This window comes from Lampetra fluviatilis, chromosome 47 (assembly GCF_964198595.1).
Source record: "Lampetra fluviatilis chromosome 47, kcLamFluv1.1, whole genome shotgun sequence".
Lineage (NCBI taxonomy): Eukaryota > Metazoa > Chordata > Hyperoartia > Petromyzontiformes > Petromyzontidae > Lampetra > Lampetra fluviatilis.
Genome location: NC_136321.1, coordinates 382270 through 452216, shown reverse-complemented (window position 1 = coordinate 452216; position 69947 = coordinate 382270). Strand labels below are relative to the sequence as shown.

The window sequence follows — 69947 nt, the reverse complement described above, 5'->3', positions numbered from 1 at the left end:
CTGAAGGCCAACTCACGGTGTAAATTAACCAAAGTTGAATATTTCCATCGCGGATTATTCACACGGTATGACTCGAACAGCAACAACTGTCGAGGCGGACATGGCGCGGGTAACCGAGTCGGTGCCGTTGGTGCTGAGCACGCATCGGCGTGGCGGCTCTGGGAGGACGAACGAACTCCGAGAAGCCAAACTATTGAATAAGAAAGTCGTGCGGCTTGTGGGGGTTGCGTGTATCTACGCTTTATCACCACCACACATCACCAGCTAAATCGTCCGACCCGCGGTAAAGCCTTTTAACGCTGCTTTGTTGGAGTGGCGAGGGCCATTTGAGAGCCGCGCCCAGTGTGCTTCAACCCGCCGTGCCCTGGAGTTGGAGTCGAACCGGCGCCACCTCCGCGTTGCAAAACACCGCAGCGCTCTGCTCGCCACCAGCACAGTCGCTCTGCGCGCGTGCGATGGTAATTGGGCGAGGCGGGCTGCTCATTACCATTTTGACGGAGGGTTGTGGACGTCGGTAAACGCGGCGCGACAGAGAGGACGAGGGTCGTGTTCTAGGAATTCGCACCTGCCAATTGGAACGGGGAGAGGGGGGAGGGGGGCTTCGTCTCAAGGTCAGCGACGGACGCGCGGTGTCGCTGAAGAAGAGCGCTTTGCTTTTGGTAGCGGCAGCAGCGGCAGAATCTCGCGCCGCTGCCCCCCAGATTGTCACGCGCCCTGCAACTCACGTCACGGCTGCACGCTCAGCGGTAGAAGCGAGCGGCTCGCAATGGGAAGTTCAAATCCTGGTCAGTTCGGGGTTGGCTAAGCCCATCATCCCTCCAGGGGTCGATACAAATAAGTGGCAATTTGTAGGGGGAGAAGTCAACAGTCGTTTGTACTGTGGATAAATTCGCCCTCGTCATAGAAATGTGGCATTTCCACCACTGGCTCTGCGCGGGGGTTGTAAACAGGAGATGCGCACGGATGACTCGCTGTGGCTCTTTTGCAATGACATCTGGAAAAAAATCCAGCGGGTGGTCAAAGTGAGAGCCCCCGGGCGATGTGTCCGCACTGCTCGGGAGCGCGAGCGCCGGCCGCCCAGAGAGAGATGGGCAATCGGAGTTGACGCAGCGAGGCTGGGAATGGGCACTCTGAGAGCTCGGCACTCCGGGTGCCCAGCACTCTGGTTACTCAGCACAAGGCACCACGACGGCGCAACGGCCAAACAACCAACAGCACTGCCGAAGTTGTTGGCGATAAGAGCCGACGCATTTCTTGAATTGAGCAGGCCTATTGTTGTAAGAACCTGGTGGAGATGACACATTGATGATGATAACGGGAGAAGGAATTCAAAAGTGGAGTAATGCAAGTGAAGAAGCAGAAAAAGAAATGATGTGGCCTGCAGTGTGGTGAGTTAGTGAGTGTGTTGATGTGACCGGAGTGTGGTCGGTGAGTGAGTGGGTGGGTGAGTGTGTTGTTGTTGCAGTGTGGTGCGTGAATGAGTCGGTGTGTCTGACCACGTTGTTCGAGAAGCTTTCCATGGCTGTAACAGAGGTATTTCCATCTGGTATGCATACAATGGGAGGCTGATTGATTCCCGAGTGCGGTCAGGGGGTGGCTTTCTATTAATCAACCATGTTATGTATGTTGATGATCTGGTAATTGCTACTCACTCTGAGGAGTTGAAGACCCTGAGCTGAGCATGGCCTTACCATCAGCCCCGCCAAAACTATAGCACCTGCTTGGATATTTGTGCCATCAAACACCCCACTCCTTCAACTTCCCACGAGCGATGTGGCAGTGGTGAAAAGAGTGGAGGAGTTCCCATACCTGGGCAGTGTGGTTAAAATAAAAATAAAAACTCAGCAGTCATTGGAAAGATGTCATCAACCACTTATTATTAACTTTATTTTCTTTTTATTATTTTATTATTGTTATTATTTTTTCTATCTCCGTGACTTTACCGAAAGAACCATAGAATATGAATATGGGCAGTGTGCTTATGACTAGTTCTAATTTGGCAGCAGAAGTCTCAATGCTGTGTGGAAGCTACCTGGCCAGTCGCTCCAAAATAAGCTCCAGGTCTTCTCGGCCACTGTTATACCCTTCTCCTGTGCTTGCAATACTGGGACCCTTTGAAGGAACATCTGCTCCTGTTTGAAGCATTCAGTCTAGCCTGCCTATGATTCATCCTGGGCTCAGCCAAGCTGGATTGTGCAAGCTCACAGATCTTTAAAAGATCTGGACACCATCCCATTAGTGAGCTCCTCTGCCATGCCCAGCGACTGCATGCCCAAACAGCTTTTGTTTGACCGGATAGAGGGGGCTAAAAGTGCACGGCACGAGCTAGTGAAGAGATGGATCGATATGGTACATGAGGATGTGGAGCTGAGGATACTTGCTGATAACTGATACCACGGGTGTCAAGATCGGAAAATGTGGAGGAGGCCCGTGCAGGATGCTACTGGGCAGTAGCATCCTGCAACGGAGGACAGAAGAGTGACGCTCACAACAACGAGCACAGCGCCGGACGGTTAAAAGCAGCGATTTGGAACAGTTGGGTGCACCGGTGGTGCATCTATCAGTCAGTCAACCCATGGAACTCCCATCACCTTCCATCAGCGGGACTTCGATACTTCACGCAGCCTCAAAGTGCACCTAGCCTGGCACAGGCGCTGTGATGACAAACGGTGGCTGTTGTTGTTGTGATCTGCAGGGTGGTGGTCAAGCACTGCGTGGAGGGGACGAGGCTGTCAGTGCCTGGCAGACCGAGTCCTCAACACGGGCGGAGGAATCAACGGTTGGCTACGTACGGTGCGAAAGAAATTCAACATCCATAAGTACACACGGTTGTTCCGACATGCGAGTGATCGGGAGGCGACCGTCATCAATCGCCCTGCCTCCTCGACGTTGCAATTCTGTCCAGCGCCGCGCAGCGAGGCAGCGACCGGGGGTGCTGCGTCCCAGCAGGCACGACCACGGACGGCCTCCGGCCCTCTCCGCCCTGGTCACGCATTCGCTTGCAGCGCGGCTGGCTGCGGGCCGTGCGGCTCGAGCAGGGCGATGTCGGGGACGCCCAGCTGGAAGGCCACCCCCCTGCGCTCGCTGCCCCCCGCGAGGCTGCTCGTGCTGCGCACGGACGTTGCGCGCGTCAGCACGGACGCGAGCCTCGTGCTGCGTCGCCGCCGCCTGCGTCGCATCGCGGCTCCCGCGTCTCCCCCTCCGCTGCCGCCGCCTCCGGCACCGCAGAAGAGGCGGCGGCACGGAGACAGCTCGGCGCGCAGGTGCGCGCGGAAGCCGTCGCTGAGCAGGTAGAGTGCCAGGGGGTTGACGCAGGAGCCGCAGAAGGAGAGGGCGCGCGCTGCCACGGTGAGCAGGAGGTGGGCGCGCGACGCGGCCGCCTGCCCCGGGGTGAAGGCGCGGTAGAGGTAGAGGAGGTGTGCGGGCAGCCAGCAGGCGGCGAAGAGCGCCGCCAGCACCAGCACGGTGCGCGCCAGCTTCCTGCGCGCCTGCACCTGCGGCGACACGGACACAAAGACCCCCCCACCCGTGGATAGTAAGCTCGGCAGACGCGGTCAGAGCACGTGCTGTGCGCGAACACCTATTAAGGGGTGGTACGGCACCAAGGGGGGGAGGGGCTGGCCAACTCCACGCCCAGCTGCTCCCTGTGCCCATGCTGACACACCGTGCCAGGTGTTAATGTAAGGCCGAGTCGATGAGGGAAGGCCGAGGACCGGTTGACATATTCGCCACTGTGTTTATGTAAGGGGTGTGTTCATTTAAGCGGTGGAGAGATGCTATCTGCCTCGCCTGGTTTACAGGAGGTCGTGGGTTCGATCTTGAGCCTGGCGCCTGCTGCCGTGTATTTAGAGTTTGCGTGTCTCTCTCTCCTCTCCCCGTGGATTTTTCTCCGGGTCCTCCGGTTTTCCCCCTCCACGTTTAGAATGGACGTCACGCACTTAAGAGTGTTGATGAGCTATCATTTGTGACAGCCAGGTCGCACACTGTCAGGGGTCTCCCCGACGCCTTCAAACTAAACCGGCGGTATGACATCTGACACCGCGACGTCGATGCCCCCCCCTGCCAAAGCGCGGGGCCCGGGGCGGTCACGACCGATTGGCCGTACCCTTGGGGCGGCTCTGGCCGAGGGGAAGTAAAGAACGCCGAGCGTCAGCCACCCACCCGTGCACCCTCCCCACGTGTGCTGGACCCCTCCTGGCGCGCAGTGGAAACGATGGGGGGACAATCCTTTAAACCCTCCTCCAACACAACCACCACCACCTTCCTCTGCCCCCCTGAGCAGTGTAATGGATACGCCGCAGTTACTCGAGTCTAGTGGGGTAAAGTGTGGGTACTCCTACCCAGGGGGGGAGGTATGTTGCAGCGTTCTGCGACGCGTCGGGGGCTCAGTCGCCCACGGGGGGGAGCGAATCGACGGATAAACAAATAATACAAGTGTTGAGAAAAAATATTCAAAATAAAATATCCCACAATTAACCGTAAATTCCCCAAAAAATTTTTGTTACAAATGAAAAAAAATGTTTCCGAAAAATACACACAGCGTGAAATCTCGTCGTAGCGCTACTGATGGTGGTTGTTACTGAACAGCAGCAGGATCGATTTACGACTGACATGCGCATGAAAGCAAGATGCGCCATAACTGAATTGTAAGTATTGTTACCTTTACATCTTTTTTTAATCACTATCACCCTGAGACTATCTTCCTCTAAACCCAACACGCGGTGCAACTGAAATAATAATATATAGCGTAATAGCCTAACATATTGTATACGGGGTGAAACACTATTTCAGTAAAAAGTGAGTCGGGAGAAAGGAGGGGGCCACAGTCGGATCTCGGATAGCCCCCCCCCCCACCCCGTTGAAGGGAGCTGCGCCCCTGCTCCCACCTCTTCCCGCGCACCTCCGATTAGCACGCTTGGCTGCTGCATGTTCCTGTACGTGTGTTGAACTTCTTTCGCACCGTACGTGGCCAATCGTGTTAATCGGAGGCGCAGGACGAAAGAAGTTCAACACTAGCTTCACTACCCGGCTTCGCCAGGGACTTGGATTCACCACGCCCGGCCGCCTTTGTCTCCCCAGTGGCGATGTTCACACACCACACCAGTTACTCGTTTGAGGCTGAGTCGACCTACGGGAGGCCCAGGATCGGTTCAAATAATCTTCACTGGTGGTGGCCGTGAGCGGGAATCGAACTCGGGTCGCCAGGTTCGTAGCGCAGCGCGCTAACCACTGCGCATGCGCGGGTCACATGACAGAGATGTGACGTCACAGTTCACTTGCCGTGCATTATTGCCCCCCCCCCCCCCAAAAAAAAAAAACAAAAGTGTATTTTTATAATTTCTGCATGGTGCACAGTCTGGAAAGTACCCACATGGCAAATTTCAAGTTTGTTGCATGTCGGGAAGTACGCTAAACGTTTTGAACAGACACACGTAATCACAAATTTCCCTTTTTTATATATATAGATGTAGTGACATGACACTACGGAGTATAGCGCTGTTTGCTGGCAGAGAAGGGGATCTGCGGTTGCAGCAGCCCTGTCTGGCAGCAGGTCACGTGATAAGCCAGAGAGAGGGATGTAGGGGAAAGGTGATTGAAGGGGCACGTGAGGTAAGCCCGGGAACCCGCGAGTAGGTTCTGGAAGCGGGGCGTGGCCGGGCGGAGCGAGGCCACGCTGGGAGGATAAAAGGGGACCCCGAGCGAAGACTCGGGGCTGTTGCCTGGAGTGGGATCCCGTCGCGCTGCTGGAGTCTTCGTCTGCGTCGTCACCATCTCGGCGTCGTCAGTCAGGCAGTCTGCCAGCTGCCCTGACTGGGACCTGTAGTTACCTTTGTAACCTGTTAAGGCTGTTAATAAATAGAGTGCCTCCTCCTCCTAGTGTCTGTGAGTGCGTCACTACACACACACCATATATATAGACAATATTTACATCTGGCGAACGTGGAATATGAGGTCCAAAACACCCCCTACAACAGTGGTTCTCAACTTGTTTGGCTACTGCTGTTACCCCCCTTGTTGAATTTTGTTTCAACCGCGTACCCCCTTCAACTGACCCAACATGGTTCTGAGGCAATAAATGCATTAATAATGAACGTAGATATTTTAACCAATTGTCGATTTTGTGAGATATCCTAACTAGTGAGTAACTGCAAGCGAATGAAACAAATCAACAGACGCTCTGCATGCATCACGCAATTTGTTCGCTGGCTACTCTTGGAAACAACTTTGTTTACGATTAATGAGTTTAGAAAGGTATTTATATAGTTCTAGGTTACATATGGATTTACATTTTATCGTAGTTATTTTATATTGGCAGATTCATTCAACATTATTATTCAACATTAACTCACGCACCCCCAGGGGTCCGCGTACCCCCGGTTGAGAACCTCTGCTCTCATAGCGCGGTCTCTGGAGCTCGAGTTTGAGTCCATTGGACTCCCTTCCACCACCAGAGGCGTGAGCAAGAATAATAATTCAAATGTCTCATGCGAATTCCATCCGAGGATCCCAAATGCGCAATGCATAAAAATCAGGAAACTAAAATAGAACCAGTGGCAACCGACCAAACTAAAGAGGGAAGGCCACTTTCAAGAGATGGGGCTTCAAAGCAGACAAGTGTATCTACCAACTTCGATTGCCTGATTTAAAGTGCCAAGGCGTTCCATAGCGTTGGTGCCACGCTCACCGATCACCAAAAGAGCGCAACCTGACCTGGGAGTGCTGAGCAGATGGAGATCAGAAGATATTATGGACCTTGATGGAATATATAAAAGTGTTATGTAAGAAGTTGCAGGGCCGCACATTGAGCTCATCCATACAGGACCACCACCCCAGACGCACGCTCAGGAGGGTCCTGCCACGTTTCCCGGGTTGGGGCAATGTTGCTTCGTGTAATCCGACTTTAGGCATTAGCAGGCAACTGATGTTTGGCCAATACCAAATACTGTAGATGTTTTAGCTATTGAAACTGAAGAACCCCGGAGGAAACCCACGCGGAACAGAGGGAGAACATACAAACTCCACACAGTAAAGCACCCGAGTAGGGAATCGAACCCAGGGCCTATCTTGCGAGAGGAGGCGCGAGTGTCACCACTTCGCCATCACCACCACCACCGCCACTACACCCTGCCGCCATGTGGCGGTGCAACCCTAACGGAGGAGTGAGAGCGCTGAGAGCGGGCACCTGTCTCCACGCGTGCTCTCCACCGCCGCCTCCGCGCTCCCCCGGCAGCTCGCGCGCGCTGGCGAGGAGCGCGCGCGCGATGTGATAGTAGTAGCCGCAGATAGCGCACAGCGGCAGCGCGTAGTAGGCGAGGAAGAGGAGCGACGCGTGGATGCGCAGCGGCTGCGCGTCGCCGTCCAGCGGGAAGGGCACGCAGACGAGCAGCGTGTGACCGTGGGGGGCCGTCGCCGCCCCCGCCGCGTCGCCGCCGTCGCCCGAGGCGAAGTCGCCCGTCCGCGGCTCCTCCTCAATGTCCACGACGGCGGTGTCGTCGTCGTCCAGGTGGAATACGTGGACGTGCGAGAGGACGGCGTCGGGCAGCGCCAGGGCGAGCGCCAGTGCCCATATGAGGGCGGCGCGCGCCAGGGCGCGGCGCAGAGCGTGGCGCGGCGCGGCGCGCTGCAGCTTCATGGGCTTCACGATCGCCCTGTACCTGCGGGGGTGTGTACATTCCACATTTCCATGACTGGAGTTTATCCACAGGACAACCACCGTTGACTTCCCCCCACCAAGTGGTATTTATTTGGGTCGACCCTGGAGGGATGATGGGCTTAGCCAACCCGGCACCACGCACGGAGCAAAGTTGCGTCTGCCATCTGTGCGATGGCGTGGTGAACGGGATGGTGTTGGCGAGCGGGTGGCAGGATGGGTGCCGAGATCTGGTAGCGGTATTGAGTTGAGCTTCAATGTGACAGTAAGACCGCGCAGTGTTAGTAGATGCTGCCTGAGAAATACGTCCCGGTTTTGGTTGATGGTAAAGGTGGCCACCCTCACCCACTCACTCGCTCCCTCACCCCCTCACCACGCACTTATTCATTCGTTCTCTCATTATAATTCGCCAAGTCACTCACTAACTCGGCGCCTTCGTAATGGCCTTGCGCTATCCGAGTGGTGTGAATAGCAATTGTACTCGTATTATTATTGACTTGACACTCAGCGGTACTTACTTTATCCACCTGGAGAGAGTGTTAGTTGTGCACGCTGAGCCACAATGCAAACACAATGCCCCCTCCCTCTCCCCCCAGACCATTCCGGCTTAGAGCAGGAGCCACGCTTGAGTCGACAATATGTGCTCATTTCCGCCGCCGTCTCTCGTGGGTTTGTTTTCGTGGTCTGGATTTTGTGTTTTACTGCGGCGTGCATTCGTCTTCCTTGACGTCGTAGATCTGGATAAAGGTCCGCATCTCTCCATCGGCATTCTCGAGCTCCTGGGGAGGAATTCCACATTCCACCCTTTCCACACGACCCCTCCGAGACCCCCCCCCCCTCTCTCTGCCTCTCTCTCTGCCGGGTCTCTGCAAAAGCGTGCGGATCGCTACTTATCTCACTTTCATTTTCGATGCAATATTCAGAAATTGTATTTATTATTGAACACGTAGTAGGCTTTCGCGACCAACATTATCCATAATAGAGGTTTCTTGGGTGGTTGTACTGAGATTGTAAATGTTTGTGGGTTTATTCTCCAACACAAACGGTGTGCTGAACTAGTAACAAATTGGCACGTTTTGTTTACGTGACAAACCTTACTAAGTGGGCTGTGTCGGGTGGTGGTGGTTTAACGACACATTTATATATTTACGCGATCTAATCTAAATAGAAAATAATCTCTATTCGGGAAAATCTATTATAATAATATTATTGTTGTTGGTGGTGAGGCAATAGGCGGGCCCGTTACATGGCGTTGTGTCGCGTGCTCGAACCATCGGCGTGCAGCTAAACCGGGGCTGGGGGTAAAGAGAGCGGGGGGTATTCTGCAATTAAACTTCTTTTCCAGTTCCGCCACTTTTATTTGCCTCCATTTATACCCTCCCCACGTGTCCGTCGGTAACCGATCAGCTTTGATCGATCCCTCCCAGGGCATTGTGTGCAGTGTCGAGAAATCGCAAATTCCGGCCCGGTGGCTGCTACGAGCGGGAACGGCTAGCAAGCAAATCCTGGCACGGAGGGTTCACTCGCCTGTCATCATCATCCTCCTCAGGGGGTCGGTAAAACAAATGAATGAGTACCACATTTGTGGGAATATAAACGGCGGTTGTCCTACGCTGAAACTATCACCAGGGTTCAGCAATGTCCACCAGCGGCTCTACAGGACTGGTCAACAACAACAACAACAACCACAATAACTACAACAACAACCACAACAACAACCGCTGTTCACTACTAAGTGGAGGTGACGTCACCACAGCGCTTGTCCCATGCTGGGTGCGCTTTGAGGCCACGTAAAGTGTTGAAAGTTCGTTGACAGGAGGTCACAGAAGAGAACCCGGTGCCGTGGGTTGACTGACTGAGGAATGACAGATGCACCAGCTGTGCCAACTCTCTGCGTTTTATCTGCCCGGCGATCTGCTCGTTGTTGTGAGCGTCGCTCCTCTGCCCCTCCGTTGTTGCCGGAGGGCGACTGCCCCCAACTGCCCGAGCAGGGGGTCCTTCACGAGCTGTGGACAGTGGATGAGCACCAACGCCTCGGAGCCGACTCGCGCAGCAGGAACTCACTGCAGCTGTGAGGAATCGCTGTGCGGACTCTCTTTGCCTTTCGCCCCTCACACTCCTCGCCCCTCGTGCCGCGTCTTCACCGCATTGGACGCAGCTGTGGATCGTTCGCCTCCAGAGGCCAAGAGCCACTCTGGAAGCATCACCAGCCACGGTGGCGAGATGTTAACTATCTCGCCTGGTAGAAAGGAGGTCGTATAAGTCTCTCTCACCCCGTGGTGGCGTGGATTTTTCTCGGGGCCCTTCGGTTTGTCCCTCCGCATTTAGAATCAGCATCACGCGTTTCGAGTATTCTGCTGCTATACATTTCCACATCATGATAAGCCACTTCGTTGAGCTATCATTTGTGGCCAGATCGCTACAATAGCTCAGTGGACCTTACCTGGTAAACTACAATACACATGTTGACTTTAGCAACGCATTCACCAAAGGCAACTCTGGTAACTCGGTGGGCAATAGGATATGGCCACTAAGCGCTTGCTAAACAATGATGGGTCGATATACTCTACATTCAACTTGCTGAAATAGTCCAGAGGCCCATCACACCATCTGTTCAAACCCTTACTCCGCCACTTGACTCCACACCATCACTCCGCAACATCGCATTGCACTATCACTCCACCCCATCACTCGACAACATCGCATCATAAGCATTGAGGCATTCCTGCTCATCTCCCGTTCACAGCCTTGCAGAGCCAGTGGTGCAAATTCCACATTCCTATGACAGGATGGAGGGAGACCATCAATAAAACCGCTGTTGATCTTCCCCACACCAACTGGTACTCATTTATCGACCCCGGAGAAAGGAATGATGATAATGGGCTGAGTGGACCCCCCACCCCAACGTACACACCACGCATCGTCGCACCTCGAGATAATCACAGAAACAGTGCAAGTCGGTGGGGTGGATTAACAGGCCGGACATTCTTAGTGCTCGCATTATTCTGCTCCGTGGGACTGCAAGGTTATAGCTTCAAGGGCCAATTAACCCCATGGTGCGAGGGCATCTCCCAAACGCGCTGGGGATGAGGGGGGAGCATCATTGACCTTGAGAGGCCGTCATTAACACATATTGTGAGGTTTTTTGGTATTCCTCTCTTCCTGCTCGACAATGACCGTCCCCGTGTTGGCGGGAGGATCGCAGCAGCTGCCCGATGGGGCTGAGCGCGGCTGTGCGCCCTGATGCGCGCCACCACCATCATCATCATCAGGAGCGATACTCCCTCCCTCCGTACCTCCTCGCTGAGCGCAGCAGAATCTCCACCGCTCACGCGTGCACACCCAGAAACTGGCGACATCCTGATCGCCGATCGTGACCTCAAGGAACGCCACGCGCAATGTACTCTTCTATGGCTGCTACGACTGCTGCTGTTGCTGCCACGGTGACACCGACCGGTGTGAGGGACACGCCGCTCCGCCACCCCGCGTGGAGGGGAGCCGCAAGGAGCGCGCTCGGCCACACGAGGCCGCGTCGCGCCCGACGAGTGGCGAGATGTTAACTACCTCGCCTGGTGCACAGGAGAACGAGGGTTCGATCCTGACCCTGGCGCCTGCTGCTGTATATTTGGAGTTTGCGGTGTCTCTGTCTCTCTCCCCCGTGGTTGCGTAGATTTTTCTCCGGGTCCTCCGGGTTTTCCCTCCACATTTATCATCAACGTCACGCATTTAGAGTATTTGGCTGCTAAACATTTCCACACGATAATCTACTTCGTTGAGCTATCATTTGTGGCCCGATCGCTTCATAAAAAGAGCTGCATAGCTCAGTGGGCCTGACCTAGTAAAATACAAATAGAAGTCTACGCGGCTCTTCACAGAAACAGGTACCACGAACATCCTCAGAAAATTAGAAACGTAATGCACAATTGTATTCGAAGGTGTAACTGGTCAGGCGCCTCCTCGTCACTCCTCTATCGCTGCTACTGCCGCGGTCACTTTCCCGTGAACTTCGCTCGTGAACTCCTACGCCCATGTTGAGGACTCAGACGACCAGACGCCCGCAGTGGCATCTCATCCACGCTCTGTTCAGCCACCACCGCACTGCCGGTCACTACAACGCACTCATTCTCTTATCCACTTACAAAGACAAAGATCCCTGTATAGCATTGGCAGACTGCAGAAGCATGTGCCGTTGGCGAGAACCTAGAAAGGCCGGTACGGCACACGAGGGGGTGGGTGGCCAGCAACACGCACGGCCGCATTTGTCTCCCGAATGGTGATGTTTGCACACCGCACGAGGCACTCATTTGACCTAGGGGAGGCCCAGGATCGGTTCAGATAATTGTCACTGGCGTTGGCCGTGAGCGGGAATCGAATGTGTAATCCCCCCACACACACACATTGTGCAAGAGCGCAGAAGCGTGGTCACCACATATACGCCTCTATGTAAGGTACGAAACAGGTGGACTTCTCCACAGGACTGGCTGTCGCCTGATGAAGCTAGTTGTAATTACTGGCGAAACGTCGTACTCAGATTGTAAATGTTGTGGCTTGGCTCTCCAACACACCGGTGTGCTGTACTAGTACACTACACTATACACTACACTATACACTACACTTAAACATTGCACTATACACTGCACTATACACTACACTATACACTAGTGCTGTACTAGTGACAAATTGGCACGTTCTGTTTACGTGACAACCCTTACTCGTTGGCTGTGTCGGGTGGTGGCGGGTTTTAACGACACATTTATATATTTACGCGATCTAACCCAAAACCTCTATTACGTTTGATCAGCGCATCGAGTAGAGCTCGTCGAGAGGAATAGATCGCCGTGTCGTTCGCCTTCAACAGACATAGAATGACGTCGCAACGCAGTTTATGCGAGAGCCAGGCGCTTATGGGACCCCGGGGTCCCGCCATAAGGTTACATTCAAGCAACGCGTGAGCAACACTTGTAGCTGTTACATCTACGACACTGCTGTTTGTAGCTGGCCGTTTGACATTTTCGGCCTTTGCGTCTGTGCTCGTCAACTGTGTTGAAATCCCGTCAATATAAATACGTCGTTAACTCACCACCACCTGTCACAGCCAATCAGTGAGGTTTGTCACGTAAACAAAACGTGACAATTAGCCGCTAGTTCAGCAGAGCGGTGTGTTTGTGGGTTGACTCTCCAACACGCCGGTGATGCTGAAGTAGTCACGAATTGGCACGTTTTGTTTACGTGGCAGACCTTACTAATTGACTGTCGGGTGGTGGTGGTGGTTGGTGGGTTAACGACATGTTTATATCTACGTAATCTAACAAACCATACTTTTATTATGGACATTATTGGTCGCGAGAGCCCTCCTACTGCTGCTGCTCTGTGTTAAAGCAAACAACACTGCTGATAAGTGGCGGGGTCAGAGGTTAAGGCCGCGAGCCGTCACCGCGGAGTCCGCGACTCCAGCGGCCACTCTGCGCGGTAGCCAGAGGCTGCACGTCACGGGCAGCAAGCCACAGGTGGTGCGGTTTCACGTCGTCCGTCATCATCGTCATCATCCACCGTGCTCTATCCGCTGCTGGACAACAGCTTCCCCAAGTCGTCCCCTCGCCTGTCGCGGGGTGTGCGGGCGAGCAGCACGCAGGCGGAGGGTGAGGTGGCCGGGTGAGGTGGCCGGGTGAGGTGGCCGTGCCCCCTCCTGCTCACCTGTCGGCGGAGAGCGCGGTGAGCGTGAACACGGACACCCCGACGCTCGTGAGCTGGATGTAGGGGATCAGCTTGCAGCCGAACTCTCCGAAGAGCCACTGCGGCGCGAAGTACTTGGCGGCGTCCACGGGCACGCAGGCGAGCAGCAGCACGGCGTCGCCCAGCGCCAGGCTGCACAGCTGCACATTTGGGCCGCTGCGCAGCGAACGCGCACGGCACACGGCGCTCATCAGCGCCACGTTCCCCACCACCCCCACGGCCATGATCGCCGCGTACAGCGCCGCGATGGAGGCGCGCAGCGCAGGACCCGGCATCGCCGAGTCGCCCTCCGCGTCCTCGTCCCACACGGCGTCGTCCTCCTCCTCCATCCATCCGGGCTGCACCCCCGAGGCGCCCGACCACAGCAGGGCAGGCGCCGGCGTCGCGTTGCGCGGGGCGCTCATGGACGAGTTGAGCGACGTTCGCGCTCCTCCTGCACTCGCCCGTTCTCTCTCGGAACCCTGAGAGACGAGGCGAGGAGGACTCGGAGTTTGAGACTTCAGGTCGGATCGTGCCAGCACGCGTGGGGGAGGCGTGTTAGGGAGAGCAGCGTGTAAGTGAGTGCAGAGAGTGCGGAGAGTGAGTGAGTGCGGAGAGTGAGAGAGTGCGGAGAGTGAGAGAGTGCAGAGAGTGCGGAGAGTGAGAGAGTGCGGAGAGTGAGAGAGAAAGTGCGGAGAGTGCAGAGAGTGAGAGAGTGCGGAGAGTGAGAGAGAGAGTGCGGAGAGTGCAGAGAGTGAGAGAGTGCGGAGAGTGAGAGAGTGCGGAGAGTGAGAGAGTGCAGAGAGTGCGGAGAGTGAGTGAGTGCGGAGAGTGAAAGAGTGCGAAGAGTGAGAGAGTGCGGAGAGTGAGAGAGTGCGGAGAGTGAGAGAGAGTGCGGAGAGTGCAGAGAGTGAGAGAGTGCGGAGAGTGAGAGAGTGCGGAGAGTGAGAGAGTGCAGAGAGTGCGGAGAGGGAGAGAGTGCGGAGAGTGAGAGAGAAAGTGCGGAGAGTGCAGAGAGTGTAGGAGTGCAGAGAATGAGAGAGTGCGGAGAGTGAGAGAGTGAGAGAGTGAGAGAGTGCAGAGAGTGCGGAGAGTGAGAGAGTGCGGAGAGTGCAGAGAGTGTAGGAGTGCAGAGAATGAGAGAGTGCGGAGAGTGAGAGAATGAGAGAGTGAGAGAGTGCAGAGAGTGCAGAGAGTGCGGAGAGTGCAGAGAGCGAGAGAGTGAAAGAGTGTAGAGAGTTCAGAGAGTGAGAGAGTGCGGAGGAAAGAGTGGAGAGGAGAGATGGGACTGGAGGAGAGTGGCGATGAGTGGAGAGGAGAGAGTGGAGAATGGAAATTGTATTGGAGAGTGGATAAGTGTGGACATGGCGGTGGAGGTTAGAGGAGATTCGAGAGATGAGGGGAGAGTGTAGGGGAGAGTGTGGGGGAGAGTGTGGGAGAGAGTGTGGGGGGAGAGTGTAGGGGAGAGTGTGTGGGAGAGTGTGGGGGAGAGTGTAGGGGAGAGTGTGGGGGAGAGTGTGTGGGAGAGTGTGGGGGAGAGTGTGGGAGAGAGTGTGGGGGGAGAGTGTAGGGGAGAGTGTGTGGGAGAGTGTGGGGGAGAGTGTAGGGGAGAGTGTGGGAGAGAGTGTGTGGTAGAGTGTGGGGGAGAGTGTGGGGGAGAGTGTAGGGGGAGAGTGTAGGGGAGAGTGTGTGGTAGAGTGTAGAGGGAGAGTGCAGAATCCTCTGCTCGCCCTCAGCTCTGGCAGCACGTACTCTCTATCTCTTTCTCTCTGTGTCTCTCCTCTGCAGGAGTGGAGAGTGGCACAGGGAGAGACGCGCGCCTGGAGCTCTGAGCGCACGAGAGAGGTGGGGGGCGAGGCGGAGCCTGCGAGCCGGGAGGAGGAGGAGCGGGAGGACGCGAGGGGACGCGAGGGGAGTCCTCCACAAGGGCCACGTGGCTCCACCTGGCGGCCGCGGCCCCAAGTCCACTCGGCGGCGCTCGGGGGGGGCGACCCCTCTCCGGTGCCCCCACCCCAGGGGCCATGAACCACGACCTCACTCGCCTCGCTCTTCTTTCGTCAGCGGTGACTTCTGGCGTAGCCATCGAACGAAGACAACGGCCTCCGCATCGACCGCGGCTCATCCAGCTCAGATGCCGTCACAACCAACGTGTGACCACGCAATGCCTCCCTCCCCGCCCCGTCCACCTGAATGTGACGTAATTGTCGCTCTGCGTCTACATCAGCAGCAGCGAGCAAGAACCATGGCTCACGCGGCACTTTCAGATGCGCTTCTGCGGCCGTCCGGAACGCTTTCCCTTCCGATACGAGGAAGCCACTGGAGCTATGCACTTTCAAATCACCAAAAAATATCATTTTTATCTGCTTAGTTTGTTGTCCTTCCCTCCACACCGTTCTCATGATCATTGCAACTCCACGAGGTGAGATCTTGCATGGAGCCCCAGGCCGAGGGAGATTGACAGTTTTTTTGTGTTTCTTCCATTTGCGAATAATCGCACCAACTGTTGTCACCTTCTCACCAAGCTGCTTGGCGATGGTCTTGTAGCCCATTCCAGCCTTGTGTAGGTCTACAATCTTGTCCCTGACATCCTTGGAGAGCTCTTTGGTCTTGGCCATGGTGGAGAGTTTGGAATGTGATTGATTCCTTCTGTGAACAGGTGTCTTTTATACAGGTAACAAGCTGAGATTAGGAGCACTCCCTTTAAGAGTGTGCTCCTAATCTCAGCTCGTTACCTGTATTAAAGAAACCTGGGAGCCAGAAATCTTTCTGATTGAGAGGGGGTCAAATACTTATTTCCCTCATTAAAATGCAAATCAATTTATAACATTTTGACATGCGTTTTTCTGAATTTTGTTATTCTGTCTCTCACTGTTCAAATAAACCTACCATGAAAATTATAGACTGATAATTTCTTTGTCAGTGGGCAAACGTACAAAATCAGCAGGGGATCAAATACTTTTTTCCCTCACTGTACATACAGGGTGGAAGGGTGATGTTGGCATTGACAGGAGATGAAGACGGAACTTTCTAGTTTTCAATGTTGCGTAATTCATTCAACACCGACACAATGGACAATTCATGAACTGTCTAAATATTTGGCCCACCTGATTGTACGTGACAGCAAAATTGAGCGCTGTCTAAACTACGTACGTGGCATTGATATTCTTGAGATATTTTTATCTGGGTCATGAACTCGCGCACTGTGACGAACTCGCTGCCTCTTGCAGTAGCAGCAGCGGCAGCGTTCCCGATTCCAGCCCTCGATGGAAGCCGTCACGTGTGGCTTATTGCGGCGGTGCTCGTGGGAATGTCGAATTTTCAGCACTGGCTCAGGACGGAGAGTGGAGACTGAGCGCACCACTCCGATTGCGCGTAGAGTGCAGCAGGGTGGCAGCCGCAGTGGTGACGGTCGGGCCTCACGGAAGGAAGTTCCTGAGTTCGATTCCGGACTCGGGCGCTTTACTCTGAGGAGTTCGAGTTGTTTTTTCGGGATGGTTCTGTCGAGTTTCCGCAACACGATTGAGGGTGGGGGAGGAGCAATGTAGCTGCTTTATGAGATTCCAATTGGTGAACTTTGCATGAATTGTTCAGGATTTGGGATGTTTTACCCAATACCAGTTTCTGTTGTACGTTATGTGAGTGGGCATAACTATGGGAGGGAACCGGAGAACCTGGAGGAAATCCATGTAGAAAAGGGGGAGATCACACAAACTCCGCTCACTCACTCTGCAGAACAGGGGGAGATCACACAAACTCCACACTCACTCTCAGTCTGCAGAACAGAGGGAGAACACAGACTCCACACTCACACTCAGTCTGCAGAACAGGGGGAGAACACACTGACTCCACACTCACTCTCAGTCTGTAGAAGAGGGGGAGCACACACAGACTCCACACTCACTCTCAGTCTGCAGAACAGGTGGTCGCCACCCGTGATCCGTGGATCAAACAAATCACTCGAGACATCGATGAATGGCAGCGAGAGCGGTTGAAGCGAACGCTGTCGCAAGAGGTCCCACGTCTGGCGCAATGCTCCTTCGCTGACCGTGGATACATAGCTGTCAACCTATACGGTTTATTCCGTATTCTTGTACGGGGAAATTGAGTTTTCAGGTCCATACGGCGTACAGCCTTTTCAAAACTGGGAAAATATATTTTTGTAGGCACTGATAAGGGGTTGACAGGTATGCTAATATATTTGTTGTCTATTTGTTTGTGTTTCTCCCTTGTGACGTAACTTTGTAGGATGAACACTGAGATGTATAAGTAGTCCTTGGGCTAGGCCAGATATCGGTACCACCCAAGGTGGCAACACTTCAATGGTGCCATTTTATTTGTTATACCAACACAAGTAAAATAATACGTGATAACCTTTCCAAATGAGCAGCTGTTACATTTTTCTCGCAGTTAACCTGTTTTTGCACCGATCGCAATCACGCCTATTAGCCCCGACGTTACAAATAAAACATTCCAACACAGCGGCGGCTCCTGCAAAATCTCTCAGGGTGGGCAAATGTCTGGATGATTGATAAGGATAAGGTCCACCCATGCAATGGATAAATTAACAGCTTAAGCATGTAAAGGCAACTTCACTTCTTTAATATTAATGAAAAATAAAGTGACTCTTACAATACATCTTGTTTGTTTCTATACTCACTATTAATACAATCCACTCAAGTTTCTTTTATTAAAGATTCCACTAGGTGGCGACAAATTATATTGTTGGATGAAACGTGCTTACGTATGATGACGTAAGCACGTTAGTGCGAGCCCTCCCGGAAGCCATAGAGAATGCATTGCAGCGCCCCCCGTTCGAAAAAAACATCTTAGAATGTAAGCCTATGGGGCCACTCGGGGCGATTCTCAGCCGGAGTGAAATCGCCCAAAAAGAGGCGGTACTCCACAGAACGTGACATGACGCTGATTGGACTATATCCAGAGGCACAGTGACGGCTAGCGTGACTCTGTGGTTGAATGACATTGGTGGTGCGTCGCCCAAACGCCCTAATGAAGAAACCGCCCCTGTTCCAACACCTCTGCTGTTAATTAAGACAATAAATAATTTACAACATGGATGTTTGTCCCCAAGGCATGTATTTCATACATATTCTTGCATTTATTCACGCTTGTTCTTCAATTTCAGCGACTTAGTTAAGTCTTGAATAGATTGGTGCTATCTGTTTTCATTCTGTTTCTCGCTGCTTGTTTGCTCATGATCATTTACTGGCAGGTGAGACAATTACTGGTGGTTCTGTATTGTCTGTTCAATAGAGATATCTAAAGTGCTAAATTTACCCAAAATGTACTCTTAATGTACCTGTTAAGATTATTAGTTAAGGCCAGGTACTGCAGGCAAAAATAATGATTTTGTTACGTTTGTCAATTTTAATATATTTTTTATATTGCTTCTATAAATTGTAAACTTTCATAACATGTACACAATTAATACCAATAACCTTGTTATTGGTAATAATTGAAAATCATAAAAACTAACTATTTCTATTTTAAAATAGTTATTTTTTACGATTTTATACAAACTTCGCCAAGTATACAAAGCGTTAAATTAGCGCTTTTTTCCATCTTTCATCGCAATTTGTCTCCGCATTTTAAGAAATAATCTAGTTGATTTGCATATCATTGAAAAGCTTATTCTCTGGAGCAGATGTCTCGCTTAGTCACATATGGATATTTTCTTTGCTGTCATGGCAATAAGAGGGGGGACACAAGTAGAACTCTCAAAGATCATTGCTACTAACATCACAATGCCAGAATTGGCATTGCGATTTTTTCAAAATGACATTTTGCATGCTGAGTTTGACAACTCATGTTTCATAATAGTGTAATGAGAGAGCGCCACCTGAGGGATTACAGGGGACATCTGCATGGTCACTGCTGGGTAACCGGTATCCAATCTGGAGTAGGGATTCGATCTAGGCCAAAGGTAACGGGCGGAGCTACGGGGATTATACAGGAACCATCCAGAGGGTGCCACAAGGGGGCGTGGCTGTAGGCGGAGCTTAGCTCCGCCGGGAGGTATATAAGCGGAGGCAGGAGAGGACTCGGGGTTGGTGTGGGAAGCCTCGGGTCCGGGCTGCATCGCCGCTCTACCTCTCCTCGCCAACGACCACGTGGCAAACCTCCAGCGAAGCAGCATCTCCTCCGGGCACGCCGCCAGCCAGCGATGTGAACGGAGAGAGAGAGGCGTGCCATGGCAGCGGACAAAGATGGATCATCGAGGCAGTGGGGGAAGCGAGAAAACTACCCAGAGAGAGAGAGAGAGAGCGCGGAACTGTGCAGACATTCTGTAGAATGAAAGATACCAGTCCAGAGTCGTCGTGGAAGTCGTTTATTACATTGGAGTCACAAGTGGTTCTTCTGGAGACGGAAACATACAACGGAAAGAGAAATGTCCAAGCATCTCAAGAAGAAAAACCCACCTGTTGTGTCTTCCGACGATGACGAGCCGGTGAGCCAGGACCTGCCGACCCCGGGATCCGTGGTCCTGATTACAGGAACCGCGGTTGAAGTCGCCGCGCCAGATGCGGGCGGCGCAGCTGCAGCTTCTTCGCCGTGGCAGGTGGAAGACTGCTGGAGGAGGATGGAGGAGCAGCTGGAGTCACTGCGGACGGTGCTTCTCCAGCTGGTATCACTCGTCGCCTCGTCCACATCGTCGGGGCGCCCGCAGGAGGTACTGCTGAGGGGTGACGTGCAGAGGCTCGAGACTGGAGCCTCAGAGGGTCCCTCTGCGAAAACGACGGCCGCCGTCGCGGGCGCTCAGGAGGCATCTGACATTACGCGCTACGGAGACCACACGTCAGGACGCTGCCATCTTGGGCGGCGTGACTGAGACGCGGTCGAAGCCCGCCATTTCCAGTGAGCCACATGGTGCGCTGGCTGTAGGGGCCGCTGCTCCTGCTGGGCGACACGGAGCTGAGCGCACCCGACAGCTTCCGCACGTCAAGGAATTCGTCGCTGCCGGCGGCGATTGGAGTGCCTTCACTTGGAGGTTTGAGGCAGCGTTCCGGTAAGTGCAATGGTCGGAGGAGGAGGCACTGGTCGCTTTGCCGACCATCCTGGACAATGACGCTCTTGCGGTCTTTAGATCGATCACCCCTGAAAAAAATAAGACGCTTCAAAGTGTTTATGCCGAGATGGCGGAGGTCTACAAAACCACCTTCCGACACCCGATGAAAGTTTATGCAATGGAGAAGGGGGAGCTCGGAGTCTCCACTTGACTACCAAAATGCCCTGATGGTGTTGGCTGTGGCCGCCTACCCCGATGTTAAGCAGGAGGTCCTTGACTCGTTGGTCATGGACCGCATGTTGGCTTTGGCAAGAGACATGGGCGTGGTCTTGCTCACTTGCGGGCACGATGTGCAGACGTCCCGGTGGGCTGCTACGTGTCTTCACGCACACGAGAACCTGCAGAGATGGTCCCAGATGGCTGCGTGGATGGGCGATGCTGCTCGGGACGGTGAGCCCAAGGGGTGGTCGCCGACTAAAGTGGTGGACATCCCGCCAGAGCACGCGACTGCTGAGGGCGATCTGGCCACTGCGGTGCCTCGTTGGGGTCGGGATGACCCTTCGCGATGCCAGAAGTTTGGCAGTCCACGTCAGTGTGAGGACCTAGGTGCCCGATGGCCGGCCGTGACCTGCTTCTGGTGTGCGTGACTGACCCTGCCTGCTGCTTCAGCTCCTGCTGCTTCTTTGACGGATCACCATCATCCCTCACAGGTGAGTCGGTACACGGACACCCGGCCAAATTCGCCACCTCAGGCATCTCATACCACAGGGCACGGTTGATCGAATCGCGATTTGAGGGTTGACGGGTTGCGTTCGGGGCCGCGTTGGCCTGTTTTGGTGACCCAATGTAAAAAATTGGCACGTCGCGTGGTCGCAGCGGCTGCGTGATCCTCGGCGGTACCTGGTTCCATTCAGGGTGTGGATGTCCGCGTCTTAGTTGACACGGGGACTTCTGCTACGATCATTTCGGACGTGATCTTTCAATTGTTATTGATTCCCGTCTCGCGTGTTCGTCCGGCCTCTGCTGCTTGTGTTGCTGCTAACGGGGGTAGCATGGGCGTCATCGGTCAGGTGGACGCTCATATCGCAATCGAGGAGATTGCTGCGTCGGGGTTGGCTCTGATCTCCAGGTCCTTGGCAGTGCCGTGCTTGTTGGGTACTGATTTCCTTGGGGAAATGCCTTTAAAGATCTTGGTGGACAAGGGCTGCTTGGAAATGCCCTCGGGTTGCGTAATGTGTTCTTTCTGCCCTCATCGCTGGGTTGCTAAGCTTGCGGTGCCGACTTGCAGGCGCTGGTCGATGTCACGGTTGAGATCCTGCCGGGTTCCCAAATGTTGGTGCCGCTGCGCTATCGAAAAGGGGGTGGCTGTGATAATTCGGCGGCTGGGGTGCTCCTGACCCCATCTAATGCCGCGACTTGAGGTCTGACACTGGTTGGCACTTAGACGATCGTTCGCTCCGAACAGGCACCGTTTCTGCAGATTCTCAACGGGGATCCAGATGAGGTTGTCGTTCCTGCCTGCACTGTTTTGGCCCATGCCACCACCGCCTTTACGGAACGAGCCGAGGTGGAGCCGTACCAATTGGTGGGGCCGACTCATGCTTCTCCTGTTTCGGACAATAGATAGATTTCGATTTAAAGCTTTCATGACTAATTTAAAGTTGGGTTTGTCTATGGCAGTATATAGTACGGGGTAGATCCGTGTGATGTAAGGAAAAAGTTTAGCTGGAGGAATATTATATTTTTTGCAACATAGAATTGTAATGTATGACTTACTGTTAGTAGCTCAGCTTATTGGAGAGTATATTTAGTATATTGATGATATTGATGTAGTTTATATTTTAGTTTTTTACGTGGTGGTTTGGCTGCTGCTGCTCCTTACTATTAAAATCCCTTCCCTTTATTACTTCTAACCCTACCTCCTCCCTTTGTTGCTGCTAATCCTACACAATGCACGGGCATAATATGACTTTGAGACCCCCCCCCCCACCTCCTACGCATTCCACAAATAGTGACTAATCCCATATCTGCATTTACCATAAATATGCTAATTCCTCTGTTGATATGCAAATTCATTTGTCAAGGCGCCCTTCCTCCCCTAACCCAGCTTAAATACACCTTGCCAAGCTTGGTGGTGTTCATTCAGACGCTGTCTTTCCGACAGACCTGTTCTTCACCTGAGGACGGCTGCTTGCGTTGTGGCCGAAACGTCGTGAGAATTGTATTTAATTATGTTTCATTTTTATTATTTTATTATTTCCCTTTTACGTGACTTTACCAAAAGAACCAAGAAGATGAATAGATAGATTGCGGAGTTGTGTTGTGAGAATTCGACATAGTTGCCCGAACAACGGAATGGGTTGCGCGCGCTTCTGCATGATTTTTATGACGTCTTTAGCAAGGCCGATTTCGACTTGTCTCACCACATTGACACGAGCGGGGCCAGTCCTATTTGCCAAAACTCGCACCGGTTGAGCCCAGGGGAGAAGGAGCGCGTACAGAGCGCTGTCAATGACATGCTGGCCGCAGATATCATTTCACCATCTAATAGTCCTTGGGGCACGCCAGTTGTGTTGGTATAGAAGGACGGGAGCCTCAGGCTTTGTGTGGATTATCGTCAATTAAATAAGGTTTCAGTGGCCGATGCGTATCCACTGCCGTGTATGGATGACTACCTTGATGCGCTGTCCGGGGCGCGGTACTTTTCCACTCTCGATTTGTCGTCCAGGTTTTGCCAATTGCCACTGGATGACTCGTTGAAGCCGAAAACCGCTTTCGGCCTCAGGGAATCTTTCAGTTGAACTGCCTTCCTATGGGCTTAAATTCGGCTCCGGCTACCTTCCAACGTTTGATGGAGCTCGTGTTGGCTGGCTTGCAGTGGGATACGTGCCTTATTTATTTAGACAATGTGATTGTGTTTAGTCGTACGTTCGATGAACACCTCCTACGCCTGCGCTCCGTTTTTGAGAGAATGCGCTGTGCCAACCTCAAGTTTAAATCTAAAAAATGTCATCTGCTACAGAATTCGGTGCATTATTTGGGTCACGTGGTGAGTTCGACGGTGTCGCCACGGATCCGACAAAAACTGCTTGTGCCCGTGACTGGCCTACCCCCACGTGTGTGGGTGATGTTCACTGTTTCGTCGGATTCGCGTTGTATTACCGTCGATTCGTGCCGAATTTCGCTACGGTCACTAAGCCCTTGTGCCCGTGACTGGCCTACCTAAAAATCTGAGATTCAAATGGGGCTCTGAGGAGGAAGCGGCGTTCGTGGCACTTCGTGCTCGCTTGTCCGATGCACCGATGCTCCAATATCCCGATTTTTCGTTGCCGTTTATCCTGGACACCTATGCCAGCGATACGGGCATAGGCGCCATTTTATCTCAGTCGAAAAATGGTGTGGAGAAGGTGGCCGCATACGACAGCCATTGTCCTTTCCCCCGCGGAAAGTTGCTATTGTGTCACCAGGAGGTAACTGTTGGCCATTGTCTATTTTGTGCGGCTGTATAGGCCTTACCTTTCCGGCAGAAAGTTTATTGTACGCACTGATCATGCGGCTCTCCAATACTCGTTGGCTCGAGATATTACAGGAGTTCTCGTTCGATGTCATTTATCGTAAGGGTTCCCGGCATTGTAATGCCGATGCACTGTCTTGACTGCCGCCGGTGACTCGTTGCGCGTGTTCCTCCGGGACAAGTCATTGCTCGCCTGTCGCTTCGCTGCCGCGAACTGTCATGTCCGCGGTGAGCGAATCTCCCTTGCATGGGGCGGATGTGCCAGCCGACGATGTATTGCAGTTGCCGCGCTTCGTATGGATGTGCGAGCAGCTGTTGGATGACTCCTTAGGGGCTGTGCGGCGTCAGGCGGAACAGACGCATGAGGGTTCTGTGTCAGTGTAAGGTGGTCGATTGGCTTTTCAGGAAGGCCTTTTGCTGTGGAGGGATGATATAGTGGACCGTTGGCACATTGTAGTTCCCGATGCTCTCCATGACGGGTTGGTTCACATGTTGCACGCTGAAAAGTTGTTGTACCTTGGTGTTCAAAAATCCTGGATTATTATTGGCCTGGTATGACAGCCGACGTCTCTAAACTTATTCGCTCCTGTCATGAGTGCGCTTGGTGGAAGCCGCCACGCCTGAAGTACCATCCGCCGCTGCAATCTATTTATGTTACGCGCATCAATTAATTGGTGGTTCTTGATGTCCTGGGGCCCTTCGCGATCACTCCCAGGGGTAACAAATACCTTTTGGTGGGTGTGGAATATATTTCCCGGTGGCCGATAGCTTGGTCCTTACCTGACCAATCCGCATCCTCCATTACTGATGCATATTTTAATGGCTATATCATGGACAAAGGCACCCCGGACCAGGCCGGAATTTCTATTCTAAGTTGCTACACGACATTTGCGATGGTTTGGACACCAAAAAGATGAGGACGTCGCCATATCACCCTCAGACTGATGGGATGGTCGAGCATCGAAATCTGACTTTGACAGTCATGCTCTGCCAGACTGTGGATGCCAAACAGGCCGATTGGGATTTACACATGCCTAGCATGCTCGCCGCTTATAGGATGGCTCCGCACACTTCCACGGGGTTTTCTCCATTTTTCCTCATGTACGGAAGGGAAAATATGCCGCCTATTGATGCTCAACTGAGATCGCCTATTGGGGGCACTAAACTGACCCTGTCTGACCATGTGCGGGACTCCCTGTGCCGGACTTCTGAGGCGCGGGAGGCGGCTCGGATTAACACCGCAAAAACGCAGGCGCGCAATGAGCACTGTGCGCGCAGGTACGGCCACGATTTGTCATGGTCCGTCGGTGACCGGGCCTGGCTGCATTGCCCTCAGGTGCCTATTGGCACCTCTCCCAAACTTCACAAGCCGTGGCATGGGCCGGTTGAAGTGGTTCAGGTTAAGCGCCCACAGTGTGTACGTATTCGGGTGGGTCGGCGTCGTTCGTTCGTCCATCCGTCGCGGTTGAAACCCTTCGTTCCTCCACGTGTTGCTTTGTCATCTCCACATATTGGGTTGCCGGGGTCCGATGAGCTGGAGGGGCTGCAGTTGCACGTTGTTTTGCCGTCCACAGCATCCGAACCCCTGACTGCCGTCGCGGACGATGGCCTTGCCCAGTTCGGCCCTGTTACATCGCTCTTTTGCCGACCGCTCGACTTCCTGCCGCGCCGCTCCACCCCAGCCACACCTTCATTCTCGAACCTTTGAGAAGGATCCGGGGATGATGTCATCCCCCAGCCCCCCCCCCTTCTGGGGTCTGGGGTCCGCCCCTTTTACATACTGTTACATAAGGTAACCGTTGGGCCCTATGGCCCATAGACTCTCAGCATTGGGGCTCAGCCACTCTGTTGTTCCCTATTGGCCTGTGGCCGGTATTACCGGCAACTGCATGGGAATGGCGCATTTTGGCCTGATAACACCGTTACACATGTATATTGCGAATAGCAGCACTGGTGAGGTGAATGAACTACGCTACCAGCTCTTCTGCACCAAAAGGGGGGAAGTCGAGTCCAGCCAGCTGCAACCATGTAGAGACTGTCTCTTCATGCATGTTCAACGAGCCAACTATCAGGCAGCAATCTGGAAGTGCTGTCTGCAGGCTAACCCTGTGGTGCCAAGCCCTACTGAGTATGGATGGACAGACGATGATTATCAAGTTGGCCATTTACTGGATGCGCTCCCCACCTGCACCAGATGTGGTCTTGGAACTGCTAGCATGCAAGTGTGTGCGTTCATGCAAAATGCCAAGCTACACGTGCCTGTCAAATGGACTGCCATGCACAGACATGTACAGGTTACAGACCTGCAGTAACCAAAAACTGCAGGATAATCCAGAACCTGACTTTGAACTCAGGGAGTCAGATGACGAAATAGACGAGCAGTTTGATGAGTGACACAGGGTGGTGATTCTGATGGTATTACTGTGGTAGTAGTAGTATCCACTGATGCACAGTGTGGTGAATCTGGACCTGGTTACCCTTGTTAACACCATCTAGGTACACACAGAGCTTGATAACAATAATGTAACCTTATTCACATATGTAGTGGTGTAACGCGCGAATGGCTTGCAAACAACAGTTGCATTCATGTACGGGGTTGCAATCAGGTCAGGTCAGGACGAGCAGGTGCAAGGTGTGGCTTGGGAGACAGCAGACAGAGAGACGCCAGCAATTAGGGAAAGAGGCAGCGATTGGCTGGCTGCAAACACGGAGGAGGAGCCAAGAAGGCGAGAGATAGAGGCGATAAGGATGGGAGCACGTGAAAGAGACGCCGGAAGGATGCCGGCTTAACGAGGGCCACCTTAGGACACTTAATGAGGAGGAGGATATAAGGGGAATGTGTGAAGCAACGGGTTGGGTTGGTTGGAGATGAAGAAGTCAATACAAGAGAAGTCCGGGACCTCACCCTCCACACCTCGTCCTCCTCAGCGGTGTTGGCTGAGCCCCCGCTGGGGGCACGGGTGAGGTTGGAAGTGTGGGTGTAGTAATAAGCTAGCGGAGGAGAGGCTAGCAAAATCCTTAAAGTGTGATAGGCTAGCGGAGAATAGGCTAGCAGGAGATTCAGTGAGAGGTTAGCGGGGTGAGAAGCTAGCGGAGTATACAGTAAGAGGCTAGTGGAGAACAGGCTAGCGGATCCAGAGAGAGAGAGAGAGGGAGCATCCGTGGCAGGCTAGCAGAATGTGGAGTAACAGGCTAGCGGAGCAAGAGGGAGAGTTCGCGAGAGGAGTACGTGGTGTGGAACGTGAGCATCCGTGTGGGATGCTTCGAATAAAGTGAGAGAAAAAGAAGTCCGCGTGAATAAACACCACTACACATATTTCCATCACTAACGATATATATGGGATAACATGTATCGACGAAGTATATGCGAATGTCAAGGTTTATAATATTCAAGTAGTTCCTTACCTCACTGTGGTATTTCCTTGTTATCCTGTGTTTTCATTGTGTATTTAAACCAATAAAGACCAGTTTGTGACCGAACTGGCTTTGATATAGGTAGTTTTTCAGTAATAATGCCCATTTAATCGTTCCGGACGCCTGTCATAGGGTATGGGTATAACAAGCATTGTAACTACAACGAAGCTGCCACTCCGCAAAGGGGCCGTCCATAAATAACCTCACGATTTTGACCTCCCCCCCTCGTCACAAAAAGTCAGACCCCCCTCAAATATGACGTTTCAAAGCTCTGCCACCCGCACCCCCCTAGAACCATATTGCTTCAAATAACTTGAAACTATTGTCATTGTAGTGCGTATTAAATGTGGCGCGGCACTCCGATGGAGAAAACACGTATTAAAAAGGAGGCATTGGAAAGCTGAAATTTAGCATAAACTTCACTTGACTTATTCATCGTCTAACTAAAACGAAGGAAAATAGTCAAATTATAACAATCACATATTCATGCCAGAATTAAAAGTCCTAGTAGAATTTTTTAGAATAAAAATGTTTAATAACAATCATTCAAAAAAATTACTCAATGTATGCTTCTCCATTCTCCCATGGAGAAGCAAAACTCCTTCATGGAATAAAAAAAAATGTATTTATTTGCGCGTAAAATGCTAAATCATGCACACGATATACTGAATCGTGAGCGGTTAAAAAACACGTTCCTTCGGAGTGGGCAGGTAGGAACTTGGTTGGATAGCGCATTCGTGCACGACAGACAATCCCTTGTGGGAAGTGTGGAACCTATTGTTTCTAGCTGTAAAACATACCATGCCACTAACCCACTGTTTCAATAATGGCCATGCAATGCAGAATAGAGGATAAGAGGCTCGATACTCTTGTAGAGAGGAGCCGACACGAGATTGCAGGGGTCTCGTCCTTTATTCCTTTCCTTCCATTCACACCTGTCGCCAGCCGTCCCAATCCCGTTCCCGCAAAAGGCCCCCCTTTCCCGCCCGTTCTCTCCTTATATCACCTCGATCACCCCTCCCCCTAACCCATCTATTGGTGGGAATCCTTCCCCTGACACCCCTACATCACCCCCCCCCCCCGGAGAAAAAAATAACCGTCCTCGGTTCTGCCTCCCCCATGGACCATTTAAGTCTCCCCATGCCTCCCACCACTGACAGTGACGACAGCCCTTACCCCCCCCCACAACCATACAATGCAATATAACACAACAAATCAATTGCACGGCCTGCCCAGGTCTCCAGCCAGCATCCCGTAACAGCCCGGACATCCACAGGCAGCAGATGACCGTGGCGGCCCCCTCCTTCGAAGGCCCTCTCGTCGCGGTCCCTGGTTCGGTGGTGCCGGTGTCGCCTTGCCTGGCGCCGCTGTCTCTCCGGCCCCCGCTCGTGCCGCCGCTCCGTCAGGCCTCACATGGGGTGCTGTAGGTGACAAGGGAACCCAGGGCACCGAACCCCCTGCCGGTCGGCGCGTGGTGGTCGGCGACCTTGGCCTGGGTAGGGATGATGATGATGTTGGCAGTGATGTTGGTGGTGATGTTGGTGAAGATGACGGTGGAGAGATGTATGGCTTAAGGCGGGTGGGGTGTACAAACCATCGTCGCTTACCCAGTTGGACCTGGACGCACTGCGGTCGGAGTGCTTTGATGACCTCGACCGGCCCTTTCCAGGGTCGGTGCAGCTTTGGTGAGAGGCCAACCGGCACCTGAGGACAGTGTAGCCATGCCTGGTCCCCGACTTTAAAGGGCTTGGCTGTCACTGTCCTCTCCCGTATCCGTACATTACTCTCTTGGCTCGCGGCCGATGCGGCCTCGGCTGCTTGGCGGGCCTCTCTCAAATAAATGAGGGAGGTCTTTAGTGCCTTCGGCCATGCGTCGGCTCTTGCAGGAATGTCCGTCAGCTGCACCTCAATAGGCGGAACGGGATCCCGTCCGTACATCAGGAAAAACGGCGAGAACCCCGTCGCCGCGTGTGGGGCCACCCTGTACGCCGCTAAGACCGATGGAATGTGGAGGTCCCAGTCGGAATGGTTTTCGTCCACCACTTGGGACAGCATGGCCGCTATGGTGCGGTTAAGCCGCTCTACCATCCCATCGGTCTGGGGATGATATGGAGATGTTCGGACCTTTTTAGTGCCCAGGATAGAGCAGACGTCCTTCAATAGCTGTGAGGAGAAATTCCTGCCCTGATCCGTGAGCAACCGCTCCGGTGCCCCCTTATCAAGGACATAGCCTCCCACGAAGGCATCGGCGATGGTCTGTGCCGTTTGGTCCGGGAGGGCCCACGCCATCGGCCACCTCGTGCAGTACTCGACTCCGACCAACAGGTATTTATTTCCCCATGGCGTGACCGGCAGCGGTCCCAAGATGTCCAACGCAACCAATTCGTTGACCCTGGTCACCGTGATGGGCTGTAGGGGCGCCCGGCTTACCCGGGGTGGCGGCTTTCGCCGCGCACATTCGACGCAGGTAGCGACCCATCGATGCACGTCAGCGGTCATACCTGGCCAAAAGTACCGACCCTGTAATGTGTGCAGTGTTTTCCGCCCTGCCAGGTGCAGCAGCTGGCGGCCGTGTACGTCCATAACCAATTGTTGACGCAGCGACTCCGGAACTACCAGGCATCGCCGGCGCCCTGTCGGGTCCCATCGCATGAGGAGATCCTCCCATACGATGTACTCCTCCCCCCCTGCCTCTGCTGAGGCGCGTAGTGTTCGCAGTGGGGCTTCCTCCAGCTGTAGCCGTCTCCAATCGTCCAAGGTCAGCCCCAGGTCGTGGTCGGTCAGCTGGACCTCACCCTGTGCGCCCTCCGCCGTGCGTACGGGAGCGATGACCGTCCCCTCCGGCCTCGCCTCCTTGCAGCGTGCCCCGCCTGTGGTGCATGCACAAGGGCCCTGGGGCACCAGTCGGGACAATGCGTCTGCGTTGGCATGTCTGGTCCCTTTGCGATGCACTACTTGGTACCTGTACTCCTGCAGGCGTTCTATCCATCTGGCCAGCTGGCCCGAAGGCTGGTCGATGCGGAGCGAATACTGCAAGGCCGCGTGGTCAGTGCGGACCGTAAATTTGCGACCATACAGGTAGGGTCGGAATTGCTGCACAAAGTGAACGACTGCCAGGAGTTCCCTACGTGTGACGCAGTAGCGCTGCTCCGCTGATGAAAGCACGCGACTACCATAGGCGATAACCACCTCGCGACCCTGCTGGACTTGCGACAAAACACTGCCGATGCCCACATCGCTGGCGTCCGTGTCCAGGATAAAGGGGAGGCCAAAATCCGGAAAGGCCAATGGTGGTGCATCTGTCAGACGTGAGCGCAGCTGCTGGAATGCCTCTTCCTCCAGAGGGCCCCAATAAAACCTCTGGTTCTTCGCCGTCAACACGTGCAAGGGCTTGGCAATGGTTGCGAAGTTGGGCACAAACCGGCGGTAGTAAGAAACGAAACCCACAAACCGGCGTACCTCCGGAACCGTTGTGGGAACAGCCCAGGCCCTCACGCAGGCCGTCTTTTCCGGGTCTGTAGCCACTCCCGACTCACTGACGACGTGGCCCAAGTAGCGTACCGACGACTGCATAAGGTGGCACTTCGACGGCTTGAGCTTCAAGTTCGCGTTCCGGAACCGCAGGAACACCTGACGCAATCGGTCAATGTGTTCCTCGAATGATCGGCTGAAAACAATGACGTCGTCCAGGTAGATGAGGCACGTTTCCCATTGGAGGCCTGCCAAGGCCAACTCCATTATGCGTTGGAACGTTGCCGGCGCCGTCTGGAGGCCCATAGGCAGGCAGTTGAACTCGAACAGGCCCTGTGGTGTCCGGAATGCTGTTTTAGGCCGGGAGTCCGCGTCTAGTGGGACCTGCCAGAACCCGGACAACAAATCCAGCGTACTGAAAAATTTTGCTCCCGCCAGTGCATCCAATGAGTCGTCGATACGTGGTAGGGGATATGCGTCGGCCAGCGTGACGGCATTGAGGCGTCGGAAGTCCACACAGAATCTCAGTGACCCATCTGACTTCTTGACTAGGACCACCGGTGCCCCCCAGGGACTCGAGGATGGAGAAATTATGTCGGCCCGCAGCATCTCCTGCACCGCTTGTTGAATGTGCCCTTTTTCCATTGGGCTCATTCTATATGTGTTTTGGCGCAGGGGTGCGGCATCTCCCGTGTTGATGTGGTGCTGTGACAGATTTGTGCGCCCTAGGTCGAACGGTCCCCGGCTGAACACGTCCGAGAACTCCTGCAATAACGAGTGCAGCTGCTGTTTCTGGTCGGGCGGCAATCCCGGCTCAGGCCCCGCCAGCTGGTCCATCCACGATTTGGCCCCTCTGTCCTTGGACTGGCTGATGCTGCCTACAAGCTCGGGCTCTGTCCCTGGGGCTCCTAGTGACAAGGGACTAACGTGGGCCAGAACTGTTCCCTCCTGCACCGTCGCTGTTCTATCGGAGGTGTTCAGCACCTGAATGAACAGATGCTGGTTCCTCTGTACAATAGTTTCGGCCCCCACCAGCGCATGACGATCCATGGCCGCTGACGCCGGAGACACCAGGATGGGTGAGTCTGGTCGGGCTGTCACGAGGGGGGACCGATATTGCAGCGGAACCAGCATCTGGGCTGCCGGGGGAATGGAGACAGACTTACTGACCAGAGCCTGCACGTAGGGTACACCCCGGCTGGCCCCCTCCGCCTTTAGGAAATGGAGATGCGTTCCCTGGACTTCCACCCGCCCATTGGCCAGATCGATTTTCATTGGCATCCGCCTCAGAAAGTCCGTCCCCAACAGGCAGGGTACGGGCAACGTTGCGGAGACAAGGATGGGTCCTGCTACCGAAAGCTGCCCAATCTGTATCGGGGCTTCAACCTGGCCCAGGAAGCCCATGCTGCCTCCATTTGCTGCAATGAACGTTGTCTTGACGGGGACTAAAGGTCGGATTTTATCCGGCAGCATCTCATGCATGGTGCTCGAGATGATCGTGGCTGATGCCCCCGTATCGACCAAGATACGTGCCGACACTCCCGCGATTTCACCGACCAGGACCGAGGTTCCTGACGTGGCCGCTACCACCCGCCTTGCCAGCTTCCTCCATTGTGTGGCTGAGTCCGGCCACTGACCAGGCGGCGTCTCGTTATCCTGTGGTGCATGGTGAAATGATGGGGGATGGGTGTGGATGGACTGAAGATGGGGTTCCTCCCTTTGGAGTGCGTCACAGCAGGGTGAACGCGCCCTTGTTACATAGTGTGGGCTTACCCCTGGGTTGCGGGCTGGGCTCTCTATGTAGTGCAAATTGCCCCCCCTAGGTGACGTAGGATGGGCCCCCCTTGTGGTGTGGGGGGGCCCCCCCATTGTAGGGGGCGGTGGGGACTGGGGGGTGGGCCTTCCCGTGAGCCCCTCCCTTTCCTTTGTCACGGGGGCGTGGTCCCCCTGGTTCCGTCTCGCTCTGTCGCAAAGCGGTGGTGAGGCGGGTCGTGGAATTGCTCCAGGGCGCAATGTCAATCGTGTGGGCTGCCTCCGCCCCCGGGCCGTTGCCCCTGGCAACTCGCCGGCGTTGCAGGTAACTGGTGACGTCACGCCCGCCGGCGACGTCACGCCCGCCGGTGACGTCACGCCCGCCCGCGAACCCACGCCCGCCCGCGACGTCACGCCCGGCATCGACGTCGCTGCCGGCCGCGACGTCACTTCCGCCCGCGACGTCACCTCCGCCCGCGACGTCACCTCCGTCCGCGACGTCCCTCCCGGCGTCGGCGCGACTCCCGGCGCGGTCCCCGGCCTCGGCGCGATCCCCGACGCGGTCCCTGGCCCCGGCGCGATTCCCGGCGCGGTCCACGGCCCCGGCGCAATTCCCGGCGCGATCCGCGACACCACTTCCGGCTGCGACGTCACTTCCGGACGCAACGTCACGTCCGTTCGCGACGCCACTCCGGGTCGCGATGCGACCACAGGCCCCGGCGCTATCCCCTTCCCCCGACCAGAACAGCGGGGACCGGGAAACGACACCACCGGCGCCCACCCCGAGGAGACTCCCGGTGAGTTCGCGGCGTCGGAATTGTAATTACCCGGCCCGACCGAGAGGCCAGGTGGGACGGCGTCACTCGCCTGGCTCCTGTCGGCGTTCGGCCCCGGCAGGTTCCAGGTGACGTTGGCGGCCTCCGGCTCCGTGCGGCACCCCCTCGCCACATGCCCCTCGCGACCACAACGGTGGCAGACCCACGGGGCGTTGCGTCGGGGGGGCTCGGCGCGATGTTGTAGAGGCGGCTGCCAGCGACGCGGCGGCTGGTCCCTCTGCTCCGCCAGTCCCCGGATCGCCGCGTACACCTCCCGCAGCGATGGCTCCGTCTCAGACGTCGGCGGTCCGTCCCCAGATGCCCCACCGGCAGCCTGTGGTGACGGTGCAGGTTCGGCGGTTAGTGTCGCTGGACCAAGTAGCGCCGCGGCAACGGCTCGGCTGTTCCCCCCCGCCGCGCCAGCCACCGGGCCCACGGGTGGCGCCCGGCCCATGACCTGCTCGTGGGCTTGGATGGTCCGGGCAGCCCACAGCGAGGTGCGTTCTTCCGGCGTCACTACGGGCATTACAACGCCGGCGCGGCAAGCGTAGGCGATGAGGTGCTCGACCACGAGGTCCTCGAGCGCTTCTTCAGCCAGGCGAGGGAAAGCTCTCCTCGCCAACACGAGCAGCGCCCCCCTGTAGGCTAAAGGGGATTCTTTAGCCCCTCGCTGGCGATCCTGGAACCGTTTAAAGGCTCCTTCCGCCGTGCAATAGATCTCCCCCAAAGCCTCGTAGGCCGCCTGTAGCGTGGACTTGCTGTGCGAGGGAAGGGAGGTGTAAGAGGAGAGTGCTTCTTTGCCCAGAACAGATGGCAGCGCTCGTAGGGCCTCTTCGTCTGTCCACTCGAGAGCGTGGAAGGCAGCCTCGAATCGGCGGACAAACTCCTCCCAATCTTCTTCCTCAGCCACAAACTTGTCGACGGGCCCCAGCCGACGCGGCCGTCCGGCCACCTGCTCTCCGTGTTGGGTGTTTAGCCCTGGGGGTTTTGGCGGGAGCGGCGGCGGCTGGCGTGACGAGGTTGGTTGCGGCTCCTGCCCGGCCGGCTGGTCGGCGTCCAGTTCCCGTGGCCTCTCCTCCCGTAGTACGCGTGGGGGTGGGGGTCCCGGCGCCGGCGGGCCCCCCATAGGGAGCCTCTGCAAGAGCTCCTGGAGCGCCCTCTCCACGCGGGCCATGCGGTCCTCCATGCGATCCTCCAGGCGATCCGGGCCCCCTTCTGCTGCTTCTGACAGCAGGCCCCCTTGTTGCCCAGGATGTGAAGGATCCCCGGCCCCTGCTTCCTCCTCCCTCGGCTCCCTCCCGCGAGGATTCTTCTTTGTAGCCATTAGGATCCCACCGCTGCCACCAAATGTAGAGAGGAGCCGACACGAGATTGCAGGGGTCTCGTCCTTTATTCCTTTCCTTCCATTCACACCTGTCGCCAGCCGTCCCAATCCCGTTCCCGCAAAAGGCCCCCCTTTCCCGCCCGTTCTCTCCTTATATCACCTCGATCACCCCTCCCCCTAACCCATCTATTGGTGGGAATCCTTCCCCTGACACCCCTACACTCTTTAGTTCTTTCGGTAAAGTCACGGTGAAAAGAACCAAAGAGTGGATCCTTGCAGTCACGAAAACAAATTTAGAATATGAAGCTCAATGTAACTACAAAATAATCCCTGCCAACAGCAAAGGGTGAAATATCCATGTCTATAAACATTAGAACCTCGTAAAAATGTAAATTCCTTACATGTGTAGGGGTGTTAGAGAGAGCCGTTATGCATGGCAGCTTATGGGAAACAAACAGTGGGCGGGGCTACGTGTGTGTGCACGGGGGGGGGGGGGGGGGTGCTCTCAACGACGTCCGCACCAGGCAGCCCGGGGCCCCACCCCTCAGCGGGGGTGGAGTATAAAGGGGGATGTGTCAGAGGGCTCGGGGCAGAATGTTTAAGTAAACTCTTGAAGACCAAAGACTGCCTAGCTAGAGCCCTGGACTCCCCCTGGGACGCCGCCCTTGTCAGGGCCGCGCAGTACCGAGCCAGCGGCGTGGTCCCGTGAACCAGAGCCAGGACTCTGGGACGCCGGGTACCGTAGCCCGACTGACTAGTGTCGGGCCAGACAGCCTCCCCTAGCCCAGTAATTGGAGGATTAGGAGGCAGGCTAGGGGTAGCTAGCCGTGTGTTCCCAGCTATCCGGGTGAGGGGGCCGATACCCCCTCCAGTACTGTATGTCCCCAGTGACTGTGAAATAAATACGTGTGCCTCTACTCCGGTGTGCACGCGTTCTCAACGGTACTACACATGCAACCACAAACATGCAAAGAGAAAATTGAAGTGCAATGCAGAAGGCTTTTATTCGTAGTCAGCCACAATTATTCTTTCAGAACATTTGATCAAAAAAAACGGTAGAAAAATGCTGCTTATTTCTCAGTAGCACGGGCGGTCATTTTGGTGTAAGTGAGCCCCTTGTAGACGCCACTCAGGGGAACGTCAAAGAGAGCGCCATTCATGCAGGTGATGCGCAGCAGGGCCGTGTACAGGAGGTCGATGTTGGCACGCCCGATTTTGGCGACAACGGTGACAGTCTTGTGCGGAGGAACGGAGACGGGGAACGTGAGAGTTTCCGTCCGCTCCTCAGAGTTCTCCAATGCGTGCGTGGTCTCAGAGCTCAAGGTGAAGCTGAACCCGGCCTCCCCCTCCACGACCTCAGGTATGCCTGCCGAGACGGTCAGGCTGAAGGTGAACTCGATCTTGTTGGTCGTAGACCACGACGACTTTTTGGTTATCGTCTTGGAGCTCTCGAAGGTGTGAGACTGCATGACGCTGGTGTCGTTTATGTACTCCATTTCTTTAATCTCCTCCATCTGCACGTTAGGCAGAACCTGGTGCATAGTTGGGTACTTCATGTTCTGGATCACCGACGACTTTACAGCATTGATGAAAAGGAAGCCCATGGAGTCGATGTCAGCCCCCGCTCGGCCCTGAACGCCCAAGCAGATGCCGGAGCCCACGTCGATCTTGTACTCGGTCTTGAGCCCCCAGTCCGTCATCTTGGCAAAGAACTCGCGGTTGCGGCTCGTTCTGAACTTGATAGCACCCAGACGCGTGCCGGCCCCATTGCCCCACAGGGAGAGCTGCGACATGAACTCGCCCGACTGGAATTCAAATTGCTGAGCAGAGGAGTCCACGGTGCCGAACTTCTGCCTTCGCCCGTCAGTCAGCCACACCTCCACACCCCTCACTTGCCAGCCTCCAACGCTCACGGAGAGTTTCTGCAGCGTGGCCGCATTGCTCCTCCCATCAAACGAGAACGCATTTCCACCTTGCCCTCCAATGATGTGCAGCGTAAGTGGGTACGACATTATGTCAACCTAGATGGAGATGGAAGGGAAAGCATGTTTCAAGCCAAGTATTCCTGCCTAACTATCATTTACAAAAAACAGAATCAGGACTACAGTTCACTAGCAACTGTAGTTCAGTGTACCATTCGTGTCTTAAAATTTGGACATTAAAATACTAAGGACTGAAAAATAGTGGGCACCAAATAGTGCACAATAGCCATTTTACATGCTGCCAAATCAGGTTTTAAATCTTTGGCAAGTATCCAACATAAACATAATCAGAGTCAAAATTACTACCGTTTCTAGATTAAAATTTGTGGAATCAATATTAAAGCAAAAAGTGTACAACAATGAACTCTGCTGATAAAATTAACAATTAGTCCTTCAAGCACAAGCGTGCGTGCTCATGGAATTGCGGGCATTGTTGGTGGCAGAGTATAAAAACTAAATTCCCATACATTTTTCTCCCAACATCAAACAGCAAAGATAGAGTATGGCCCATTCCACAACCCTCAATCCACTCAGCCACAGTAGACCATCATGCAGTGGGGCAATGCAAGAGGGATGCACGTGTCAAGTTGCAGTAGCACAAATACCTTTTCTTTCCACTAACAATGAAAAGTTCGGATAGACGATCCAGGGACTTGGCTGAAGGCGACCTAAACGGGTCATATGAACAGAAGCAGTTGGGTTAAGGTAGTGTGGAGAAACCAGATTAAACCTATAATCAAAAAGGCAACCATGTTTGTATATGCAGATCGCCCAGGCAAGAACAATCTTGGCCGAAAAAGAAACAGCAGAGGTTTTTTAGCACGCAGGCATAATGCAGTGGTCATTAGGCGTTGCATCATATCAAGGTAGAGACATTTATGACAGCACTGTTTGAAAAGGGGTCAAATTAGACCCTTCTTTAGATTAAAACAAACAGGTGGCAGACAAATAAAATTAATTTGAGAATTCCCATTAACTGGGTTTCAAACTTAAAAGGGTTTTCAGCTTCTGCCATACAACCCTCAGATTTCAGGTCAATAAAACGGAAGTAGTGCAGCCCTATGCTACAAATCCATTTTTACAACAGATTCAGCCAGAATTTTGGCAGGTGAGACTTTGAAAAAGGTACAGAACAGACATGGTTTAAAAAAAAATTACGGGGAGATCAACCCGGCTAATACTGGAAAATATATTATTCAAACAGCAAGCCCATTGTTGACGTTAAGGGAAATTTTAGGTAAACAAGCTAATGCATGCTTTTATTTGCAGTATAAAACCTCTTGACCCCAAAATTATTCAAAATTTGGTGTCTTTAATGAGTGGTTGGCTTGCATAAAAATGTCGAAATGGAAGGTTACGTGGATTGTTAAAACGCAATAAGGAGCAAAATGTACGAGACCTGGACAGGCTTTCTTAAGGAAATATTGAATGGTCATGCGCAGCGAGTGCGTGTTGAAAGCGTCAGCTCGTTCGGCTTAGTACCTCCGAAGACATTAATCCTCAAAGTTAAAAAAGAAAACCGACCACGCACAAAGTTAAATACAAGTATGGAAAAAGACAACCAACATGCACCCAACATGGTCTGGAAAGGGGCACAACAGCAAATCCAGCAATGTAGCCCGCCCCACTCACCAATTACAAAAGCAGTCAGCCCCGTGAAGAGCAGATGCGGTGTGCAGTCTGCTCCCTACTTTATATCGAGGGAGCGCACGTCACGTGGAACAATCACACGGGTTTGCCTTCCCATCCCTGGCCAATCATGGGGGTCGGAGGGAGAAGGCAATCACCGCGAGTCAGTATGATGATTCACTAATTGGATGGGTGGCGCTTCCTGAACTCGTTTCTATTTTGCGTGAGACTCCGTTAACGAGCCCAGCCACGCGCGCTAGGGCTTCATAGACGCAATCACGACCCCCAAATGAGTATGTTGAGAGTCCATTGAGGGAGCTCACATCACGTGACAGAATTACGCGCGCGTGCCTCCGACCATCTTCCCCTCCAGGCCAATCATCGGGAGCCAATCACAGCGAAGATTCGCTCATTGCACGCGCGTCCATTGTGGGAGGCGCCGTTCATGAGCCAAGCTACTGGCACGCGCCTCGTTAATGCAATCACGGTCCCGATACCAGGCCGTGAGTTGATTGAGTTGTGTACTCAAGTGATTTAAACGGTTTTTTTTCTCTTTAACATGGTCCACACGAAAACGTTCAAATTAGCCTCGCTGCCATCACCATCTGTAAATCATGTTGTTAAACAGGACCCTGCGGGGTGGGCTGGTAGGAACGAATAACCAAAGAATATAAACATAATGTATTATTCCACTTGTTTAGCCAGGAAAGCCCCACTGAGTCTAAAGGTTTTTGTAGGGTCCTGCCAAGTGTTTGCAGTAGGGGGCGATGTTGCTACACCGAATCGGACGATACGAAGGGAGAGTGTGAGGCCTAGTTCTAGGCTTTAGGCCTAGCTGTAGGCGTTAGGCCGCTGTGAGTTAATTTTTAATTTAAATGTTTTAATTATTTATGTAAAAGCTTTAAATGTAAATGTTTCTATTAAAAAACATCAGGGAATGTAACATTGTTAAACATTAACTCCCTTTCACACACGCGGGGGTACGATACGAAGGGAGAGTTTGAGGCCTAGTTCTAGGCTTGAGGCCTAGCTGTAGGCTTTAGGCCACCGTGAGTTAATTTTAAATGTAAATGTTTTTATTATTTATGTAAAAGCTTTAAATTTAAATGTTTCTATTTAAAAGCATCAGGGAATGTAACATTGTTAAACATTAACTCCCTTGCACACACGCGGGGGTACGATACGAAGGGAGAGTTTGAGGCGTAGTTCGAGGCTTTAGGCCTAGCTGTAGGCTTTAGGGCGCTGTGAGTTAAATTTTAATTTAAAAGTTTTAATTAAAAGCTATATCAGGGAATTATAAGGGAATGTTACACTTGTTTAGCCAGGAAAGCCTCATTAATTTAAATGTTTTAATTAAAAGTTATCTGAGGGAATTATAAGGGAATGTTACACTTGTTTAGCCAGGAAAGCGTCACTGAGTCTAAAGGTTTTTGTAGGGTCATGCCAAGTGTTTGCAGTAGGGGGCGATGTTGCTACATGGACGGACGGACGATATAATCTATTGTAGGCTGGTCCACTTCGTTCCTACCAGTATAAGTGCCTTATCGATTGAACTGAACGTGCCTCTGGATATTTTGTTTTTACTCATTTGTTCAATTGTGGAATACAGTACTTTGATTTGTCTGCTGGCCGGGTCTCCCTTGAACACATTCCTTCGGAGTGGGCAGGTCAGAACTTGGTTAGACAGCGCATTCGTGCGATCCGTGTCACGCGGCAAAAGCTGCGTGGGGCGGCGCATCACGTGGTGCTGAGCCCGCCCGAAGCGCTCTATGAAATACAAATCGAGGGCGTGGCTATGCACAACAGACAGACAACGAATCCCTGGTGGGCAGTGTGGGACTGTTGTTCCTACCTGTAAAAATGCATTTCTATAAGGGAACTCCGTAGTTAAATTAAAGATCCTAAACTGTAAAATTCAGTCACTCATGGTTCATAGTCGGACAATGGCGAAAAGAAGCATGACGTCATTTTCTGGGTACAAAGAACTAAAATTTCATGGAGGAATAATTAATCATGGAGGACGCGTTGGCTATTGTACACTTGCTGAATGACGTATATTTAGTAGGTACTCCATGATTCATTATCCCTCCATGCTCAAAAATGACTGATATCATTGTACCTAAAAACTTATCTCTCTATATTATCATAAATGTTATAGTAACATAATAATAGTATAGAAATTAAATTCTGATATTTAAAATATTATTTAATAAACAATTGCGTGCTTTAAAATTCTGTCGATTGTTATGACAGGAATAATAGTACTTATCAAGCGTTTTAATATAACGACTGCATTCACATTTTATTTGCACTTCCTCTTCCTGACGAAGTATTTTTCTCTATAAAGGTGTGACGTAGTTTGACTTCCGGTTCTTAAGTTTAACATAATATAATCTATACTAAAAATAAAAGGTGACCTTAATATATTGAAATAATAATAAAAAATTATAATGAATATTAATCAAAATTAGTGTTGTTATAACAATTTTACTTAATTAGCGTTCACGCCCCCCCCCTTCCCCTGCCACACCCCCACCCCCTCTCTCCCCCTTTGCCTCCCCCCTTTCTTACCTATATAACCTCTTGCCACGGCAGCTCTCTCGCCTCCTTCAGCATTTTTCTTGCTGTGGTTGTTCCACCTGATGAAAATTGCTTGTGTTGCGATCGAAATGTCGTGATTTGTTTTATTTTATTTCTACCTACGTGACTTTACCGAAAGAACCAAAGAGTATAGAACGTGTTGTTTATATTTATTTAAAGTTGCGCATTTTCATGTGACGTCACATTTCTCAAACCTCCCCCCCCTCGTCACATATCGTCACAAATGTCTGACCCCCCTCCCCCCCTAGGTGCGTGACGTCATTTATGGACGGCCCCAAAGGATATCATATTAGAATATGTCCCACACACATGGAGGATTACAAAAATCATGACTCGTCTTTGACACCTCAGGTGGTACCAATAAGTGATGTTTTGGTCTGGGCCCATGGACTAAAGGCCACGGGGTGACCAATGAGGTCTGAATTGATCCGTGATAAGGTCGGACACTGATAAGGGGTTGACAGGAATGTGAATGGCCCCCAGTAAGGGGGCGTGGTCTCCGTGTGGCGGGGTCTCCGCGTGGGCGGGGTCTCCGCGTGGGCGGGGTCTCAGCGTGGGCGCAGTCTCCGCGTGGGCGGGGTCTCCGCGTGGGCGGGGTCTCCGCGTGGGCACGTGACGAGGGGGGGGTCTCGGCGTGGGCGGGGTCTCGGCGTGGGCGGGGTCTCGGCGTGGGCGGGGTCTCCGCCGGTCTCCGCGTGGGCACGTGACGAGGGGGGGGGCGCGAAACGCGAAGCGGCATTTGGCGCGAAAACTGCGAGGGGCAACGCAGCGCGCCATAGGCTCCTGTTGAGAGAAAGGCCGGGAGAGGAGAGATTGTGGGTGAAGTTGTTGTTGTTCAGAAGCCATGGCCGCGACTCCCATCCACGCCGCGTCTCCATTCAAAGTGAAGGGGCAGATCCAGGTGACATACACATCCACACCTCTCACTCACTGACACTCTCACGCTGACTCTCACGCAGTCACTGACTCTCGTGATTCTCTCACTCTGACTCTCACGCTGTTATTGATTATCACGAGTGATTCTCACACTCTCACTGATGCTCACACTCTCACTGTGACTCTATAAATCTCACACTGATTCTCAATCTCACGCTCTTAACTCTCACACTCTCACGCTCTGACTCTCCCCGTGAGGCTGTGTGAGCACCGCGAGTGGAGTTGTCTCAAGCCCAAACCCGTAATTGACAGACACTCATATATTCACTCTCACAGTCAACACGGCTAACATCAGTGGCGAGTGACATCTGAACCCATCTATCACCGCCCCATCCCTCCATCCAACCTGGACTGACCAGCGTGAAGTATGGTCAAAGACCTCCCGTGACCCATGTAGGTCTGGGGAGGCCTTCATCCAGCAGTGGATTAACAGGACCCAAGACATTCTTATTGACTTTGCAACGAGAGAAGTGGAGATCTGTCCACCTCGTGTCCCGCATCGCACCACTTCAAATCCAGAACACCTTTGTCTCCCTGGTTATGAGTGAACTTAACCACAGGCAATCTATCCACCTAGCCTAGGACTTCATGAAGAGAATGATAATCTTTAATTAGACTGGAATAATCCAATGAGCTATTATACTTTTTTCACAGATGTCCAGTAGTGTCGGTCAGAAAGTAAAAAAAAACGCATCGTCACTCGATCATACATAATAGTAACAGTAGTTTGCCATCATCATCAACCAAAATCCATCATTAGTCATAGTCTCATATAGTTCATCATCAGCCAGAATCCATCCGTCAATCTCATAAAGTTAATCATCGGCCACAATCCATCATCAATGCATATATTATCAGAGTATGTTTTTTGTTTGCATTTTGACCACAAGTATTGTGGTTAATGCAGACATGATTTCTTGTAAAATGTTTCAGTTTGGTGTTTTAACAATTTAACACCTGTTTTGTTGCCAGATAAAAGGGGAAAACCTATTCTCATCAGTCATAGTCTCATATAGTTTACCACCAGCCACAATCCATCATCAGTCATAGTTCTAGATTTGAAGTTTTCGTGACTGCAAGGATTCATACTCTTTGGTTTTTTCGGTAAAGTCACGTAGGTAAAAAATAAAATAAATTAAAACAAATAAATTAAATCACGACGTTTCGGAAACAACACAAGCAACCATGATCAGGTGTGACTACGCTTCAGTAATTTTGCTGGAACAGTCACACCTGATGATGGTTGCTTGTGTTGCTTCCGAAACGTCGTGAATTAATTTATTTGTTTTCATATTCTTAAGTTTTTTCGGTAAAGTTATTTTTTTATTAATTTTGATGTTTTACCTACGTGACTTTACCGGAAAAAACCTAAGAATATGAATCCTTGCAGTCACGAAAGCTTCAAATCTAGAATTATTTGTTTTAATTTTATTTTTTACCTACGTGACTTTACCGAAAAAAACAAAGAGTATCAGTCATAGTCTCATGTAGTTCACCATCATCAGCCACAATCCATCATCAGTCATAGCATTCATCATCAGGTGAGTCTTGACGATTCGGCGATGCGATTTGGCCCACAACGCGACTGAATCATCCTGCATGACGCTGTCTTCGGCTGCAAAAGCCACCGGTTTAGGAAGTTAGAACCCTGATCAGTAACACCGAGACTCACGTTACTGGTAACCCATTGTGTATTATGCTGGCCGATGAACGGGACTGCATCAGTGTGCTAACACGCAGCGTGCTGTGCCCTGCAGGTCATCTTCGGGCCCATGTTCTCTGGCAAAAGGTAACCCCAGCACATTCTCGACACAAACTGCGCTAGCAGATCTTAAACCCAGTAAGGCCAATACTCATCAACACGGCCCTGGCCTCGGTGCTGTTAGGATGATCTCTTTCACATGGCATTAGGAATGCAGGCTAGCTATAGATATTTCATCTGGTGGCTTTTGACTCTGAAACTTTAGCGCCCATATTGGATTTTATTTCGTACTTTTGTATTTAAGTGGATTACGTTTTAATCACATTGGGTGGCCGGGTGGTGACGGAGTGGTTGATATATATTCGCGCCTCAGCAAAAAGCTGACTCATACAAACTCCACACAGAAGGTAAGGTGCCTTCTGTGTGGAGTTTGTACGTTCTCCCCCTGTTATGCATGGGTTTCCTCTGGCTTTTCTCTAGTTTCTCATGTAGCTAAACACACACACAGAATGTCATTGATATTGGCTCCTGAAAAAAATTTCTTCAGGCTGAGTGTGGCTTCCTGGGAAATAAACTTTCATTGTTTATGCACTGTAATACTGTTAATCGATGAATTTTATATATTATAACGTTCCAACAGTAAAACAAACACTCGAATTGAAGATGTTTTTATGTGTTCAACTAAATACTGTTTGCTTTTGTAACTGGACTGGATTTGTCTTTTATTAATCTACACATGGGGACACAACCCTCATGGGCAACAACCACCACACCAACAGCCACAGCCGCCATTCACCACTACGTGGTGGCCATGGAACTAGTGCCAGGCTAAGTGCACGTTGTGGTATCATGTCAAATGTGGAAGGCTCGCTGCCTGCAGGAGGTCACGGGACAGACCTAGGTGTTATGCGATTCTGCTGAACTCCACATCCTTTTACCGCATTAAACCCACCTCTCCTCCAGCCTGTCCCATGCCCGTTTATAGCGCCCTCTAGCCAGCCAAATAGAAGCTGCTTTAGCATGTGGTGGCTGGGCATGCGTGTTACATGACCCAGCCAACGCATCCTTGCCTGCTGCAGAAGCTCACTGATGGATGGAGCTCTATCCATATCTTTCAAGGATCTCACACAATCCAGTCTGGTTATAAACCCAGGATGACTTGCAGGCAGGCCAGCCTACATATTTCAAACTGGCGAAGATGTTCCTTCAAAGTGGCACACATTTTGCAAGTACTGTATACAGAAGGAAGGGCATAACTGGCTGAGAAGACCCGGTACAATTTAGTACGAATGTGTATGAATATCATGTATTAGTGTCAGAAATGCATTCAAAGTCAGAGTGATTTCATGCTCAATTGAACATTGATGTTGCCGTGGTCTGTGATGCTGTAATGCTGCTATACTGCTTTGATGTTGCTGCTAATGTTGCTACTGTGGTGCTGCTGCTGTGATGATTTCCCGCAGCACGGAGTTGTTGAGACGTGTGCGCCGTTTCCGTGTCACACGGCACGAGTGCCTCCTGATCAAATACGCACGTGACACGCGCTACTCGGAGAGTGGGCTTGCCACACACGACCAGTACGTACATACACACGCACCACACACGCTATAACAGCAGGCTCGCCACGCACGACCAATACGTGCACACACATTATATACACTCTACACACTCGCTACACACACACCAAACCACACATGCTACTTATAAGTGGTTTGTAGAGCCAAGAACTCACTGCTCTAGTCTGTGCCCTGTGTCTTTGTGTATGTTCTTTGTCTCTCACTCTGTGTGTCTGCCTCTGTATATCTTTCTTTATTTGTCTGTGTGTGTGTTTGTCTCTCTCTGTGTTTCTGTATCTGACGTTCTCTGTGTGTCTATGTGTGTCTTTGTGTCTGATTCTGTGTATTTGTCTGTCTTATTCTGTGTTTGTGTAGATATGAGATGGCAGCTGTCCCGGCGTCATGTCTGTACGACATTCATTCCCTCGCACTACCCTGCTCCGTCATTGGCATTGATGAGGGCCAGTTCGTGAGTAACACACACTGCGACACAGAGACAAAGATCCCCCGTGTAGTCTACGCTGGCTTTTGGGACAAGTTCTGTTAGTGGGAACCTATTAAGGCTGGCATGGCATAAAAGGGGGAGAGTGGCTAGCACTACACCTGACCGCCTTTATCTCCCTGGTGACGCTGTCTACACACCGCACCAGGTTCTCTTATAAGGCTCAATCTGCCTAGGGGAGGCCCAGTACCATTTCAAATATTTGCTGCTGATGTTTGCCGTGAGCAGGAATTGAACTCGGGTTGCTGGGTTAATTGCACAATGCGCTGTCCCATGCGCCACCCCTTCACTCCCGTGGGCCTGTGTGGTACAAAAGACAAAGATGCCTCATAGCCTTCACAGGTGTTGGGGCAAGTGCTGTTAGTGAGCACCTATGAAGGACGGCACGGTACATGGGGAGGTCGGTGGCCAGCACCACGTCCGGCCGCCTTTGTCTCCCCAGTGGCGATGTTTTTCCACACCGCACCAAGTACTCATTTGGGGCTGAGTCGACCTAGGGGATGCCCAGGACCGATTCAGATATTCGTCCCCGATGTTGGCTGCGAGTGGGAATCGAATTCAGGTCACCGTGTTCGCAGCACAACGTGCTAACCACTGCTGCATTGCTCCCCACTCCGTGTGGTATACACATACATATACACATATAAAAGACAAAGAACCACCATATAGCCTGAACAGACTGTTGGGGCAAGTGCCGTTGCGGCGCACCTATGAAGGCCGGCACGGCACGCGAGGGGGTGGGTGGCCAACACCATGCCCTTTAATTTTCCAGTGGTGATGTTTACACACCACACAAGGTACTCATTTGAGGCTGATTCGACCTTGGGGAGGCCCATGACCAGTTCAGATAATATCGTCACTGGTTTTGGCAATGAGCAGGAATCGAATTTGGGTCGCCGGCTTCATAGCGCAGCGTGCTAACCCTACACTACTGCTCCCCACATATACACACGTGCACACACACAATTACTGTATTTTCCCGCATATAACCCACGGGGTATACCACTTTTTACAAACAAAACAAACCTTGCGGGGTATATGGAGGTGCGGGCTATCCCAAACATATTTTACATGTGTGACATGTCATAACTCGTTAAACGTTTTCATGGTAGGACTATCTACTATGCAACACTAAAGCACTGCTGAATAAACCATTCACACTAAAATTGCACATGTTATCACGGTTTAAATTATTCGAATTGTTTGTACAATAAAACGACAATGTATGAAGTGGGCGCACTTTGTTTACCATAATACTTTCAGTGGCTGTAGGGGGGTGCAAAAGTTTCAGCTGAGGCTATGGATAGGCTATGGATTGCACAATGGGAAGGGCCTTAACAAGCGTCTACCAGACACGGAATCATAATTGCTGAGTCCCTTAGGCCGCTGCTATTGGCTGAGCACTATACAGTCGCGACCATGAGCTTTGTTTCAAACTTCCAATAGCTTTGTTGCCAGGAGACAATGGCGTTACCGTAGTGCCGCTATTGTCTGCGCAGTGCGCAATCTACCAGTGCTAAAACTACAGGGGTATTTACCGGTCCAGTAGCTGTAATATGATGAGGTCGAATGCTGGTAAGCCTAACAGTACGCTTACTTACGGTACTTATCTACCAGTTATGTGTTACTTATTTATTGGATATTTACTTTTTTTACTTATTTACTGTTTTAAGTTCACTCGTTTACGGTTAGTTTGTTTTCTTTGTGCACGTTATGATTTTAATGTTAACAATTTATAGTGGCATCTATTACAAATGTAAACTTTGTATTAATATGATGGAATTAAGCTGCGGTAAAAACGTTAAAGATATGAATGCATGCGGGGTATATGGAGGTGCGGGCTATCGGAAATTTGTTTTACACAAAAACTATTTTTGTGGGGTATATGCGTATGCGGGAAAATACGGTACACACAAGGCTCCATGAGTCTGCCACACTATGGACATTATGGTAACGGGACAGCACGGTAACAAGACACAGGCCGACACAGTTAACACGCAGCACATGCTACTGCCATGCCGTGATGGTAAGTAGTGCACTGCGATCTAGAGGTCGCCGTGTTCGATCTCCCAGCATGGGAGTCGACTTTGCTGCCCTGATCGATTGGCGAGCCCTGGTTTGTACGCCTCACAAGCGAGAGAGAGTTCTGACACGTGGCGTGCCATTCCACAGTTCCCAGACTGCGTGCAGTTCTGCGAGGAGATGGCGAACTTGGGAAAGACTGTCATCGTTGCGGCCCTCGATGGAACATTTCAGCGCAAGGTTTGTGCCCCCGCTCCCCGGTTTGAAAAATTATCAAACATCCAAAATTCCACTTTTAAGTTTTTACTGATTAGCAAACACCAAGCAGCAAACACCGCGATCAATTCGGCCTGTGTAGGCTCCACGGGGCGGTGTGCGTGTGTGTGCGCGGTGCCTTGCTGGCCTTCATAGGTGGTCGCTAACAGCACTTGCCCCAATAGTTTCTTAAAGGCTATACGGGGGAACTTTTTTTGTCTTTGTGTCTGTGTGAGGCAGGCGTTTGGAGACGTTCTGGCGCTGGTACCACTTGCAGAGAGTGTGGTGAAGCTCAGCGCTGTTTGCATGCGCTGCTACAAGGAGGCGGCCTACACCAAGCGCCTGGGCTCCGAGACACAGGCAACGCTCTCAGATCCTTCACTGTGCTCTTCCTTCACTCCCCTTTACCGTGCAACGGATGTGCTTGTGATTGGGTATCCTGTGTGCATGTGCGTTGAGAGGGAGTGTGTGAGTGTGGGGAGCAGTAGTGTAATGGTTCATGCACTGCACTACGAACCCGGCAAGCAAACACCATTGGCAATTATCTGTACTGGTTCTGAGCATCCCTGAGGTTGACTCAACATCAAGATGAGTACCTGGTGTGATGGGTAAATATTGCCAATAGGGAGATAAAGGCGGCCGGTCGTGGTGTTGGCCATCCACCCCCTTCATGTGCCGTGCCAGCTTTCATAGGTGCTCACGAAGAGCACTTTTCTGAGCAGTCGGTTAAAAAGGCTGCATGGGGGATCTTTGTGTGAGGTGTGATTGAGAGAGAGTGTGCGTGAGCGTAGTGATTAGCACACGGTGCTATGTAAACCGGTGACCCGAGTTCGATTTCTGCTCACAGCCAACGTCGGTAACATATACAGTAAACCTTGGATTGCGAGCATAATTTGTTCTGGAAACGTGTTTTTTATCCAAAGCACTCGTATATCAGTTGTGATCACGTGACACTCAGCAGACAGCGTATACATACTACTCGTATTGCAAGACCTCGCTCGTTTATCAAATTCATATTTATTTTAAAAATTTGCTCGTCTTGCAAAACACTCGCAGACCAAGTTACTCGCAATCCAAGGTTTTACTATATCTGAACCAGTCCTGGACCTCCCCTAGGTCGACTCGGCCTCATATGAGTACCTGGTGCAGTGTGTACAACATCAGCAGTGGGGAGGCAAAGCTGGCTGGGCGTGGTTACGGCCACGCCACCTTCTGTGCTGCGCCGACCTTAATAGGTGATAACTAACAACACCGGTGGACTCTTTTTGTGCAGGTGGAGGTGATAGGAGGAGCGGACAAGTACATGTCCCTGTGCAGACTCTGCTACTTCCACTCGGAGCAGGAGGCGCTCCTGTCAGAGCTCCCGGCTGAGAACGAGACTCCGCTCGGCGCCACCGCGCAGGCGGCACTGTCATCACGCATCCCGGCTCGGCAGCTCTTCCCCCTGCAGCCTCACAACTCGTAGCGGTGCCACGCCGGTCTCCAGAGGGGAGCGCCTGCCGTCTTTGTCGCGCAGTACGAACGGCACTCCTCAGAAGGAGGCAGACATTGACCATTTTATATCTGCCACTCGTACCTGATTTTTTTACTTGAGGCCATGTAATGATCTGGCCACATTTGTGTGTCATTAAGAAATCGGTAATTGTCATGTGGTGCACGAGCATTTAACGACGTGCCAGTTATTGTTTTGGCTCAACTCGCCGGTAAGCCGATAAACAATTCTCTCAACCAAGCATCTTTACGAAGAGATCCAAAAAATCAGTCAGATTCACTTCCTGGATCTTTATTCTGAATTCCTGGCACTTGTCCTGAATACTTGATGCAGTTTCAAGTGAAACGTAATTTCTTATCTAATCGCTGTTAAATCTGGCTGTGAGAATAGTTTTCTAACTCACCGGTAAGTGAGCTGAAACAAAAGGTGCGTCGTTAAACGCTTGCATGCTGTGAAATGAATTTGTTTGGCTGTGTCGGGTGGTGAATGGTTTCACTGCATGGCCTAATCCAAAAATCAATGATGATTTCTAACAGTCTGCAATAAATATAAATTGTTGAGGCTGTATATCAATTGTGGGAATGCCAGCACACCACGCCGGCACTTCTTACAACACCAAAGACGTGCACTGGCACTATTCCTATTTCTGTGCTTTGATGTTCGTGCAGATGGGAAAAGGGCAGTGAGAGTAACTGGGTGTGTGAGAGTCCGGGTGTGTGCGACGTTACTTTTGTGAGTGCGAGCTTATTAGATGTGCGAGCGTTGCGTGAGTGTGCGAGTCTGAGTATCGGTGTGGGATGCGGTACATTCGGGTGGAATATTAGCACTCGTATATTGACGCAACGTACTATATTTTATTACTAAATATGGACAATGACGAACATTGTCGTTTTAAAAAGAATAAACAAACTACTTTGACCTGCATATAGAAGCCGTCTCTCTGGATTGCTATTGGATTGAGTGTTTGAGGTTTTTTGGTGTTCCAGTGCCACTCCACGTTCGGTGTGTAGATCCACACTCGACTTCACTGTGGTTTGTCTTCGATTGCCATTCATGATGGAGATGTGCACATCAGCCTCTTAATGTTCTGATTACTCCAGTGTCTGAGGAGGAATGTCAAAACCAGGAGCTGTGATGCTTGTCTCGAATGAGGAGGTGTTTATACTGCATGTCCGTGTTCCACTGTTTGCAACCATTCTTCTGGATCTGAGTGAGATCCTCGGATGGTGACAGCAGCATGATCCCAGAACGGGGATCTGGGCTTGAGTTGACGGCGGGGTACATGACTGAGGTCTTGTTTGATGAGTAGGTTATTGCAAAAAAGTGTGTAAACTCTACAGTTTGCAAGTCTTCCGATATGTAATGGCAGGATGTTTGCCAGAACAGGGTGCCCAGGGTAGTGATTGGTGCCTGGTTGAGAGTTATGGTGCGCATCGCGTTATTCAACTGTGCATCTAGGAGTTTTGTGTGCGAGCTCCTGGACCAGGCTGAGGCACAGTTACTCTGCCACTGAGTAGATCAGTGAGAGGGTGGCAGTTCTCAGAACATCACCGGAGGCTCCCCAGGTCGTTTTTGGCAGGCTAATACACGTGGACAGCTGCCACTGCGGGTGCCAGAGGCTCGACCACACAGCAGCCATCGTTTTTTGTATGGCTGATGTCAACGCAGAGCAATAACTACAATTTGACATTCAGGTGGTCAAACCAGATAACTACGTCAGGAGCAGCGGAGTGTATTGTCGCTGTGATGTATTTGTGGATTGGACATTTCGTCGTTATGTTGTAAAATCTGTTCTGGATGACCACAGTCGGATACTGGAGAGTTTTAATTTCCATTTGTGTATCAGGTATCCGCATCTGCCATGGTTTGTGCATATGCAGTTTAGGGTAGACCGTGATCTTTGTGGAATATAAAACCCAGGGATCTTCTGCGTTGGGTCTTTCACGAGGTGTTTGTGAGTTATTTTGAACTCCATTCAGCTCTCCAAGCTTCATTGGAGTTGAACTCGCATTGTTGAAGTTGAAGTGCATGGGTCCATAAGGGCTTGCGGCTTGACTTCAAGCGATAAGGAGGGACGTTATTGAGGTTCTGATGAATGGGAAAGCGACTGCTTTCCTCGATTCGCAGTGCTTCACAGAGGGTTGCAGCGTTTCGGCGGATGGATGGGGGAGAGATTTGTGACAGCACAGGCAGCCAGGGTGTTGGGGTCGATTGGAGGGTTCCAGTGATACACCGCATTGCTTTGTTCAGTTCGACATCAACAAGTCGAGTGTGACTACTTCTGATTTATACTGGTGCACAGTACTCGGCTACAGAGCACACAAGGGCCTCGTTAATGTCCGTTGCACTGTTGCTGATGCTCCCCAGCTTGTGCTTGCCAGTTTATAGACAGCAGCAATCATCGCCCCATACAGACTAATGCCAACTCGCAGAGGCCTGGTGCCGAGTCACCTTGTGATACATCGGGACAGCTGCCACTGGGGATGCCATAGGCTAGACCACATCGCCCCCTACTGGCAGATGAGGGCACAGGGACCGGTCGACTAAGGGTGCCCTTTCAGCGTGAAGCGCCCAGCCGTTCTGTCATTCACATGTCGGCCCTTGTGTCTCCACCGTGGTTGCCATCATAGTCGGGGGGCTGGCGTCTGTATGTGGGTGGTAGGGGATGATTTGCACGGAGGGATGGGGGGGGGCTGATATAGCAGCAGCTGATTCTCGGGTCTCGCGGTGGCAACTCATGTTCTACTGGACATCTGTGGGAAAAAAGAGCTTCATAGCTCATCGGATTCTTCCAGTATTTCTAATTCTGAACTCGATCTTGCCCGCATCGATTCCCGCGCGGGATTCACCGAGCCGTGCGCATGCGCAGTCCCGGCAAGCACCAGGCCGGACCCCCGGCACGTGAATGGGGGCCAAGCGCCCCGTGCCGGCACTTGAATGGACGCCAAACCTGGTCACTCGCGGCCGCCGCGTTCTCTGCGATGTTTCTGCCCGCTGAATGTTCACTCGGCTCATTTTCAAATTGATTTGCCAGAAGCCGAGAACTCTTGTTGCTGAAGTGAGTGACTCTCCATTTTTTTTCATTCCTGTAACGCGGTTTGCTTTTTAGCGCTGATTTGTGTTTTGCTTTTAACGTGGCGAGGACCCCCCCCCCCGTAGTCTAGCAAGGAGAGTCCTTGCTCGACTACCAAGCGAGCCTGACTGCTGCTGCTGCAGAGACTGAATGTTGAGACCGGTCCAGACTTTTTCTGCTTAACCAACGCTGCTTAAAGTTCAGTCCGCAACCCCTAGAAGTGCCGTGTGACTGATGGGGATGTTTCGATTTAAAGCTTTCGTGACTGCAGGTATTCATCTTCTTGGTTCTTTCGGTAAAGTCACGTCTGTCGGACCTGTTCTTCACCTGAGGACGGCTGCTTGCGTTGTGGCCGAAACGTCGTGAGAATTGTATTTTATTATGTTTTATTTTTATTATTTTATTATTTACCTTCTACGTGACTTTACCGAAAGAACCAAGAAGATGATGGGGATGTGTAAACAAAACGTTCGTTTGTCCATAATATAGGTGTCTGGGTTACATCTCGTAAATATATAAATGCGTCGTTAAACCACATTATCCATGCACATTATTCATGCACATTATGTGAAAGCCTTCGTGGTAAACTGATTGCAAGGCGGACGGAAACGAAGAGGAGGAGGGGGGGGCGCAAGTCGCCGCGTCTTGAGCCGCATCGCGCCGCCACCTCCCTGCGCCGCGTCGCGTGGGGCCCCCGGGGTCATTGAGCACGCGGGGACGGACGGCTCCGGAGGTGAGTCGAGACGCGGTCTCAGCTACTGCGGCATCACACCAGACGACAGCCGCAGCGACATAGCAGCATAACCACAGCGACATGGCAGCATAACCACAGCGACACAGCGACATAGCTACTTCTACACACCAGCTACACCTACACACCAGCTACACAACCACACCTACACACCAGCGACACAGCAGCTACACAGCTGTGCATACAATATGTGCCTCTCTCTGTGTCTCTGTGAAACGTGGACCACCCTGTGCTGGTTAGAACACATTGAAGCTGGCCTACCTACGATCCATCCTGGGTTTAACCAGCAGGCTGAATTCTGTGAGGAGCTCACAAATCCTTGAAAGATCTGGACACGGTCCCATCAGTGAGCTCCTCCGACAGGCAAGGCCGCGTTCGCTGCCCAGCCACCTAATGCCCAGCTGTGCATACAATATGTTTGAACGGATCGAGGGGGCTAAACGGGCACGACACGGGCTGGAAAAGAGATGGACTGATATGGTACAGGAGGTTGTGGAGCTAAGTGGACTTGCTAATGACTGGTACCAGTGTTTCAAGATCGGCCTATGTGGAGGAGGCTCGTGAAGGGCGCTGCTACTGGGCAGTTTGGAGGCAGTCGCCCTCCAGCAGTAACGGAGGGCAGAGGAGCGACGCTCACAACAACGAGCGGAGCGCCTGCGGATAAAACACAGCAAGTTGGCACAGTAGGGGGTACAGCTGCTTGCATCATCTGCCAGTCATCTCAGTCAACCCATGGTACCTGGGTCTGTCCCGCGACCTGTCAGCGAGCCTTCGACACTCAAAGTGCACCTGGCCTGGCACTGGCGCCGTGGTGGCGTCACCGCCACTAAGTGGTGAATGGCGTTTGTTGTCTCCAACCCATTGAGGAGCGGTGGCGCAGTGGTTTGGGCACTGTGATTCGAACCCGCCGAACCAGAATGTTATTCCTGCTCACGGCCAACACAAGTGATGAATATCTGAACCGGTCCTGGACCTCCCCTGGTCGACTCAGCCTGAAATGAGTACATGGTGCGGTGTATAAGGATCAGCATTGGAGGGGCATACAAACATGTGCTGGCCACCCCACCCCCTCGTGTGCTGTACTGTATGTATATATATATGTTTAACTTCTTTCGCACCGTACGTAGCCAAACGTGCTAACCGGAGGTGCTGTGCCGGCCTTCATAGGTGCTCATTAACAGCCCTTGCACCAAACAGCCTGTGAGCTCTGCAAGCGAGGCTGCATTAGCCTGGGTTATGTAGCCCGCATGCCCAAGTAGCTTATGTTTGGCTGCATAAATGGGGCTAAGTTGGCACAGCATGGGCTACATAAGAGATGGACCGGTGCTATACAGAAGGACGTGAAGCTGATTTGGATTGTTGAAGACTCAGTGGTGTCGAGATCGGCCTCTGTGGAGGAGGCTCGTGAAGGACGCAACTGCGCAGTTGGAGGCAGTCGCCCTCCAACAACCAGAAGACGGTGGAGGAACGACGCTCGCAGAGGAACGATGCTCGCAAAAGCACGCGGAGCGCTGCGCTGATAAAACGTAGCAAGTTGGTACAGTAGGGGGCACAGGTGGTGCATCAGCCGGCCATCTCAGTCAACCTATTGTCACCTGGGTCCCATTAACTGCTAATGAGCCTTCGACACTTCACCTGGCCTCAAAGTATACCGAGCCTAACACAAATGTCTTTGCGAAATGGCGGATTTTCCATACATATTTTTCCGTGTGCACGTCTGTGTGTACGTCTGTGCGTACACATTTATGGCTCTCTGCGTGTACGTACAGCCGTGTGTATGTGTGTGTACATCATGCGTGTACCGTACAATCTGCGTCTCCCCCCCCCTCTCGTGCGGTGTCAGTGAGCCAGGATTTCCTCTCGCAATGGGGCTGCTGTCGCGCGTGGCACTCGGCCTGGTGCGTGGCGCCGACCGCACCTCGCCGTTTACGAGCAAGCGCGGCCCACGAGACTTCTACAAGGGCCGCGGGGCACGCATCGCCGGGCGTCACACGCCCTCGGGGAAGTTCGTGCCGGTGCGGGAGATGATCCCGGAGCTGGTGGTGCCGGACTTGACCGGCTTCACGCTGCGACCTTATGTCTCGTACCGGGCGCCCCCCGGCTCGACGGCACCGCCCACCGCGCAGAGCCTCTTCGATGCCGTGGTGGCTCCTGACATGGAGCGCGACATCAAGGCCGGAGCCTTCGACCCGGACGCGCTCGAAAAGTACGGGTTTGAACCGTCGCAGAGCGGGAAACTATTCCAGCTCTACCCCAAGAACTTCCCGCGGTGATCTCCCTCCCTGCCTGCCCTGCCCGCGGCTCTCCTTCGTTCCTGCAAAATGAATAAACAAAACGTTTGCCTCCAGTTTAAATTGTCGGTCTTTTATTTTCCATTAACATTGCTGTGTGGATCAGAGAACTGGATCCTAACCAAGCATTACAGAGAGGTTGCTTTACCTGAGCACCGGTGTCGTGAGACGGAACGCTGGGAATTTGGGAATGTTGTAGCGAGGCAGGAGAAGCGATACAGAGGTCCAGAAGAAACGCGAAACAGGAGGTCAACGTTACAGATGTGATCGAGCAGAAGCAGGTACACTGGGTGTGGGCACGTGCAAGGTGGGGCTAATAAATTTGGGTTGTTTGCTGTCGTATCTCAAGTTTTGCTGAGATTTGCTCATGCCAGAAGGATATTTAGAAGGTATTTGCTCTGCTACATGCTGACCAGGCGTGTGTGTGAACAGTCCAATCGACTGTGGTGATGAACCCTTTTACTCTGCTGGTTGGATAGAAGCCGTGATGGGCGATTTGATAAACGTGCAGCTCCACTTGAGCTGCCTTGCCAGGAGATAGAATTGAACCAAATCGGAGGGTGCTGCCCAGTACACCACCAATGTGACAGCTGCCTTTTCTCAAGGTTTAAAATTAGAAGTTTATTTTGTATAAAGAAGTGCGAACTCAAGAGGGGTGCCGTGGTGGAGATATGTTAACTACCTCTCCTGGTAGACAGGAGGTCGTGGATTCAATCCAAACCGTGATACCTGTTGTATATTTGGAGTTTGCATGTCCCTCGCATGGATTTTTCTCCAGGTCCCCGAGTTTTTCATTCACATTTATAATCTACATCACGCGTTGAAAAATATCTACATAGCTCATTCTGTCTTCTCTGGTAAAAAAAAAACGGATTACATCACTGAATCCAAATATAAATCGGAACAAAAAAAACAGTCGCCCTCCACAACAACAGCGGAGGGCAGAGGAGCAACGCTCACAACAACGAGTTGGAGCACTGGGTGGCTAAAACGCGGCAAGTTGGCACAGTAGAGGGAACAGCTAGTGCATCTGCCAGTCATCTCAGTCTACCCATGGCACCTGGGTCTACCCCCATGACATGTCAGCGAGCCTTCGACGCTTCACGTTGGCCTCGAGGAGTACCTAGCCTGGCACAAGCGTCGCGGTGACGTCCCGCTACTTGGTGGCGACCGCCGGCTTGCTGCTGGTCCCGGGCTGCGTTGTGGCGCTGCTTGCAGGTGGCCGCGGCGGCAGCCAGGAGGCGGTCGGGAGTCACCGGGCTGGGGGCTGTGCCAGGCTGGCTGGGGGCTGTGCCAGGCTGGCTGGGGGCTGTGCCAGGCTGGCTGGGGGTGTGCCAGGCTGGCTGGGGGTGTGCCAGGCTGGCTGGGGGCTGTGCCAGGCTGGCTGGGGGCTGTGCCAGGCTGGCTGGGGGTGTGCCAGGCTGGCTGGGGGCTGTGCCAGGCTGGTTGGGGGCTGTGCCAGGCTGGTTGGGGGCTGTGCCAGGCTTGGCTGGGGGCTGTGCCAGGCTGGTTGGGGGCTGTGCCAGGCTTGGCTGGGGGCTGTGCCAGGCTGGCTGGGGGCTGCCCGTGCGGATCGGACTGCTTGTGCATTTTCTTGGTTCTTTCGGTAAAGTCACGTAGAAGGGAAGTAATAAAATAATAATAAAATAATTCTCACGACGTTTCGGCCACAACGCAAGCAGCCGTCCTCAGGTGAAAACCAGGTCTGTCGAGGCGACAGCGTCTGAATGAAACAGCACCATGCTTGGAGCATATATTTAAGCTGGGTTGGAAGGAGGGAAAGGGTGCCTTGACAAAATAATTTGCATATCAAGAGGAATTTAGCATATTTATGGGAAATGCAGGTATGTGATTAGTACTACTTATGCCCGTGCATTATGCAGGATTAGCAGCATCAAAGGGAGGGGATATGGGAAATACAGGTATGTGATTAGTACTACTTATGCCCGTGCATTATGCAGGATTAGCAGCATCAAAGAGAGGGGATATGGGAAATGCAGGTATGTGATGAGTACTACTTATGCCCGTGCATTATGCAGGATTAGCAGCATCAAAGGGAGGGGATAGGGATAGCATTAATAAAGGGAAGGAGTGTTAATAGTATGTAGCTGCAGTAACTAAAACCACCACGTAAACAACTAAAGTATAAACTACATAGTATCATCAGTATACTAAATATACTCTACAATAAGCTGAGTTACTAATAGTAAGTAACACATTACAATTCTACGTCGTAAAAAATATATGCTTCCATCTAAACTTTATTCTCTTACATCACACGAGTCTACACCGTACTATATACTGCAATAGACAAACCCAACATTAAATTATATACTGTATTGCTATAAACCACCCTATATCTATACATTGTAATATTACACTGTATTATTCTACCCACCCTAATGTATATCACACTGCTGTATATTGACTATACAATTACGATACTATATATTACTTTGTACATTGTATTAAGCATATAAATGTTATACTATTTGTTATTATACACTGTACCATTGACCGTCGTGTGAAAGGTACTAAGAGGAAGCAACTAAATATGTCAATGGGAGAGTAGGGGTAGAAACTTGCAGCAGGGTAAAGAATCCATTCCCTGCGGAGAATACAATGCCAGTGAGTGGCACGCGGTCTGAAAGTCACCGTAAACGTGAACACAATCAGTTAAGATCCGAAATGGTGTATTACGTCCTTCCAATGATTGCTAAGCCAGAATCCATCTTCTCGGTTGAAATTGTCTCTGTGTTTGTATATGTGGATCGCCTCATGAACGAATCTCTCATGGTAGCCAGATGGCTTGCAGAGAACCTCTGTCTTTGAGAAGTCAATGTCATGTGAGCCCACTGAATTGTAACAGTGATCTGCCACGGCTGAGGTGTTTGTCCTACCGTGTTTCAAGTCTGCTTTATGTTCACGGATGCGGTCCGAGACATGTCGTTTGGTTTCTCCAATGTAACTGCTACCACAGAGGCAACTTAGTTTGTAGACGCCAGGGTACTGTATGTCTGGAACCACATCTTTTACAGACGAGACCAGATCACGGATTTTATGTACTGTGTTGAATCGGACCTGGATCTTGTGTTTTATCAGGATTTTGGAGATCTTTTTTGTGACCCCAGCAATGTAGGGTAAGGTGATGGTCTTGAAAGGCTCCTCAACAGGATCCTTCTTGATGGTTGGAGTGATGGCTTTACCATTAGCCTTAAGAGCTTGGCGTACGTGTTTGAGTTCACTGGCAATGTGTTCCTGGTGGGATATGCATTGGGCTCTATGGTATAGAGTCTTGATGAGGGAATTCTTCTGGGATGGATGGTGGTGGGAATCCGGTTTTAGGTAAGCATCCGTATGGGTGGCTTTCCTGTAGACAGAGTGGCTCATTGAACCATCAGGTCTCCTTTTAATTAGGACATCCAAAAAGGGTAGCTTGCCATCTTTTTCGACTTCCATCGTGAATCTGATGGCTGGGTGTATGGAATTGATGTGGTCGAGAAATTGGTCTAGAGCAGGCCGGCCATGTGGCCAGATGACAAAAGTGTCATCTACGTACCTCTTCCATAAGGTCGGGCGTAGTGTGGCAGTCTGGATGGCGTCAGTCTCAAATTTCTCCATGAAAACGTTGGCTACAACCGGAGATAGGGGGGGGGGCCCATTGGGGTGCCCTCAGTTTGCTTGTAGAAAGTTCCATTCCAGGTGAAGTATGTATTGGTTAAGCAGTGTCTCACCAGGGGGGGTACCCCAGTATTCTGTCCTTGATGAACCAAGTCTTCAATGATTGCAATGGTGTCAGGTACAGGAACTTTGGTGAATAAGGCAACCACATCAAAACTGACAAGCAGGTCGTCTGGGGACAGGGAAATCCCCTTGATTGTCGATACCAGGTCAGTAGAGTTTAGTACCGCAGAGGTGTTTTTTCCAGTGAAAGGCCGTAGGATTTCAGACAAAAAACGAGCCAGTTTGTAGGTGGGGGAGTTGATAGTAGAGACAATGGGACGAAGAGGTGTATCTTCTTTATGTATCTTTGGCAAGCCGTATAATCTTGGTGGCCTGGCTGCAGAAGGTTTCAACGAGAACTGTTTGGTCTGATCAATTAATTCAGTTGAATCAAAAATAATTTTGTTGGTTTTAGTGACGAGGCTGTTGGTGGGGTCTCTTTTTATATTTGTATAGCTGCCATCGTTGAGTAGTTCTTGAATTTTGTTGTTGTATTCTATTTTGTCCATGATGACAGTGGCATTACCTTTGTCGGCAGAGAGGATGACAATGTCATCCCTCTTTTTTAATTGAGCTAATTCAAAACGCTCATCTTTGCTGATGTTGCTAGCTGGCATCTTAGCGTTTTTGAGGGTTGCAGAGATTTCAGATCTTGCTATGTCTGCAGCGATGTGACTCAGGCCCTTGAGAGCTACATCTACTCGGGCAATTATATCATTAACTGGTATGTGTCTCGGTGTGACTGCAAAGTTTAGTCCTTTAGCTAAAACGGATTTCAGACCTTCTGAGAGTCCGTGGTGAACGGGATACCCACCCTGCCTGGTAGGATGGGGATGGTTGAGTTTTATATTTGTGTTGTTTTGTACTTTACACTTCTGCCGTGTGTTTGCGTTGATTGTTGTAACGTGCCCCTACTGGACATGTGGGGAAAAGCTTCATAGCGCATCGGATGCCTCCGGTATGAATACATATTCTGAATCTGATTCATTTGTTCTCCAGACCGGTGAATGGGTGCTGTATACAGCACACCGAGCGTTAACTTTGACTTTGACCCGTGTGTGGAGAGTTAAATTTGAATGTGGCAGCTGTCCTGAGAAACGGACTGCGCCTTGTCTTGGTGTGGTCATCAACTCTGTTATTTTTCTACCTTCCCCAAGCTGTTCTCTCTTTTGCACTCCTATCGTGTGTGTTTGTGTTGTTGTTGTGACTCGCTTGACTCCGTACCCCCCCTACTCACGACTCATCGTATTCCCTCCCCGAAGTCTCGGCACGCATTCTCATTCTGAATTGCAAATTTCTAAGATTGAGCGCATGACGTCATGTTAATATGACGTCGCGCGACCGATGTCTCGCTTTTACCCGAGGTGGACGTCATCGCCAGATGTTCCCGTCCACCCAAGAAAACAGCCGCGGCCCGTGACGTCAAAAACGGGCTATTACGTCATTTCGCGCTGACCTGCTTTGCCGAATTCAAGTTGCAGGAAGGAGAGGGCATGAACGTCATGTCCGCGGAGAGGTCACTCGTGACGTAGCGCCGGGGAGAGTGCGGGGAGAGAGACGAGAGGAGAGAGAGAGCGGGGGCAGAGCAGCAGGTAGAGCGAGTGAGACGCGGGGCTGGGTGTGTGCGGCCCAGGGGCTCTGCTCTGCGCGACTGGACGACGGCGGAGAGAGACAAAGACGGAGGCGAGGAGAGGGACACAGTGAGGGAGAGACGGGGAGAGGAGGCCGCGGTGCTGGGTTGCAAGTCGCCTGGGAGACGCTTCCACAACAGCGGGCGACCCTCGCTCGAAGCCACCAGCGCCTGGTGCGCTGACTCTGACTGTACCATGACTGTACCATGAGTCTCTCTGTACCATGAGTTTCTTTCTAATACCATGTCTCTCTATAATACCATGCCTCTCTCTGTACCATGGTAATGTACCACCACTCTCTCTGTAACATGTCTCTCTACTATGACCCTCTCCGTACCATGAGTACCGTAACTCTCTCTGCACCGTGACAATGTTCCATGTCTCTGTACCAAGACTCTCCTTTTAACGTCACTACCAGGTCTCGGGGTCTCTCTGGACTGCGACCGTGTGTGTGTGCCTCGTCTCCATGCATCGTGACTGTGCCCCTCCGTGTGGGTTTGCTCTTGGCCTAGGGGAGAAGTGAGGAGTCGGGTGGCCCCCCGCCATGAACCTGTCCAAGATCGTGGAGAACGTGAAGATGGGCCGCGAGTTTGCGCTCTTGGGCCTGTACGACGCTGCGCTCGTGTACTACCAGGGCGTCCTGCAGGAGATCCAGCACTACATCGGCTCGCTCAAGGAGCCGCTACGGCGACAGCGCTGGCAGGAGGTGACTTCGGCGAAATTAATCCCCCCACCGTCGTTTAAAATTCGTAGGAATCGCGAGCCAGTGACACCGACGGCATTAAAAAACCCGTGTTACCATTGCCGATGACGGACGCACGTACGTGCACGTCATCGGGGTTTTATTCCGATTCCGTTCCAACGACGTAGACGTACGTCACGTCATCGGAAGGGAATCGGAAGAAAAAGGACATTCGAGAGGGCGTATGGCACAGTTTGGCGCCAGCTATCGTAAGAGTGTGGTCGTGTCGCTACAGTTCTCTGCGGTGAGTGTGATGTCTTTAAAACAACGGCCCTATGACTCTCTGAATAAAATTTACATTGAACCGCGGTGCATGGGACATTGACCCTGCCTGGTAGGATAGGGATGGTTTAGTTTTATATTTCTATGTTTTTGGGTGATTTGTTTACCTTTCTTGTACTTTGCACTCCTATCGTGTTTTTGTGTTGTTTGTTGTTGTAACGCTCTTACCCGCCCTCTCTGGACATCTGTGAAAAGGAGCTTTATAACTCATCGGATTCCTCCTGCAATCTAAATAAATATTCTGATTCTGAACTTCTGGTCATCTCGGAACAGGAAGAGGGTTATGCAGGTGGAGCATTTGAACTGCAGTATTTAGGTAGCATGGTAACTGGAGATGGAAGGTGCATCGCAGACATAAACAGAAGAATAGCATTGGCAAAGATACGTTGCAGAATATGGGACCTATATTGAAGAATAAGGAATTGTTAATGACAACGAGAATTATAATGCTGCAGCGTTGCATATGCTGGTCTGTATGGATGTGAAAGCTGGACCATTACAACAGGCCCTGCAGAGCTAACTGTAAGCGACAGAGATTTGGTTCTCAAAGAGGATGTTAAACATTTAACGGACAGACAAAACGAGTGACGTAAATGTAGTTTGGATAGCGTCAGGTTACATAACAAGAAAATGTTTAAGAACAATCATAGAAATGGCATAGTTAGATTTCTTGGACTTGTAATGAGAAAACAGGGTACTGAATATAAACGTGGTTTTAACTGGGAAATTATAGAGTAGCAAGCGCGAACTTCTCGAGTGAATATTGTGGACAGAGCTGCTAAGTGGAAGGAGGCCACGACCACCAGACATTTTCGAGAAAGGACGTGGTGCGTAGAGCGAGGAGCGAGATGCAACATTCGAGCTCGTTGAAAAAACGAGACAGGACGGACGAGAAACAGCGCGAGCGTGCTGTGAACCCATTCGGTCGAATCGCAACACTGAATTCACGAGGATTGACGTAACCGCCGGTGTTGACGGACGCGACGGGTCACCGCTGCGTGCCTCAACGAGAGAGAGCGCCGGTGGTCGGGCTGCTGTTTAGCGAGCGGCTAACGTCGTTTGTCATGCGTGCCGCAGGTGAGGGCAGAAATGGTGCAGGAGTACGAGCAGGTGAAGGATATCGTCAAGACTCTCGCCAGCTTCAAGATCGACAGCTTCCCGCTGCAGGTTTATGAGGAGCCCACCCGAGACCCTGACGTGTGGCCGGCCCCAACACCCGCCGAGAACAGGTGACCGCAGGGGCAAGGTCATTTATAATTTTTTATTATTATTATGGTTATCACGCTTCTTTACCCAGGAAAGCCTGTATATTTGTCGTTTGTATGTTATCCCCGTGGTCGCGTGGGGAGAACATCCAAAGTTCAAATATACAGCAGGCGTCGGGGTCGGGATCGAACCCACGGCCTCCTGCATACCAGGCGAGGTAGTTAACATCTCACCACCGTGGCACCCATACAAAGCACAAGCGCGTCAAACTCTGTCTGCACTTGAAACTGTTAACATGAACAGTAGTTCAAAATGTAGTACATTTGGTATTGGGTTTCACAGACACGGGCTGCAGTAGTTTCACAGTAGGTGGGGGGCGATGTTGCTGTCGTGTGCAACCCCAATTGAGTCATTTGCGATGGCTTTTTTTGATCAAATTTGAACTGTGGCGCCAGCCACACAATGACCTACCCATTTGCAATCACGTCAGGAGATCTCTAAAGTACCCTGAGAGTGAAGCAAGATGGCGCATAGTATTAGTATGGTTAAGAACACAGGGCAGCCTGCAGGTATCGAACCAAGAACCTCTTAACAACCTGCGAATGCACTAAATCTCTGGGCTGCGGTACCTCCTCAAAAATCCCTACTTCGTTTGTCTTTTCACAGGCATTCTCCTGCCATCTTCAGGCCAGTAGATGCAGGGAAAGGCAAGAGGGAAGTGAAGCTGGGTCGGAGGGAGCAGCAGGCAGCCGCCGCCGCCGCCGCTGGCAGGGTGAAGCCCTCCCAGCCGTCGGCTCGGAGCGAGAAGCCACGGATTTCTGTTCCCTCTGCCAAGGACAGGGAGGGGCGGGCACGTGGCCGTGACGCTGACAAGGTGAGGGAACTCGGGCACTCACCGCGTCCTCACGCCTCGGCCTTTTTGTAATGTGATGAAGATTGTGCAACGCGCACGGTTATCATTCACTCTCAAGAGATAGAGAGACGGACTGTTCAACCGCCACACTGCAGGTCACCTCACTTCCCTTTCTGCTTCTTCCCTTAACACCGCTCCACCTTTGAGATCCTTCCCATCGTCTCTTATCCCGAGCTGTCATGACGACAACCTTTCTCAATTCAAGAAGCGCCTTCATAACTCTTTGCTACTGTACCTGTGATACTCGTGCCGTTTGTTGCTAGGGCCTTAAAATTGTGGGGGCCTTTTGCACCTGTGCTCGTAAAATCGTTCGGGAAGCCATTTAACCCTCGCGCGTTTCGCTGGCGGGGAATGTGCAGGGCAAGCGAGGAGTTCAAGAGCCGCTGTCGGAAGAAGGGAAGAAGTTTGACGGAACAGGCTACGACAAGGATCTTGTGGACGCTCTGGAAAGGGACATCGTCTCCCGCAACCCCAACGTCCGCTGGTGAGCATGGTGCCGCGTTACCACTGGCGTCCACTCGCTTCAGTCGCAGATCCCTCATTTGGCTGGGGCCGTGTACCTGGTGGAGGCCACTCCACGCTGTGCCTGGGGACGTATTTGCACCCCCCCGCGTCGTCCCCACAATTGTCTTCCCACCGCTTGTGTTCAATTTTATTGTTTTGTGCTTGATTGCACATTTTTTACGAAGGAGTAATCTTAATTTTAAATCTTCGTTGTAATGGTGCATTTGAATACGTACGGTTGTGTTGTTGTTTTTCTGTAAACAGTAATTGTTGTCGTTCTGTTGTCTTGTTTAAGCCAGGTCTAACCAAGGTCAGTCACTTATTGCAATTCAGAGTCATCCTTGTCGCTTCAATTCTCGCCTCTCGTTAACAAAAGAAACTGGGAACTCGCGTGACTGAGGCCGGTCTCAGTGGGCTGTCGCATCGCATGGTTTTTAAATATGAGAGATTCACTTTCATTGACTCAGTTGTTAATGCCCTGCGGCGGTGTCATTCCCAGGGACGACATTGCAGACCTTGACGTGGCCAAGAAGCTGCTGGAGGAAGCCGTGGTGCTGCCGATGCTCATTCCGGATTTCTTCAAAGGCATCCGCCGACCATGGAAGGTGAGACAGAGGGGTGGTGAACATTGACGCCCCTGGTGCCCAAGTTAGTGGGGAGCGTAGACACGGACACACGCCAGTAACTGTTACGGACTTCCCCAGTGGTGCGTGGTTACTTTGGACGGCAGGGCGGAAGCAGTACAGTGGTGATGCCCGCGCTTCACAGCAAGGAGCCCCTGGGTTGAATTACCGACCCGGGTGCATTTCTGCCTGGAGTTTGTGTGTTCTCTCCCCGTGTTCTGCGTGGGTTTCCTCCCATGGTTCTCTGGTTTTCTCTCACGGCTAAAACAAACTGTACAATTAACCGATATTGGCCGAAACATCCCATTGCTGAAAAATTGCGTGAAAATTACTGATGGGATTACACATGGCAGCAATATCACTCCCTTCTGCAAAAATTTGGCAGGACCTTCGTGACAGACGAGTCTTGACACTCACGCTTTCCTGGGTATAAAAGTGTAATAATATGAATGTTGTGCACTGACGAGTCTCCCATTGGCAGGGTGTGCTCATGGTCGGCCCTCCAGGCACAGGCAAGACCATGTTGGCCAAGGCTGTGGCCACGGAGTGTGGAACAACCTTCTTCAACATCTCCTCGTCCACGCTCACGTCCAAGTACCGCGGCGAATCCGAGAAGCTCGTCCGTCTGCTCTTCGAAATGGTAGGACGGCAGGTTTGCTTCCGGCCGCCCTTCCTGCCAGATTTAGAATCTTGTGCCGCCAAGATCCTCGATCGCCAAGGGGTCTCGCGGCGCAACCACGGCACGACCGCAGCATGACCGCGGCACCAGTGCGCCCCGGTTGACTCACGTTCCGCGCTGTGTATTTTGCTCTTTGCCCCAGGCGAGGTTTTATGCCCCGACCACCATATTCATTGACGAGATCGACTCGATCTGCAGCCGCCGCGGCACCTCGGACGAGCACGAGGCGAGCCGCAGGGTCAAGTCCGAGCTTCTCATCCAGATGGACGGTGAGAGTCTCCCCCATCCCCACTCCCTCCATGCATCGCGCACACTCTCTCCATTTACTTTCATTTAACGGAAACCTTATTCTTGGTTCTTTTGGTAAGTCACATAAAAAAAATATATATATTAATTAAAAATAAAAGCAAAAAACCATGACGTTTCGATCGCAACACAAGCATGACTTTACCGAAAGAACCAAGAATATTAATTCCTGCAGCCACGAAAGTTTTAAGTCAAAACGGAAACCTTGCTGAATTACAGACTGTTGGGGCAAGTGCCGTTTGCGAGCACCTATTAAGGCCGGCGGTGGTTTTTGGTGGTCAGCACCACGGCTGGCCACCTTTTCCGAAATGTCACGCCGCACCAGGTACTCATTTAAGGCTGCTTAGTCGACCTAGAGGAGGCCCAGGACCGGTTTAGATAATTGTCGCCGATGTTGAGCAGGAATCGAATCTCAGGTCGCCGGGTTTGTGGCAGTGGCAGCGTGCTCACCACTGCATCACCGCTGGCGAATTTGTGGGCGCAACAGCACGCATGCTCGCACGCACCCACATAGGTTTCCTAGGCGCCGGTTCATGCTCCGCCAAACGTTGCTGCGCAGGTGTCGGGGGTGCCTTGGAAAACGATGACCCAACCAAGATGGTGATGGTCCTGGCCGCAACCAACTTCCCCTGGGACATCGACGAGGCCTTGAGACGCCGCCTGGAGAAGCGCATCTACATCCCGCTCCCATCGGGTAGCTCACGGCGACACGCGGGCACCAACACGCACTTGTGCGCCAACAATTTAACGTCGAATTTAGTACATGTGGTACTGGCGCTGATTTGTAGTGGAGTTAGCACATTTGGAAAATTTGGGCCGTGACCACCAGCCACGCAACGGCCCACTCACTTGGAATAACGTCACGGAATCGTTAATGTTGACTGTGAAGCAGACACACAGAATTATTTAAGACAAATTATTTGTTATTTACCAGATAAGGCCCACTGAGCTTTGTAGCTCTTTTTCAGGAGCGACCTCGCCAAAAATGACAGCTGAATAAAGTGGCTTATTGTGTGGGAGTATATAGCAGCCAAATACTCTTAATCGCATGATTCTAAATATGGATGGAAAAATCGGACCCGGAGAAAAATCCACACAACCACAGGGAGAGAGACATGCAAACTCCAAATATGCAGTCTTCATGGTCGGAATCAGACGAGGTAGTTAACAAGCGGCTAACACGCCACCGCTTGGCGCTTCCCCGTGATGGCAGACTCGGGTCGCGAGGAGCTGCTCAAGATCAACCTACGTGAAGTGGAGGTGTCAGCCGACGTGGACATGAAGAAGATCGCAGAGCAGCTCAATGGCTACTCGGGCGCCGACATCACCAACGTGTGCCGGTGAGTCCAGATGGTGCCCCGCCATCACCGCCACGGGGCTCCGTAAAGGGACCCGTCGGTTTTATATTTAATGTTATTTTTTTTAATAGTTAAAGCCACACGCACGACTGTTGATTTAATATTAATTTGGATGCCGATAAGTCTATGGCGCCATATTCTTGGTCACGGCTTGGCTCAATTGAGCCAGATTGAAGCCATGCACTTAATTTGAGCCGACTCTTATGGGCCTGGTCCAAGCCGCACTAACTCAGGATTCCCATGAGCTGAGCCCGATTCGAGCCCGTGGCCAAGCCCACTCGCGCGTCGTTGGAAGCAGCTGAGCAGCTCAATCCAGAGCTGAGCCGCGTTCGTGGCCGAGCCAGAGCCGAGCCGCGACTGAGAATACGGCCCCAGGAGATTTGACTGATTTGACTTTCATCATTTTTTAAATTATTTTTATATTATAATTATATGGCCTCCCCAAATCCCTTACCTCTAAACTGCAATCGATTAAAAATGCCACTGCCTCTTCTTGCGAAACAAATGATGATGTCCGCTGTGGGGAATGCTGTGTTTGACGATGGCGTGAGATGGTTAGTGGTATCTGTTTGCTCTTGATGCATCCTGTAGGGACGCGTCAATGATGGCCATGAGACGCAGGATTCAGGGTCTCAGCCCAGAGGAGATTCGCAATCTCTCCAGGGAGGAGCTGCAGATGCCCACCACGATGGAGGACTTTGAGTCTGCCATCCATAAGGTCTCCAAGTCGGTCTCTGCTGCCGACCTGGAGAAGTACATCCAGTGGATGGCAGAGTTCGGTTCCACTTAGCCACGCTGCAAACTCTTCAGTTGGAGAGGAAGTTTACAGGAGACCAAATCAGGGCAAACTGAAACCCTCTTCTCTCCTCCCACAGTCCAACAACTAGTGTAACGAGAAGTGTGTGTGTCTCCGTCTGATGTGAAATCCCGTGGCGAAAGATTTAACCGCACATCTTCACCCGGTGGGCGATAATATTTTAACAACAATAGGTTGAGTTTGAATCCAATCTTTTTGCCGCACTTACGACTAAAGTAGGGTCAAGCATAACTCCGTCTTCTTGTGCATCTGAGCGAATCAAATAGTGTGTTATTTACCTCTTTCAAGTTAAGTGTGGTGGAGAAATCAAACGCCGTATTGCTGCTGTACGGTGGCATAGAGTGGTGGCAGTGCGGTGGTGACCCGGGCGCCTTTTCTCTGTGTGGAGTTTGTACGTTCTCCCCCTGTTCCGCGTGGCTGGTATTGGACCAACATCCCACGTACCTGCAAATTACTCAATTAGGATTAGACAAAGCAACATTGCCCCTGACTGTGAACACTTGGCACGACCCACCTGATATTAGCCTTGAGACTCAGCGAGGCTTCCCCGGAAAAACGAGTGTAGCAGTAGTAATCGTAATGAGTGGAGTGCGGAGCTCCTCTCTGCGTATCGCGTGTTTGCGCTCTCCGTGCTTTATTTAAAATCCAGCTGTTGGCACGAGGGTTTAACCATTGACGTGGCTCAGGGTTCAATGGTAAGTTGTGATGTAATTTTTCCATTCGGAACACCCACCCGCACGCATCCGTGAGGTCGTGTGACGCTGTTGTATCGCTGTGTGCGCCGTCATGCGCACGGTGTGCCGCGCCGTTACGGATCTGTACATTTGAGCCCGGCGAGGTTTGCTTGTGAAATGAACGATGCAATTAAAATAAAGATGCTAATGATGACTAAGAGGGAGATTTTGAGAGCTTCACTGTTTATGATTACATGGCCCATGGGCAGCTCAAGGTTTGTTTGTGGAGGTTCGCCAGTTCGAATCTGGTAGGCCGCCACGTGGTTATTACTGCGGTATGTGTTGACCGTAAAATACTCCACAGTTGACGTTCAACAACCCGAATCGAGTGGGCCATTGTGTGCTGGCGTCCCGCTTAATTATTTGCCAAATTTAGAAAGTTACACCGCTAATGACTCTGTTGGGATTACACGCGACGACACACAGCAGGCGGCTCTGTTAGACACAGCTCGGCATTACGAACGGTCCCCGGTATGGGGATGAGAGTCCAGCCCAACGTGCAAGCACAGACCAATGAAACGAAGTCTCATTGTAGTCCCCTCATGACCTTGGCACACGACTACTGGCTGGGTTGGACCTCTGGAATATTAATCACATTCCTCTGTTTATGGCCACTACAAAAGCCACCACATCTTGTCACACCACCCAATGAGAGGCCATGATTAACATACATTTTTTATGACTTGATATTACGATTCTTTACCCAGGGGAACTTTAATGAATTAGTAGGGTCCTGCCAAGTTTTCACAGTAGGGGGGTGCTGTGTGTGATCCAAATTGAGTAACTGGCAGGTAATGTTTCAGCGCTGGGATATTGTGGCCAATACTGGTTGCATTGTGTGGTTTTGCCTTTTAGCTATGGGAGGACACTGGAGAAGCCGGTGGAAACCCCATTCCAGACCACCAGGGGGGCGAGCAATCTCCACACAAGAAGAATCGGAATATTTAGACTGGAGGAATC

At 51.8% G+C, this 69947-nt stretch overlaps 5 protein-coding genes across 6 annotated transcripts; 3 read left to right on the top strand and 2 right to left on the bottom strand.

Annotated features, from left to right (window-relative positions):
- Positions 1-28546: 28546 nt before the first annotated feature.
- Positions 28547-34479, bottom strand: LOC144947783 (uncharacterized). Its single transcript, XM_078877138.1, has 2 exons — positions 33406-34479; positions 28547-28736 (listed from the first exon to the last, which is right to left on the bottom strand). The coding sequence occupies exons 1-2, from the start codon at positions 34477-34479 to the stop codon at positions 28725-28727; spliced, it is 1086 nt and encodes a 361-aa protein (XP_078733264.1). The 3' UTR covers positions 28547-28724.
- Positions 34480-35664: 1185 nt separating this feature from the next.
- Positions 35665-37328, bottom strand: LOC144947811 (aerolysin-like protein). The gene is made up of 2 exons (XM_078877164.1): positions 37265-37328; positions 35665-36698 (listed from the first exon to the last, which is right to left on the bottom strand). Exon 2 carries the CDS (start codon positions 36687-36689, stop codon positions 35748-35750), a length of 942 nt encoding a protein of 313 aa, XP_078733290.1. The 5' UTR covers positions 36690-36698; positions 37265-37328; the 3' UTR covers positions 35665-35747.
- A 4293-nt stretch (positions 37329-41621) lies between these two features.
- On the top strand, positions 41622-50271 carry TK1 (thymidine kinase 1). 2 transcript variants are annotated; one of them, XM_078877162.1, is made up of 7 exons: positions 41622-41790; positions 43583-43614; positions 44991-45104; positions 45459-45552; positions 47758-47847; positions 48103-48222; positions 49136-50271. In XM_078877162.1, exons 1-7 carry the CDS (start codon positions 41734-41736, stop codon positions 49325-49327), a joined length of 699 nt encoding a protein of 232 aa, XP_078733288.1. In that variant the 5' UTR covers positions 41622-41733; the 3' UTR covers positions 49328-50271. The 2 variants fall into 2 exon arrangements, with proteins under 2 accessions (XP_078733288.1, XP_078733289.1); XM_078877163.1 differs by lacking the exon at positions 44991-45104.
- Positions 50272-52279: 2008 nt separating this feature from the next.
- MRPL41 (mitochondrial ribosomal protein L41) lies at positions 52280-55515 on the top strand. Its single transcript, XM_078877161.1, has 3 exons — positions 52280-52412; positions 53002-53160; positions 55022-55515. Exon 3 carries the CDS (start codon positions 55044-55046, stop codon positions 55449-55451), a length of 408 nt encoding a protein of 135 aa, XP_078733287.1. The 5' UTR covers positions 52280-52412; positions 53002-53160; positions 55022-55043; the 3' UTR covers positions 55452-55515.
- Positions 55516-60699: 5184 nt separating this feature from the next.
- Positions 60700-69649, top strand: LOC144947849 (katanin p60 ATPase-containing subunit A-like 1). The gene is made up of 11 exons (XM_078877199.1): positions 60700-60996; positions 61336-61529; positions 62925-63076; positions 63720-63927; positions 64326-64450; positions 64970-65075; positions 65575-65733; positions 65915-66041; positions 66638-66772; positions 67292-67418; positions 68028-69649. Exons 2-11 carry the CDS (start codon positions 61368-61370, stop codon positions 68224-68226), a joined length of 1500 nt encoding a protein of 499 aa, XP_078733325.1. The 5' UTR covers positions 60700-60996; positions 61336-61367; the 3' UTR covers positions 68227-69649.
- Positions 69650-69947: the final 298 nt, after the last annotated feature.

Bases quoted from the DNA above. Each gene is read 5' to 3' on its own strand.
- LOC144947783 (XM_078877138.1), bottom strand. From the start codon at position 34,479: ATGGGGGGCCCGCCGGCGCCGGGACCCCCACCCCCACGCGTACTACGG.
- LOC144947811 (XM_078877164.1), bottom strand. From the start codon at position 36,689: ATGTCGTACCCACTTACGCTGCACATCATTGGAGGGCAAGGTGGAAAT.
- TK1 (XM_078877162.1), top strand. From the start codon at position 41,734: ATGGCCGCGACTCCCATCCACGCCGCGTCTCCATTCAAAGTGAAGGGG. The intron at 43,615-44,990 runs GTAACCCCAGCA...GATTTCCCGCAG, and splicing joins CCCATGTTCTCTGGCAAAAG to CACGGAGTTGTTGAGACGTG. The intron at 45,105-45,458 runs GTACGTACATAC...GTGTTTGTGTAG, and splicing joins GGGCTTGCCACACACGACCA to ATATGAGATGGCAGCTGTCC.
- MRPL41 (XM_078877161.1), top strand. From the start codon at position 55,044: ATGGGGCTGCTGTCGCGCGTGGCACTCGGCCTGGTGCGTGGCGCCGAC.
- LOC144947849 (XM_078877199.1), top strand. From the start codon at position 61,368: ATGAACCTGTCCAAGATCGTGGAGAACGTGAAGATGGGCCGCGAGTTT. The intron at 65,076-65,574 runs GTGAGACAGAGG...TCCCATTGGCAG, and splicing joins GCATCCGCCGACCATGGAAG to GGTGTGCTCATGGTCGGCCC. The intron at 66,042-66,637 runs GTGAGAGTCTCC...GTTGCTGCGCAG, and splicing joins GCTTCTCATCCAGATGGACG to GTGTCGGGGGTGCCTTGGAA.